At 46.1% G+C, this 72,089-nt stretch overlaps 1 protein-coding gene across 1 annotated transcript; it reads left to right on the plus strand.

Moving 5' to 3' along the window:
• Nucleotides 1-27,722: 27,722 nt before the first annotated feature.
• Nucleotides 27,723-52,255, plus strand: LOC134349145 (arylsulfatase I-like). Its single transcript, XM_063053054.1, has 2 exons — nt 27,723-28,334; nt 46,841-52,255. Exons 1-2 carry the CDS (start codon nt 28,033-28,035, stop codon nt 48,243-48,245), a joined length of 1,707 nt encoding a protein of 568 aa, XP_062909124.1. The 5' UTR covers nt 27,723-28,032; the 3' UTR covers nt 48,246-52,255.
• The last annotated feature ends 19,834 nt before the right edge of the window (nt 52,256-72,089 follow it).

Genomic DNA, 72,089 nt, shown 5'->3' on the forward strand with positions numbered 1-72,089 from the left:
TGTGGCAGCATGTTCACAAAAACCTTTTTATGCTGGCTTTTTCTCCCTTTCTTTTCCTGTTCTGATGAAGGGTCTCTGCCTGAAACATCGACTGTTTATTCATTTCCCTGGGTGCTGCCTGACCTGCTGAGTTCCCCCAGTGTTCAGTGTGTGTTGCCCTGGATTTCCCCGAGTCTGCAGAATCTCTTGTGTTTAGGAAACATTCTGAGGTCACTGCTACTGGTTATCAGTAGCAGGTGATAATCTAATCTCCCATGTTCCCGGGACACCTGTAAACTATTTGTGTTATAACTGTTTATAATGTCTAAATTGCATCTGTCAATGCGATTGGTTCTGTATCAGTATCTGTCGGTGACTCGCAGATCAGAGAAAATTTGGATTCTAATGGGACTTTCACTCTCAGCCACTCTGGGAGGTGTCAGATACTGTCCCTGTACACAGTTCCAGGATAGGGACTAGCCCAGTCAGACACAAAATAAAATTCACTGCAGGGTGTCCTCTCCACACTGTCCCAGGACAGGGATACCACAAGTTAGATACACAGCTCCTTAAATATACCCACAGACTTGGCCTCCACCGCAGTCAGTGGCAGAGCATTCCACAGATTCGCCTCTCTCTGGCTAAACCATTCCTCCTTACCTCTGTTCTAAAAGGTCACCCCTCAATTTTGAGGCTGTGCCCTCTAGTTCTGGACACCCCCACCATAGGAAACATCCTCTCCACATCCAGCCTATCTAGTCCTTTTAATATTTGGTAGGCTCCAATGAGACCCCTATGCACTCTCCTAAATTCCAGTGAGTACAGACCAAAAGCTGCCAAACGCTCCTCATATGTTAACCCCTTCATTCATGGAATTATCTTCCTGAACCTCCTCTGGACTCTCTCCAATGACAACACATCCTCTCTGAGATATGGTGCCCACAACTGTTGATGATACTCCAAGTGCAGCCTGACTAGTGTCTTATAAAGCTTCAGCATTATCTCCTTGTTTTTATGTTCTATTCCCTTTGAAATGAATGCCAACATTGCATTTGCCTTCTTTACCACAGACCCAACCTGCAAATTAACCTTCTGGGAGTCTTGTACAAGGACTCCCAAGTCCCTCTGCACCTCTGATGTTTGAATTTTCTCCACATTTAGATAGTAGTCTGCAGTATTGTTCCTTTTACCAAAATGCATCATCATACATTTCCCAACACTGTAATCCATCTGCCACTTTTTTGCCCATTCTTCCAATTTGTCTAAGTCCTGCCGCAATCACATTGCTTCCTCAGCACTACCTACCCCTCCACCTATCTTCATATCATCTGCAAACTTTGCCACAAAAGCCATCAATTCAATTATTCAAATCATTGACAAACAATGTGAAAAGTAGCGGTCCCAATACTGACCCCTGAGGAACACCACCAGTCACTGGCAGCCAACCAGAAAAGGCCCCTTTTATTCCCACTCGCTGCCTCCTGCCTGTCAGCCATTCCTCTATCCATGCCAGTATCTTTCCTGTAACACCACAGGATTTTATCTTGTTAAGCAGCCTCATGTGCGGAACCTTTGTCCTCCCAGCTTATTACATCTTCGAAGAACTCTAACAGATTTGTCAGGCAAGATTTCCCTTTACAGAAACCATGCTGACTTTGACCTCTTTTATTATTAGTGTCCAAGTACCTCGAGACCTCATCCTTAATAAAAGACTCCAATACTTTCACAACCATTTAGATTAGGCTAACTGCCCTATAATTTTCTTTATTTGGTTCCGCCCTTCTTAAAGAGTGGAATGGCATTTGCAATTTCCAGTCCTCCAGGCCCACGCCAGAATAAAGTGATTCTTGAAAGATCATGATTAATGCATTTGATATCTCTTCAGCAACCTCTCTCAGGACTCTAGAATGTAGTCCATCTGGCCCAGATGACTGATCCACACTTAGACCTTTGAGTTTGCCTAGAACTTTTTCCTTTGAAATAGCAATGGCACTCACTCCTGCTCCCTGACACTCACACACATCTGTCACACTGCTAGTGTCTTCCACAGTGAAGGCAGGTGCAAAGTATCCGTTAAGTTCACCTAGCATTTCTTTGTCCCCCATTACTACCTCACCAGCATCATTTTCCAGTGGTCCAATATCAACTCTCACCTCCCTTTTACTCTTTACATAACTGAAAAAGTTTTGGTATCCTACTTTATATTTTTGGCTAGTCTGCCCTCATATTTCATCTTTTCCCTTCTCATAGCTTTTTAAGTTCCCTTTTGTTGGATTTTAAAAGCTTCCCAATCATCCAACTTCTCACTCACTTTTGCTACATTATATGCCCTTTCCTTGGCTTTTATGCAGTCCTTAACTTCCTTTGTCAACCAAGGTTGCCTACCCTGCCATTTGAGAACTACTTACTCTGTGGGACATATCTATCCTGTGCCTTGTGATTGATTCCCAGAAACTTCAGCCATCTCTGCTCTGTCGTCATCCCCACCAATATCCCACTCCAATCCGCCTGGATAAGTTCCTCTCCCATGCCTCTGTAATTCCTTTTATTCCATTGTGATACTGATACATGTGACTTATGTTTCTCCCTCTCAAATTGTAGCACGAATTCAATCATGTTATGATCACTGCCTCCTTGCAGTTCCTTTACGTTCAGCTCCCTTTCAAGCTCTGGGTTAATACACAACACCTAATCTAAGATAACTTTTCCCCGAGCGGTCTCAAACACAAGTTGCTCTAAAAAGCCATCTCATAGGCATTCAACAAATTCCCTCTGACACCAACCTGATTTTCCCAATCCCCTTGCATATCGAAGTTCCCCATTACAATTGTGTCATTATCCTTTTTACATGCCTTTTCCAGTTGCCTTTGCAACCTGAACCCCACATCTTGGCTACTATTTGGAGGCCTATATATGATTCCCATAATGGTTTTTTCTTTATCTTTGCAGCTTCATTACTCCACCCACAAAGATTCGACATTCTCTGACCCTATGTTACCTCTTTCTAAAGATATAATTCCATCTCTTACCAACAGAGCCACACCACTACCTACACCTATCCTTTCGCTACAAAGTATATCCTTAACACAAAATACTCTGCAGATGCTGGGGTCAAAGCAACACTCACACCACGCTGGAGGAACTCAGCAGGTCGGGCAGCATCTGTGGAAACGATTGGTTGACGTTTCGGGCCGGAACCCTTCGTCAGGACTGTAGGGGGAAGGGGCAGAGGCCCTATAAAGAAGGTGGGGGAGGGTGGGAAGGAGAAGGCTGGTAGGTTCCAGGTGAAAAAACCATAAGGGGAAAGATAAAGGGGTGGTGGAGGGGAAGCAGGGAGGTGATAGGCAGGAAAGGTGAAGGAGGAATAGGGGAAAACACAATGGGTAGTAGAAGGAGGCAGAACCAAGAGGGAGGTGGTAGGCAGCTGGGGGAGGGGGCAGAGTGACATAGGGATAGGGGAAGGGAGAGGGAGGGAATTACTGGAAGTTGGATAATTCTATGTTCATATACCGGAAGTTGGAGAAGTTACACTCCCAACTATGGCCTTCTTTCAGCCATGACCCAGTGATGCTCATAATGTCATACTGACCAATCTCTAATTGCACCACTAGTTTGTCTACCTTATTCTGAATGCTATGCGCATTTAAATCCAGCACCTTCAGTCCTGCACTCTTCACCCTTTTGAATTTTGTCTCTGTGGTACAATTTAACTCTTTGCTCTGCCTGTATTTGTACCCAGTCATTGGCTTGTCCTTCCTTACATTCATGTTACACCCATCATCTGCTTGTAAACCTGCTGGCTCATCCTCAGCTCTATCATACTGGTTCTCATTGCCCCATCATAGTAGTTTAAACCACTCCCATCTGTTCTATTAAACCTGCCCACAAGAATATTGGTCCCCCTCCGATTCAAGTGCAACCCGTCCAGGTCCCACCTGCCCTAGAAGAGGTCTCAATTATCCAGAAATCTGAGTTCTTGCACTTGAGGGACATCCATTTAACCCAGAGATGAGGAGGAATTTCTTTAGCCAGAGGATGGTGAATCTGAGTATATTTAATGTGGAGGTTGATAGGTTCCTGATTGGTCAGCATGTCAAAGGATACAGGGAGAAGGCAGGAGAATGGGTTTGAGAGGGGTAATAAATCAACCATGATGGAATGGTGGAGCAGACTCAATGGGATGAATAACCTAACTCTGCTCCTTTGTTTTATGGGCCATGAAACTTTCTGAGTCTATCTCCCGATGCATCCTGATATAAAGAGGATTTGAAATAAACTGGCTTGCTGTTGACAGACCCACTCCAGCATTGACCGGAAGACCATAAGATACAAGAGCAGCTTTAGGCCATTTGACCCATCCAGTCTGCTTTGCCATTTCATCATGGCTGGTCCACTTCTCAGCCCCAATCTCCTGCCTTCCTTTCATACCCTGTCTAATCCACCTCTGCTTTAAATATACACAATGACCTGGCCTCCACAGCTGCCTGTGGCAATGAATTCCACAGATTCACCACCTTCCAGCTAAGGAAATTCCTTCTCATCTCCGTTCTAAATGAATGTCGCTGCATTCTGAGGCTGTGTTCTCCATTCTTATACTTCCCAACTACAGGAAATATCTTCTCCACATCCACTCTATTGAAGCTTTTCAACATTCAATCGATTTCAATGAGATTCACTCCTCATTCTGCTGAATTCCAGCCAGTACAGGCCCAGAGCCATTAAATGCTCCTCGTATGACAAGCTTTTCAAACCCAGAATCATTTTCGTGAACCTCCTTTGAACCATCTCCAGTGTCAGCATGTCCTTTCTCAGATAAGAGGCCCAAAACTGCTCACAATACTCCAACTGAATACTCATGAAGCCTCAACATTACGTACTTGGCTTTTGAGTCCTGCCAACAGCTTCATTTTACCGGAGACATGAGGACATTATCAGGAGCAGCAGCTTACGAGGCGTCGGTCTTATCTACAGGAAGCAACTTGGGTGGAAGATAGACTGTGAACTCCGTGTCATTTCCAGGATAGTATTTCACTATCTACCAGGGAGCAGTGAGAGGCAGCCCTACATTAGACACTGAACACAACAGTACACTGTTAACAACAAACCCTTTAACAGTGTTGATGTGCAGAGGGATCTCAGGGTCCAAGTCCATTGGGTGCTGACTGAATCACAATGTTTTATTATCACTGACATATGTCATGAAATTGTTGTTTTGAGGCTGGATTACCATGTAAAAAAGTAAAGGCATCCGTTTGCCTTGCAAGACCATGGATCTGCGCCTGGAAAGCCTTCACTCTCCAGGGCGCAGGCCTGGGCAAGGTTGTATGGAAGACCAGCAGTTGCCCATGCTGCAAGTCTCCCCTCTCCACGACACCAATGTTGTCCAAGGGAAGGGCATTAGGACCCATACAGCTTGGCACCGGTGTCATCGCAGAGCAATGTGTGATTAAGTGCCTTGCTCAAGGACACAACACATTCCCTCGTCTGGGGCTTGAACTCACAACCTTCAGGTCACTAGTCCAATGCCTTAACCACTTGGCCACCTGCCCACGTAGGATTACCGTGTGATACATAACAAAGTACTTTTTTTTAAGAAGTAACAGACACTAGGGATTCTGCAAATGCTGGAAATCCAGAGCAACTCACACAAAATGCTGGAGGAACTCAGCAGGCCAGGCAGCATCTATGGAGAGGAATAAGCAGTCGACGTTTCCGGCCGAGACCCTTCGTCAATACTGAGAAGCAAGGGAGAAGGTGCCAAATGAAGAGGGTGGTGGGAGAAAAGGAGCACTAGCTAGAATGTGATAGATGAGACCAGGTGACGGGGAAAGATAAAAGGCTGACTGAGGAGGAATCTGACAGGAGAGGAGAGTGGGCTACGGGAGAAAGAAAAGGAGGAGGGGCCCCGGGGGCAGGTGAGGAGAAATGTAGACCAAAATAGTGAGGTCATGTTCATGAGCTGTTCAGAAATCTGATGGCGGAGGGGAAGAAGCTGTTCCTAAAATGTTGAGTGTGGATCTTCGGGATACTGTATCTCCTCCCTGATAGTAGCAATGAGAGGAGTGAATGTCCTGGGTGATGGGGTTCTTCATGCTGGATGCAGTTTTCTTGAGGTGTTGTCTTTTGAAGATGTCCTCGACGCAGGGGAGCCTCGTGCCCACGATGGAGCTGACAACCCTTGGCAACCTTTTCTGGCCCTCTGCATTGGCGTCTCCATACCAGGTGGTGGTTCAACCAGTCAGAATGCTCTCCATGGTACATCTGTAGAAACTTGTGAGAGTCTTTGGTGAAAAACCAAATCTCCTCAAATTCCCAAGGATATAAAACGACAAGATCTAAGAATCAGAATTAGGCTATTCACACATTGAGTTTCCATCATGGCTGATTTATTATCCCTCTCAACCCTATTCTCCAGAAACCTTTGATGCCCTGACTAATCAAGAACCTATCAACCTCCGCTTTAAATGTACCCAATGACTTGGCCTCCACAGACATCTGTGGCAATGAATTCCACAGATTCACCACTCTCTGGCTAAAGAAATTCCTCCTCATCTCTTTTCTAAGTGGACATCCCTCTATTCTGAGGCTGTGCCCTCTGGTCCGTGACTCCCCCACTATAGGAAACCTCCTCTCCACATCCACACCTTCTAGTCCTTTCAATATTCCATAGGTTTCAATGAGATTCCCCCATCATTCTTCTAAACTCTAGCAAGTACAGGCCCAGAGACATCAAACACTCTTCATATGTTAATCCTTTCATTCTCAGGACCCCCTCCAATACCAGCACATCCTTTCTAGATAAGGTGCCCAAAATTGCTGACGATACTCCAAGTGTGGTCTGACCAACACCTTATCAAGCCTCAGCATTACATCCTTACTTTTATATTCAAGCATCCTCAAAGCGTATGCTAATATTGCACTTGCCTTCCCTCTCTTACCACTAACTCAACCGGCAAGTTGACCTGCATATCTCCTCAAACTCCTAGTGAAATGTAGCTACTGGTATGTTCTTTATAATTGCATGAATATACTGGCACCAGGATAGATCCCCTGAGATGCTTGGCTTTATTAGTCGAGGCATTGAGTTCAAAAGTCAGGAGTTATGATGCCAACTTTATAAAACTCTAGTTAGGCTGCATCTGGAGTATTGCATGCAGTTCTGGTCGCCCTGTTATAGAAAGGATGTGAGGCTTTGGAGAGGGTGCAGAAGAGGTTCACCAGGATGAGCTATAGGGATAAGCTGGACAGATCTGGGGTCTTTTTTTTGTCTGGAAACAACAGAGACATTTTTCTCAGGGCAGCAGAGGACATCCGTTTATGTTGAGTGGAAGAACGTTTAGGGTCAGAGGTAGTATTTATCAGTTCAGTGATGGGGCAAGTAAAGTTGAGTGAAGTTATCCCCAAGAGCCTGATGATTGAGGGGTAATGACTGTTACTGAGCCTGGTGGTGTGGGTCCTGAGGCTCCTGTACCTTCTTCCTGATGGCCGCAGTGAGAAGAGAGCGTGTCCTGGGTGGTGGAGGTTGTGAAGTTTGTTGTTTTGTGGCAGCAGTACGGTGCAGTACATAATAATAAAAACTATAAATTACAATGTAAAGTATACATTAAAAATAAATTTACAAAAAGAGAAAAAATAGTGAGGTAGTATTCATGTGTTTATTGTCCATTTAGAGATCTTCTGCTGGAGGGGACGAAGCTGTTCCTGAAACGTTGCAAGTGTCTGGGAGGTGGTCAAGTGGCTTGCTTAGTACTTAGAGATCCTTCACAGTTACTGGCCTTTCCGGCCCAGTGAGTCCACGCCATCCAATTGCACCCATGTGGCCACTAACCCATCCACCTTTGGAATGCGGGCGGAAACCCATGTGGCCGTGGCAAGAACGTACAAAGTCCTTCCAGGCAGATTATCCATGCAGGAATGCTGTAAGTCATAGCGGTTAGTGTAACACTACTCCAGTGCCAGCAACCCAGTTCAATTCCGTCACCCTGCATGTTCTCCTTGTGACTACCTGGGTTTCCTGTGGCAGCTCCAGTTTCATCCCACATTAACGACGAAAGATTAGCTTCATTTATCACATTTTTATGATTATGATTATGAGGACATGCAGTCCCCTTTTATTGTCATTTAGTAATGCATGCATTAAGAAATGATAAAAATGTTTTTCCAGAATGATATCAGGAAAACACGTGACAAACCGACTTAAATACTAACAAAAACCACATAATTATAACATATAGTTACAACAGTGCAAAGCAATACCATAATTTGAAAAGAACAGACCATGGCACAGTAAATGTCTCAAGGTCTCTCGAAAGTCCCATCATCTCACGCAGACGGTGAACCTCCAGCGCCGCCAACTTGCCGATGCAGCATCCCGAAAGCATCCGACCACAGTCCGACTCTGAGTCCGTCCGAAAACTCTGAGCCTCCGACCACCTCTTCAACACCGAGCACCGAGCACCATCTCTGCCGGGCGTTTCGACCCCGGCCCCGGCAACAGGCGATACGCAAAGCCGAGGATTTGGGGGCTTCGTCTCCGGAGATTCTCGATCGCACAGTAGCAGCGGCGGCGAAGCAGGCATTTCAGAAGTTTCTCCAGATGTTCCTCTGCGCTTCATGGCTGTCCCCATCAAATCCGGATTGTGCACGGCCCCCTAGTTACACATATTGATATCGATCATATTGATCATTTACACCGAAATATCAAAGCACACAGTGAAATGCGTCATTTGCAGCAACGACCAGCATAGTCTGGGGATGTGGTGGGGGCAGCCCGCAGTGGCGCCAACTTAGAATGCCCATCATGGTGCCCACCATTCACTAAGCCTCACCTGTACATAACCGGAGCCTCCGGAGGAACCTCACAAGGTCACGGAGAGAACGTATAGACTCCTTACAGACAGCGGCGGGAACCCCCGGGTTGCTCGTGCTGTAAAGCATGACGCCAACCGCTACACTACCATACCCGACGGCGTCCAAGCTTTACGCAGATTGTCCCATCACACTCCTGATGTCTGGGAAAATAAACTCCAGAGAGGTGTACAAGGTGATAAGAGGCATAGATCCAGTGGACAGCCGGAGACTTTTCCCAGGGCATAATTTTAAGGTGATTGGAGGAAAGTGTAGGGGGATGTCAGAGGTAGGTTTTTACACAGAGTGGTGGGTACATGGAACACACTACCAGGGGAGGAGGTAGACGCAGAAGCATTAGGGTCATTTATGGTCATTAGAGCACATGGATGATAGAAAAATGGACATTTATGTGGGACAGAGGGCTAGATTGACTTTGGAATAGGTTAAACAGTTGGCACAATATCGTGGTCTGAAGGGACGACTCTGTACTGTAATGTCTATCTCACTGGGGAAGGAATTAAACCACGGCTTAAGTCTAAGGAAGAACAGCCCCAGTAGGCAGTGACTGACACTGGGCTGTTCAGAAGGTGGTATATGAATACAAATAGATGTTATTGCTGCCAGCACATCTTGCCAGATATATGATCAATGTCAGCTCAGCTCAGAGCTCCCACATAACTAATATCAACATCTTCTGTGATTTTAACTATTCTAATCTATCAATGCAGAGATGTGCACATAGCTTTTTGCATATTAAGAAGCCGCAATGGGTCTGCAAATAAATATTCATGGAAACAGGCTGTGAGATAAAAAGATTGAAAGTTGTTCGTTTGCAAACTGTGTCTGATGAAGCTGACAGATCTGTCAGGTTTTGCATAAGTAGAACATACAATGCAGAACATTGAACATAGAACATACAATGTAGAGCATAGAATATAGAACATGCAACATAGAATATAGAACATAGAGCACAGGATATACAACATAGAACATAGAACACAGAACATACAACATACAACATGGAATGTAGAACATAAAGCATGCAACGTAGAGCATAGAACGTGGAATGTAGAATATAGAACATAGAGCATAGAACACAGAACATGCAACATTTGGACTCACTTTCAAGAACTCTTCATCTCATGTTCTTAACATTTATTGCTTATTTATTTATTATCATTTTGCTTTTTTTCTTTTTGTGTTCACACAGCTTGTTGTTTTTTGCCCATTGGTTGTGTCCGTCCTGTTAGGTGTGATCTTTCATTGATTGTATTATATTTCTTGGATTTATTGAGTATGCCCACAAGAAAATGAATCTCAGGGTTGTATATGGTGACATATATGTATTTAGACAATAAGAACTTTCATCTTTCTGGCTCACCTATAAAGCCCTGTAGCAATTTTCCCTGAAGACACACACCCAGAGTTTCAGGAACAGCTTTTTCCCCTCTGCTATCAGATTTCTGAATGGACAACGAACCCATGAACTCTTCCTCAGTATTCATCTATTGCACTATTAATTCATTTTGTATTGTATCCATTGTTAAGGAACTTCTCCATCTGGGACATGCTCTCTTCTGTTTACTATCAACAGGGATGAGATATTCGAGGAGGAACTTCTCTAGCCAGGGGGTGGTGAATCTGGGAAAGTTCCTTGCCACGGATGGCGTGGAGGTCAAGCCTTTGGGTAGGTTTAAGGTGGAGGTTGATAGGTTCTTGATGAGTCAGGGTGTCAAACGTTACAGAGAGAAGGCAGGAGAATGGGGTTGAGAAGGATTATAAAACAGCCATGATAGAATGGTGGGGGTGCCTAATTCGGCTCCTATGTCTCATGGTCTTATGGTCATGAACCTGATGACCCACTCTCAACATTTTATGAAAAACATCTTTCCCTCTGCCTGGACAATCCAGGAACACTACTTCCTTATTTGCATTCATAGTAATTTTTATGTCTTTGCACAGTTCTCCTGCCATAAAAGCAACAAATTTCTCAACATACATCAGGATAATAAACATGATTCAGAGTATTTGCACAACTTCAGTAGTAGAGCCACTTAAGGGGAAGTACAGAGGACCGTGTTGATTCTGGGAGGCAGATGTTCGACTGCCAGCTTTGTGCAGAACTTAATTCGACATGTCCCCATTGAACGGACGTCTGGACAGACAATGAACCCATGAACACCAGCACACTATTTTTGCACTACTGAGTTAATTTAATTTAATATACACAGAGATATACTTACTGTAATTTATAGCTTTTAAAATTATTATGTATTGCAACGTATAGCTGCCACGAAACAGCAAATTGCAAATTTCGAGGGGTGTAGTGGACAGCGAAGAGCAGGATCTGGACCAGCTGTAAAAATGGGCTGAAAATGTCAGATGGAATTTAATGCAAACCAGTGCGAGATGTTGCAATTTTGGAGGACCAAGCCAGATAGGACTTACATGGTGAGCGGTAGGGCACTAAGGAGTATAGAAACATAGAAACATAGAAAATAGGTGCAGAAGTAGGCCATTCGGCCCTTCGAGCCTGCACCACCATTTATTATGATCATGGCTGATCATCCAACTCAGAACCCCGCCCCAGCCTTCCCTCCATACCCCCTGACCCCCCGTAGCCACAAGGGCCATATCTAACTCCCTCTTAAATATAGCCAATGAACTGGCCTCAACAGTTTCCTGTGGCAGAGAATTCCACAGATTCACCACTCTCTGTGTGAAGAAGTTTTTCCTAATCTCGGTCCTAAGAGGCTTCCCCTCTATCCTCAAACTGTGACCCCTCGTTCTGGACTTCCCCAACATCGGGAACAATCTTCCTGCATCTAGCCTGTCCAATCCCTTTAGGATCTTATACGTTTCAATCAGATCCCCCCTCAATCTTCTAAATTCCAACGAGTACAAGCCCAATTCATCCAGTCTTTCTTCATATGAAAGTCCTGCCATCCCAGGAATCAATCTGGTGAACCTTCTTTGTACTCCCTCTATGGCAAAGATGTCTTTCCTCAGATTAGGGGACCAAAACTGCACACAATACTCCAGGTGTGGTCTCACCAAGGCCTTGTACAACTGCAGTAGTACCTCCCTGCTCCTGTAGTCGAATCCTCTCGCTATAAATGCCAGCATACCATTCGCCTTTTTCACCGCCTGCTGTACCTGCATGCCCACTTTCAATGACTGGTGTATAATGACACCCAGGTCTCGTTGCACCTCCCCTTTTCCTAATCGGCCACCATTCAGATAATAATCTGTTTTCCTATTTTTGCCACCAAAGTGGATAACTTCACATTTATCCACGTTAAATTGCATCTGCCATGACACATAACCAGGGTCGAGGACAACGAGTATCCTGCTGTGAGAAACTTTTACATGATAAGGCAGACTCTATTATCTTCCAATCTACTATAGAGAGAGTGCAGAGGAGATTTACCAGGATGTTACCTGGATTGGAGAGTGTGCCTTATGAGAAGAGGTTGAGTGAACTCGGCCTTTTCTCCTTGGAGTGATGGAGGATGAGAGGTGACCTGAAAGAGGTGTATACGACGATGAGAGGCATTGATCGTGTGGATAGCCAAAGGCATTTTCTCAGCGCTGAAGTGGCTAACATGAGAGGGCACAGTTTTAAGCTGCTTGGAAGTAGGTTCAGGGGGGATGTCAGAGGTAAGCTTTTTACACAGAGAGTGGTAGGTGCATGGAATGCAGATACAATAGGGTCTTTTAGGAGACTCTTAGATGTGACTAAACACATCGATGAAGGTAGAGCCATAGATGTAGTGTATATGGATTTCAGCAAGGGTTTTGATAAGGTACCCCATGCAAAGCTTATTAAGAAAGTAAGGAGGCATGGGATCTAAGGGGACCTTGCTTTGTGGGTCCAGAACTGGCTTGCCCACAGAAGGCAGAGAGTGGTTGTAGATGGGTCATATTCTGCATGGAGGTCGGTGATCAGTGGTGTGCCTCAACGCTCTGTTCTCGGACCCCTACTCTTTGTGATTTTTATAAATGACCTGGATGAGGAAGTGGAGGGATGGGTTAGTAAATTTGCTGATGCCACAATGTAAAATTGGGCTGAGAAGTGGCAGATGGAGTTCAACCCAGATAGTTCATTTTGGTAGGTCAAATATGATGGCAGAATATAGCATTAATGGTAAGACTCTTGGCAGGGTGGAGGATCAGAGGGATCTTGGGGTCTGAGTCTATAGGACACTCAAAGCTGCTATGCATGTTGACTCTGTGGTTAAGAAGGCATATGGTTCATTGGCCTTCGTCAATCATGGGTTTAAGTTTAAGAGCCGAGAGGTAATGTTGCAGCTATATAGGACCCTGGTCAGACCCCACTTAGAGTACTGTGCTCAGTTCTGGTCGTCTCACTACAGGAAGGACGTGGAAACCATAGAAAGGGTGCAGAGGAGATTTACAAGGATGTTGCCTGGATTGGGGAGCATGCTTTATAAGAATAGGTTGAGTGAGCTTGGCCTTTTCTCCTTAGAGCGATGGAGGATGAGAGGTGACCTGATAGAGGTGTACAAGATAATGAGAGGCATTGATCGTGTGGATAGTCAGAGGCTGTTCCCCAGGGCTGAAATGGCTAGCATGAGAGGGCATAGTTTTAAGGTGCTTGGAAGTAGGTACAGAGGAGATATCAGGAGATAAGTTTTTTACGCAGAGAGTGGTGAGTGCATGGAATGGGCTGCCGGCGGTGTTGGAGGCGGATACGATAGGGTCTTTTAAGAGACTCCTGGATGGCTACATGGAGCTTAGAAAAATAGAGGGCTATGGGTAAAGCCTAGGTAGTCCTAAGGTAGAGACATGTTTGGCACAACTTTGTGGGCCGTAGGGCCTGTATTGTGCTGTAGGTTTTCTATGTTTCTATGTTTCTAGATACATGAAGCTTAGAAAAATAGAGGGTTAAGCGGTAGGAAAAGTCTAAGCAGTTTCTAGAGTAGGTTACATGGTCGGCACAACATTGAGGGCCAAAGGGCCTGTAATGTGCTGTAGGTTTCTATGATTCTATGAATCTACCTCATGATGGTCTTGCACCTTATCGTCTACCTGCACTGCACTTCATAAACACAGGAGATTCTTCAGATGCTGGAAATGGAGAGTAACACATGCACAAGGCTGGAGGACAAACCCTGATGAAGGGTTTCAGCCTGAAATGTGGACTGTTTATTCCCCTCCAGAGATGGTGCCTGACCTCAAAGTTCGAAAGCTCAAAGTGAGTTTATTCTCAAAGTGTCTATATGCCACCACTTACAACACTGAAATTCACTTTCTTGAGGGCATGCTCAAAAAAACTATGCAAATATAAAAAGAAAGAAATAATAGTCAATAAATAAACAATAAATATTGAGAACATGAAATGAAGAGTCCTTGAAAGTGAGTCCATAGTTTGTGGGAACAGTTCAGTGTTGGGCTGAGTGAAGTTGAGTGAAGTTATCCACTCTGGTTCAGCAGCCTGATAGTTGAGGGGTAATAACTGTTCCTGAACCTGGTGGTGTGGGTCCTGAGGCTCCTGTAGCTTCTTCCTGATGGTTGAGGGGTAATAACTGTTCCTGAACCTGGCGGTGTGGGACCTGAAGCTCCTGTACCACCTTCCTGATGGTTCAGGGGTTAATAACTGTTCCTGAACCTGGTGGTGTGGGTCCTGAGTCTCCTGTACCTTCTTCCTGATGGCAGCAGTGAGAAGAGAGCATGTCCTGGGTGGTGGGGGTCCCTGATGATGGATGCTGTTTCCTGCAACAATGCTCCAGGTAATACCATAAAACAATGGAGCAGAATTAGGCCATTCAGCCCATCGTGTCTCATCCATTTCCTTCTCAATCCCATTCTCCCACATTCTCCCCGTAACCTTTCACACCCTGATTAATCAAGAATCTATCAACCTCTGCCTTAAATATACCAATGACCTGGCCTCTGCAGCCAACTGTTTCAATGAATTCTACAGATTCATCACCCTCTGGCTAAAGAAATTCCTCCTTATCTCCATTCTAAATGAATGTCCCTCTATTCTGAGGTTGTGCGCACTGGTCCTAGACTCTCCCACTATAGGAAACGTCAGCTCCACATGCACTCTATCGTCCTTTCAATATTTGATAGGTTTCAATGAGATCCCCTCTTTATTTGAAATTCCAGTGAGTACAGGCCGCCCTTCAATCACTGCTCATATAGTAACCCTTTCATTCCCAGAATCATTTCTGTGAATCTCTCTGAACCCTCTTTAATGTCAGCACACCCTTTCTTAAATAGAGGCCCCAAAACTGCTCACAATACTCGAGGCGAGGTTTCACCAGTACTTTATAAAGTGTCAGCATCACATCCTTGCTTTTATATTCTAGTCCTCTCGAAATGAATGCTAACATCACATTTACCTTCCTCACCACAGATTCAACCTGCAAATTAACCTTTAGAGAATCCTGTACAAGGACTCCAAAGTCTCCTTGCACCTCAGATTTTTGTATTTTCTCTCCAATTAGAAAATAATCTACCCCTTTATATTGTCTACCAATGCGTATGACCTTACACTTCCCAGCTATGTATTCCATCTGCCTCTTCTCTGTACATTGTCCTAATCTGTCTAAGTCCTTCCATAGCGTCTCTACATCCTCAAAACTGCCTACCCCTCCACCTAGCTTCATATTGTCCGCAAACTTTCCAACAAAGCCATCAATTCCGTCATCCAAATCATTGACATATAACGTAAAAAGTATCAGTCCCAACACAGATCCCCTTGGAACACCACTAATCACTAGCAGCCAGTCAGAAAAGGCTCCCTTTATTCCCACTCTTTGTCTCCTGCCAATCAGCCACTGCTTTATCCATGCTAGTATCTTTCTTGTAATACCACAGGTTCTTAACTTGTTATGTAGCCTCGTGTGTGGCACCTTGTCAAAGGCCTTTTGAAAATCCAAGTGCACAACATTGACTGATTCTTCTTTGTCTATCCTGCTTGTTATTTCTTCAAAAAATTCTAACAGATTTGTCAGGCAAGATTTTCCCTTGAGGAAACCACACTGACTATGGCCTATTTTATCATGTGCCTCCAACTACCCCGAAACCACATCCTTGTCAATTGACTCCAACATCTTCCCAACCACTGAGGTCAGACTAACTGGCCTATAGTTTTCTTTCAACACACACTAAATGCTGGTAGAACACAGCAGGCCAGGCAGCATCTATAGGAAGAGGTACAGTCAACGTCTCGGCCCGAAATGTCGATTGTACCTCTTCCTATATATGCTGCCTGACCTGCTGTGTTCTACCAGCATTTTGTGTGTATTGCTTGAATTTCCAGCATCTGCAGATTTTCTTGTGTCATAGTTTCCTTTCTTCTGCCTTCCTCCTTCTTGAAGAGTGGAGTGACATTTGCAATTTTCCAGTCTTCTGGAAACATTCCAGAATCTAATGATTATTGAAAGATCATTACTAACACTGCAACAATCTCTTCAGCCGCTTCTTTCAAAACCCTGGGGTGTACACCATCTTGTCTATGTCACTATCTACCTTCAGACTTTTCAGCTTCCCTAGAACCTTCTCCCTAGTAGTGGCAACTTCAACACTATTCAGCCCCCTGACACTCTCGAACTTCCACCATACTGCTTGTGTCTTCCAAAAAATACCTATTTAGTTCATCCACTATTTCCTTGTCCCCCATTACTACCTCTCCAGCATCGTTTTCTAGTGGTCTAATAGTCACTCTTGCCTCTCTTTTAAACTTTATTTATCTGAAGGAACCTTTGGTATCCTCTTTAATATTATTGGCTAGTTTACTTCATAACATCTTGTTTAGTTGCCTTCTGTTGCTTTTTAAAACCATCCCAATCCACTAACTTCCCTTTAATTTTTGCTCTCTTTGGCTTTAATGTTGGCTTTGACGTCTCTTGTTAGCCATGGTTGTGTCATTTTGCCTTTAGAATACTTCTTCCTCTTTGGGATGTATTTATCCTGTTTTTTCCAAATTCCAGCCAGGGCAGGTCTGCCGTCATCCCTGACGGTGTTCCTTTCTAGTCAGTTTTAGCCAGCTCCTCTCTCATGTCTCTGTAATTCCCTTTACTCCACTGTAATACTAACACATCTGACTTTAGCTTCTCCTTAAATTTCAGGGTGAGTTCTATCATATTATGATCACTTTTTAGATTAGATTAGATTAGATTATGAGGACACTCAGTCCTCATTTATTGTCATTTAGAAATGCATGCATTAAGAAATGATACAATGTTCCTCCAGTGCGCTATCAGAGAACCACAGGACAGACCAAGACTAAAACTGACAAAAACCACATAATTATAACATATAGTTACAACAGTGCAAAGCAATACCGTAATTTGATAAGAGCAGACCATGGGCACGGTAAAAATAAGTCTCAATGTCCCAATAGCCCATCATCTCACGCAGGCGGTTGAAGGGAGAAACTCTCCCTGCCATGAGCTTCCAGCGCCGCAAACTTGCCGATGCAGCATCCTGGAAGCACCCGACCACAGCCAACTCTGAGTCCGTCCGAAAACTTCGAGCCTCCAACCAGCCCTCCGACACCGAGCACCATCTCTGCCGAGCGCTTCGACCCTGCCCCGGCCACCGAGCAACAAGCAAAGCCGAGGATTCGGGGCCTTCCCCTCCGGAGATTTCGGATCACACAGTAGCAGCAGCAGTGAAACAGGCATTTCAGAAGTTTCACCAGATGTTCCTCCATGCTCTCACGTCCGTCCCCATCAAATCAGCATTGTGCACGGCCCCTACTTGACAGATAACAGATATTCATCACCGGAGTGGCCGCTGCGAGCTGCGTCGCGCCGCCATCTTCTCCTCTCCTCTAGATTAGATTAGATTAGTTTAGATTCAACTTTATCGTCATTGTGCCGAGTACAGATACAAAGCCAATGAAATGCGGTTGGCATCTAACCAGAAATGCAAAGAACAGTGTTATTTACAAAATAACTGCGAATAAAAAGTAAGTGCTACAGCACACAAATATAAAAGTACTGAGACAGCACAATATGGGTGCAATGCTGCTTAGCACTGTGATGTGAGGTTCAGCAGGGTCACAGCCTCAGGGAAGAAGCTTTTCCTGTGCCTGTTGGTGTGGGAGCAGAAGCTCCTGTAGCACCTACCAGATGGTAGGATTCTAAGGATTCTTTTAACTTAAATTCTCTAATCAATTCTGGTTCATTGCACATCACCCAATCCAGCATAACGGATCCCTTAGTGGGCTCAGCCACGAGCTGCTCTAAAAAGCCACCAATTAAGCATTCTAAAAATTCCCCTTCTTAGGATCCATCAACTATCTGATTTTCCTAATCTAACGCGTACTGAAAGCCCCAAGGCTATTGTAACATTGTCCTTTTGCCGTGCATTTTCTATCTCCCATTGTAATTTGTTAGGCCACATCGTTACTATTGCTTGTATACAACTCCCATCAGGGTCTTTCAACCCTTGCAGTTCCTTAGCTCTACCCACAATGATTCAACACCTTCCGACCCTTTGATACCTCTTTCTAATGATTTCATTTAATTTCTTACCAACAGGGCAATGCCGCCCCCTCAGCCTACCTGCCTGTCCTTTCACTACAATGTGTATCCATGGACATCAAGTTCCGAGGTATAATCTTCTTTCAGATATGACTCAGTGATTCCCACTATGTCATACATGGCAATCTGTAACTGTGTTTCAAGTTCATTTACAGATATTGAGTGCATTCAAATATAACACCTTCAGACCTGTAGTCACCCTTTTCGATTTTGTCCGCTTTTTAATTTGCAAATCGTCCTGTTGACTACAGTTTTGCTCTGTCAGCCTCTCTTTGCTAGCAGTCTCCCTACACACTGTCTCTGTTGTAAACCAACTACCCTATCCCCAGCACTATCACTCTGGTTCCCAAACCCCTGCCTTATTAGTTTAAACTCTCCTGAACAGCTCTGGGAGTACTGCCCTCAAGGATACTGATCCCCTTCACGTTCAGGTATAACCTGTCCCTTTTGTACAGGTCATACCTGCCCCAGCAGAGGCCCCAGTAATCCATAAATCTCAACCCCTGCACCCTGCACCAATTCCTCAGCCACACATTCACCTGCCAAATCATTCTATTCTTACCCTCACTTGTACTTGGCATAGTCAGCAATCTAGAGATTACTACCCTGGAAGTCCTGCTTTTCAGCTCGCTACCTAGCTCCCTAAAATGTCTCTTCAGGACCTCCTCAGCTTTCCTACCTATGTCATTGGTGCCAAAATGTACCAAGACTTCTGGCTGCTCACCCTCCCCTTTAGAATGATTGTTGGTGCCAGATAGGGTGGTTTGAGTATCTCAGAAACTGCTGATCTCCTGGAATTTTCACACACAACAGTCTCCAGAGTTTACAGAGGATAGTGCGAGAAACGAAAAACATCCAGCAAGCAGCAGTTCTGTGATCGAAAGAGTCTTGTTAATGAGAGAGATTAGAGAATGGCCAGATTGGTTCAAGCTGATAGGAAGGTGACAGTAGCTCAGATAACCACGTGTTACTACAGAGGTGTGCAGAGCATCTCCGAATGCAAAACACATTGAACCCTGAAGTGATGGGCTACAGCAGCAGAAGAACATGAACGTACACCAGTGGTCATTTTATTAGGTACTGGAGATAGCATAGCACTGTGGGATCTTGCTGCGTTTGTACTCCCTGTTCCCATAGTAATGTAGGAAAAACACTTCAGAGTAAAACCGTGGCTGAACTCTACCTAGAGGCGGCCTGTTCTCCTGAAAAATTATGGCTTCAGCTTACTTTAATTAAAGATATTCCCAACGTTGGGTTCTTTTATAGATACATCATTCATTAAATATTTACTAAGCAGTCTGCTCTCCACTGCCTTGACTTTGATGGAGAGCGATGTGTTTTATTTCAGCCTGAGGTGTGTTGGTGTGGCTCAGCGAGGCTGTGCAGAGGGTGAGCTCAGAAGAAACTGGAGCAGGAGAAGGCCATTTGGCCCCTCGATGCTGTGCCACCATACCCTGGCTGATGTTCTAACCTGCTTTTCATTGTTGGTACATCAGAGATTCACAATTGTTTGAGGCACCATGTCCTGCAGTGCCAACCGCCCATGCTGTCTGTGTCGCCCTGCGATGGGTGCCACAACAGTGTAACGGCTTGTGCTCAGGCTGTTCCGGAGTTTGGAGTTCAATCCCCATGTCTACAGTCAGGAGTTTGTACGTCCCGCCCGTGAGTGCGTGGGTTTCCTCCCACAGTCCATTGTAAATTGCTCTGTGATTAGGCGAGGGTTAAATCGGTGGGTTGCTGGGCGGTGTGGTTCCAAGGGCCGGAACGGCCTGTTCCACACTGTAAATGAATAAATAAATAAACAAACAAACAAACCTCTCCTATCATATATTTATGTAGATGGCTTTTAAACATTTATGTGTCCACCTCAGCCACTATATCTGACAGTTCATCAGAAATTCTCACCACACTTTGTGTGAAGAAGCGATGCCTGATTCTATTTAGTTATTTACAGATACAGGGCAGAACAGGCCTTGCTGCAGCACCCAGCAACCCGCTGATTTAACCCCAGCCCAATCACAGGACAGCTTACAATGACCAATTAACCCACTACCCATTACGTCTTTGGACTGTGGGAAGAATCCGGAACACCCGGAGGAAACGTACGTGGTCACGTGGAAAACGTAAAGGCTCCAGAAGTGAACTATAGTGTAGCGCTAACCATGACGCTTCCATGGCACCCCAACTGTGACGTACCTTTTAAATCTCTCACCTCAAACCTATGCCCTCTGGGTTTTAACACCCTCTCCTAGGGAAAAAAATATGTGTTCACTCTGTCTATGCCTGGATTAGAGAGCGTGTCTCGTGGAGATAGGTTGATTGAGATTGGGCTTTTCTCTTTGGAGTGAAGGAGGATGCCAGGTGACTTGATAGAGGTGTACAAGATGGTCAGAGGCAGAGATCGAGTGGACAGCTGGAGACTTTTCCCAAGGTGGAAATGACTAATACCAGGGGGCATAATGATTGGAGGAAAGTACATGTATGATGTCAGAGGTAATTTTTTTACACAGAGCGGTGGCTGTAAGGTGCTCCTTTCCTTCGCTAGCAGGGAACTCAGCGGGTCAGGCAGCATCTAGGGAGGGGAATAAACAGTCAACATTTTGGATCGAGGCCCTTCCTATGTTGTATGTTCTATTGCAGAGACAGATGGATCAGGCTCTGATGAAGGGTCTCAGCCAGAAATGCCACCTTGTTTGTTCCTCTCCATAGAGGCTGCCTGACCTGCTGAGTTCCTCCAGCATGCTGCGTGCTGTTCCAGAAACATCAAGTCATTTCATCACATAGCTGGTTTGACGACCTGACCATCTGCAGAATCTCTTGTGGCTAGAGTCCCTAAAATATCCCTATTTTATTAATCTGTAGCACCAGACTTAGCAGTGCGGTTGAGGAATCCCCACTGTGTAAAAAAACCTGCCTCTGATGTCCCCCCAGACGATAGTTCAATGGATGTCCTCTCGTATCAGCCACTTTCACCCTGAGAAAAAGATGCTGCCTGCCCACTCTCTATAGCACTCATAATCTTGCTTACCTCATCAAGTCACCTTTCATCCTCCGTCACTCCAAATATAAAAGCCCTAGCTCACTCAGTCTTTCCTCTTCAGTCAGGGTTATGTCTTATCAACCATTTCTCAATTCTGACAGAATATCATGCACTTGAAACATTAACAGTTTCTCTCTCTCCACAGATGCTGGACTGGCCTCCTGAACCAACATGGGTAACTTCACTCAGCTCAGCTTTGAACGGATTCCACAATCTGTGGACTCACTTTCAAGGACTGGCACAGACTAGATGGGCCAAAGGTCGTGTTTCGGTGCTGTGCTTATCTGTGACTCTATGACTTACGTTCTCAGTATTGCCAAACTTCTACAGGTAAGTAGTGGAGAGGATATTGACTGGTTGCATCTTCGCCTGGTATGGACATACCGATGTCCTTGAATGGAAAATCATACAAAAGGTGGTGGATATTGGACTATGATTAGATTATGAGGACTCTTTTATTGTCATTTAGTAATGCATGCATTAAGAAATGATACAATATTCCTCCAGTGTGATATCACAAAACACAGGACAGACCAAGACTGAAAAACTAACAAAACCACATAATTATAACATATAGTTACAACAGTGCAACAATACCATAATTTGATGAAGAACAGTCCATTGCACAGTAAAAAGTTCAGAGTCTCTCGAAAGTCCCACATTTCACGCAAACGGGAGAAGGAAGAAAACTCTCCCTGCCATGCCCGACCACAGTCCGACTCTGAGTCATCCAAAAACTTCGAGCTCTGATCAGCCCTCCGACACTGAGTACCGAGCACCATCTCTGTCCGAACGCTTCGACCCCAGCCTCGGTCGCCAGCAGCAGGCAAAGCCGGGGATCTTTGGGCCTTCCCTCCGGAAGATTCTTGATCGCACAGTAGCAGCGGCAGCGAACCGGCGTTTCAGAAATTTCTCCAGATGTTCCTTTGTGCTTTCACGTCTGTCTCCATCAAATCAGAATTGTCCTTGGCCCCTAATTTAACAGAGACGATATTATTTCACTGGAGAGCTGCGTGCGCTGCGTCGCGCCGCCGTCTTCTCCTCCTGCCCATAACGGGTAAAGCCTTCCCCAACATTGAGCACATCTACATGGAGCACTGTCACAGGAAAGCTGCGTTCATCATCACAGAACCCTACCAACCAAGGCCATGCTCTCTTCTTGCTGCTGCCATCAGGAAGAAGGTACAGGAGCCTCAGGACTCACACCACAGATTCAGGAGCAGTTATTACCCCTCAACCATCAGGCTCTTGAACCAAAGAGGAGAACATCACTCAACTTCACTCACCCCATCACTGAAATGTTCCCACGACCTATCAACTCACTTTCAAAGACTCTTTATCCCATGATTTTGGTATTTATTTATTATTATTATTATTTATTTATTTTTGTATTGGCACTGTTTGCTGGCTTCTGCCCAAGTTGGGCGGTCTTTCATTGATTCTGTTATGGTTATTATTCTGTAGGTTTTTGAGTATGCCCACAAGAAAATGAATCTCAGAGTTGTATATGGTGACATGTACAACTCTGGGCCTCTGTACCTCCCTCTGCAATTTGATCCTCGACTTCCTAACCGGAAGACCACAGTCTGTGCAGATTGGTGATAACATATCCTCCTCACTGACGATCAACACTGGTGCACCTCAGGAGTGTGTGCTCAGCCCACTGCTCTACTCTCTGTATACACATGACTGTGTGGCTAGGCATAGCTCAAATACCATCTATAAATTTGCTGATGATACAACCATTGTTGGTAGAATCTCAGGTGGTGACGAGAGGGCGTACAGGAGTGAGATATGCCAACTAGTGGAGTGGTGTCGCAGCAACAACCTGGCACTCAACGTCAGTAAGACGAAAGAGCTGATTGTGGACATCAGGAAGAGTAAGGCGAAGGAACACAATACCAATCAGCAAGGCATTTGATAAGGTACCCCATGCAAGGTTTATTGAGAAAGTAAGGAGGCAAGGGATCCAAGGGGACATTGCTTTGTGGATCCAGAACTGGCTTGCCCACAGAAGGCAAAGAGTGGTTGTAGATGGGTCATATTCTGCATGGAGGTCAGTGACCAGTGGTGTGCCTCAGGGATCTGTTCTGGGACCCCTACTCTTAGTGATTTTTATAAATGACCTGGATGAGGGAGTGGAGAGATGGGTTAGTAGGTTTGCTGATGACACAAAGGTTGGGGGTGTTGTGGATCATGTGGAGGGCTGTCAGAGGTTACAGCAGGATATTGATAGGATGCAAAACTGGGTTGAGAAGTGGCAGATAGAGTTCAACCTAGATAAGTGTGAAGTGGTTCATTTTGGGAGGTCAAATATGATGGCAGAATATAGTATTAATGGTAAGACTCTTGGTAGTGTGGAGGATCAGATGGATCTTGGAGTCCGAGTTCATAAGATGCTCAAAGCAGCTGCGCAGTTTGACTCTGTGGTTAAGAAGGCGTACGGTGTATTGGCCTTCATCAATCGTGGAATTGAATTTAGGAGCCAAGAGGTAATGTTGCAGCTATATAGGAACCTGGTCAGACCCCACTTGGAGTACTGTGCTCAATTCTGGTCGCCTCACTACAGGAAGGATGTGGAAACTATAGAAAGGGTGCAGAGGAGATTTACAAGGATGTTGCCAGGATTGGGAAGCATGTCTTATGAAAATGGGTTGAGTGAACTTGGCCTTTTCTCCTTGGAGCGACAGAGGATGAGAGGTGACCTCATAGAGGTGTATAAGATGATGAGAAGAATTGATCGTGTGGATAGTCAGAGGCTTTTTCCCAGGGCTGAAATGGCTGCCACAAGAGGGTACAGGTTTAAGGTGCTTGGAAGTAGGTACAGAGTGGATGTCAGGGGTAAGTTCTTTACGCAGAGAGTGGTGAGTGTGTGGAAAGGGCTGCTGGCAACAGTGGTGGAGGCGGATATGATAGGGTCTTTTAAGAGACTTTTGGATAGGTACATGGAGCTTTGAAAAATAGAGGGCTATGGGTAGCCTAGTAATTTCTAAGGTAGGGACATGTTCGGCACAACTTTGTGGGCCAAGGGCCTGTATTGTGCTGTAGGTTTTCTATGTTTCAATCCTCATAGAGGGATCAGAAGTAGAGAGAGTGAGCAGCTTCAAGTTCTTGGGTGTCAATGTCTCTGAGGATGTAACCTGGTCCCAACATATCGACGTAGTTATAAAGAAGGCAAGACAGCGGCTATACTTCATTAGGAGTTTGAAGAGATTTGGCACATCAACAAATGCACTCAAAAACTTCTATATATGTACCGTGGAGAGCATTCTGCCAGGCTGCATCACTGTCTGGTATGGAGGGGCTACTGCACAGGACCAAAAGAAACTGCAGAAAGTTGTAAATTTAGTCAACTCCATCTTGGGTCCAAGCCTACAAAGTACCCAGGACATCTTTAGGGAGCGGTGTCTCAGAAAGGCAGCGTCCATTATTAAGGACCTCCAGCACCCAGGGCATGCCCTTTTCTCACTGTTACCATCAGGTAGGAGATACAGAAGCCTGAAGGCACACACTCAGCGATTCAGGAACAGTTTCTTCCCCTCTGCCATCCGATTCCTAAATGGACATTGAATCTTTGGACACTACCTCACTTGTTTTTTAATATACAGTATTTCTGTTTTTGCACATTTTTAAAATCTATTCAATATCATCATCATCATATCCTCAATATCAATCCTCATAGAGGGATCAGAAGTGGAGAGAGTGAGCAGCTTGTGGAATCTGTGGAATTCTCTGCCACAGGAAACAGTTGAGGCCAGTTCATTGGCTATATTTAAGAGGGAGTTAGATATGGCCCTTGTGGCTACGGGGGTCAGGGGGTATGGAGGGAAGGCTGGGGCGGGGTTCTGAGTTGGATGATCAGCCATGATCATAATAAATGGCGGTGCAGGCTCGAAGGGCCGAATGGCCTACTCCTGCACCTATTTTCTATGTTTCTATGTTTCTATCATCATCATCATCAGGTGCCGTGCCCAGTTTGAGCTTTGACTGCCATGGCCCACACACTCCTGTTTCGGGTCAAGTGGATCAATTCACTGGTATTCATTTCCAGTTCTCTGACTGCTGTCTCCATCATCATTTGTCTTTGTCTTCCTCTTGCTTTCTTCCCTTCAATTTTTCCTATAATTACCATGCATTCTAAGTTCTCTTTCCTAATCACATGTCCAATGAAGTTACGTTGCCTTTTCATGATCTCATACATTATTTCTCTTTTTGTGCTTGCTCGGTTCATGACATCCTCATTATTCAATATACGTAATTGATTTACTTGTTTATTTGTTATCATTTTTATTTTATTTATTTTTATTATGATTTTTTTCTTGCTGGTTTATGTACTGCATTGAACTGCTGCTGCTAAGTTAACAAATTTCACGTCACATGCCGGGGGTAATAACCTGATTCTGGTTCTGATATGTACTTGGATAATAAATTTACTGTGATCTTTATTTACTTACTTATCTTTTGCGCCATAGCTTGTCTCCTTTTGCACACGGTCGTCCAACTTCCTTGTCTATAGTTTTTCATTGATTCTATTCCGTTTTTCATTTTCCTGTAAATCCCCCCACGAAAATGAATCTCAAGGTAGTATATAGTCACATGTTCACACTTTGAAAATAAATTTACTTTGAGCTTTGGGAGGGAGGAGAAGATGGCGGCACGACGTAGCATGTGCGGCTGTTCCGAATGATACCGTACGTATTAACTAGGATGCCGCGCACAATCCTGATTTGATGGAGACAGCCGTGAGAAGCACGGAGGAACACCTGGAGAAACTTCTGAGATGCCCGCTTCGCTGCCGCTGCTACTGTGCGATCGAGAATCTCTGGAGGAGAAGGCCCCAAATCCTCGGCTTTGCCTATTGCCTGTTGCCGGGGCTGGGGTCGAAGCGCTCGGCAGAGATGGTGCTCGGTGCTCGGTGTCAGAGAGCTGGTTGGAGGCTCGGAGTTTTCGGACGGACTCGGAGTATGGTCGGATGCTTCCAGGATGCTAAATCGGCAAGTTTGCAGCGCTGGAGGTTGATCGTCTGCATGAGATGATGGGACTTCCGAGAGACCAGGCCTCCACACGCCGTCTGTGGCAATGAGTTCCACTGGCTAAAAAAAAATTCCTCATCTGTTCCTCAGCACGGTGCTATCACACTCTTTAAAACCAATTGGACCGTTGGCAGCCATGTGGCCCCCATGGGGAGGTACACCATCACACTAATCGAAGGGCCCTCCCTCTCCGGTAGCAGAAGAAACATTTACCGTGGTCCTTCCCGATCGAACCCTTTTACATCAGAGTCAGCATCAGGTTTAATATCACTGGCACATGTTGTGAAGTTTGTTGTTTCACAGCAGCTGCATATTGCAATACATAATAATCAAAACCATAAATTACAATACGTATATATATATATGAAAGTGAGGTAGTGTTAATTGTTCCATTCGGAAATCTGATGGCAGAGGGGAAGAATCTGTTCCTGAAACAGCTTTCAGTGTGTTCAAGTTCAAAGTTCAAAGTAAATTTATTATCTAAATACATACATGTCACCATATACAACCTTGTGATTCATTTCCTTGTGGGCATTCACAGTAAACACCAGAAATACAACACAAAAGATACTGCAGATGCTGGAAGACCAAAGCAACTCACACAAGAGGCTGGAGGAACTCAGCAGATCAGGCAGCATCTATGGAAATGAAAAGGTAATGAGCATTTTGGGCTGAGACCCTGGTCCCGATGAAGGGTCTCCACCAGAAACATCAACTGTTTGTTCAGAATGAATGTCAGACTGCACCCAATGGGACGACCTAACAACCAATGTGCAAAATACAACAAAGTTTAAAGTAAATTTATTATCCAAGTACACATATGTCACCATATACAACCCTGAGATTCATTTCCTTGAGGGCAGAAGTAAATATACAATAAATATTGAGAACATGAGATAAAGAGCGCTTGAAAGCGAGTCCATGGTTTGTTGAAACAGTTCAGTGTTAGGGCGAGTAAAGTTATCTCCTCTGATTCAAGAGCCTGGTGGTTGGGAGGTAATAACAGCACGTCCTCCTGCAGCCTGGAATGTGGCAGCCAGCAGCATTCCTCCACGGACATCTCGGTGTGCTGGTACACCGAGACCCATTCAACATAGCTCGAAGATGTGGAGACTGCTATTTGCACAGCTGAACTTAAAATTCCCTGCACACCGATCATGTGAGCGAATGAATGGGCGGAGAATGACTGGCAGCTCTTGTTATCCATTCAGTAATAGGGCATTGGGGCACACCCCTACCAATCAGAGCCGAGAGGGGCGTCCCGAGAGCAGAACTGGTACAAGCCGGGCTGTTGGTGTCGAGGACTGTGCAGTTTTCATCGTTGGGAGGGTAGAGCTGGCGGAATTATGGCTGCGTTGAATTAAACCTTCCTAAAACTCTTTGCTGCCGAGAACATTTTAGACAAGCAGCAACAAGGAAAAAAAAAAGATTTGGGAAAACTTGTAGCAACCTTTCAAAGATCTGTTGAGGAAATTTTGGAAAACAGTATTTGAGGGGAAAAAGTTTGTAGACGTTGAAAAAGTTTTGGAACAACTTTGTAAAGTTCCTTAAAAGAAGCTTTTTGGGGAAAAAATTGAATTTTTTTTGGGGATAGTTTGCAGCAGATATGGCTGTTTATACCTTGACTAGTTTCTCCTTGTTAAGTCTGTTGTCGTTTGGATATTTGTCTTGGGAGTGGATGAAACCGGACCCGAGCGGGAAGAAGGCGACGGGGGTGAACGGCTCCGCGGGCAAGCCCCATATCATCTTCATCCTGGCGGATGACCAAGGCTTTCACGACATAGGGTACCACAACCCGGAGATCCACACCCCTACGATGGACAGGCTGGCGGCGAAAGGCGTTAAACTGGAGAACTATTACATCCAACCCATCTGTACCCCTTCCAGGAGTCAGCTGATAACGGGAAGGTGAGAGGCACTTGGAAATAAGTAGTTATCCAAGCTCTATTAGCGAGTGAATGAGGGTAGGGTGGCAGATGTTGTCTATAAGACCATCAGACTTAGGAGCAGGAGTAGGCCATTTGGCCCATCGAGTCTGTTCCGCTATTCCACCATGGCTGATTCATTATCCCTCTCAGCTGCATTCTCCTGCCTCCTCTTTGTAACCTTTTACGCCCTGACTAATCAAGAACCTATCAACCTCCGCTTTAAATATGTCCAATGACCTGACCCCCTACAGATTTACCACCCTCTGGCTAAAGAAATTCCTTCTCATTTCTGTTCTAAATGGACGTCCTTCTATTCTGAGGCTGTGCCCTCTGGTCCTAGACTCCCCCACTGTAGGAAACATCCTCTCCACATCCACTTTGTCTAGGCTTTTCAATATTCACAGTTTCAATGAGACTCACCCTCATTCTTCTAAATTCCAAGAGTGCCGGCCCAGAGCCATCAAACACTCCTCGCACATTAACCCATTCATTCACGGAATCATTCTCACAAACCTCCTTTTGACCCTCTCCAACGCCAGCACATCTTTTCTTAGACAAGTGGCCCCAAACTGCCCACAATACCCCAAGTGCAGCCTGGCCAATGCATTATAAAGCCTCAGCATTGCATCCTTGCTCTTAATGGTCTTTAGTGTGCCATTATGGTCACCCGCTTTGCAGAAGCTTTGGGAAGAGTACAGGACAGGTTCACCGGGGTGCTGCCTGGATTAGAGGGGATGGGCTATCATGAGAGGTTGGACAAATGTGGGCTGTTTTCTCTGGAGCGGCAGAGGCTGACGGAAGATCTGATAGAGGTTTATAAGATTATGAGAGTCATAGATAGAGTAGACAGACAGTATCTTTTTCCCAGGGTTGAAATGTCTAATACCAGAGGACATGTATTTAAGGTGAGAGGAGGTAATTTCAAAGGCGATGTGAGTTTTTTTACACAGACTGTTGGGTGTCTGGAATGAGCTGCCTGGGGTGGCGGTAGAGGCAGATACATTAGAGACCTCTAACAGATTTGGGATGGTGGTGGATTTTGAGGGGTTTGATGTTGTGCTCGCTGAACTTGGCAATTAGCTTACAGGCGTTTCAACAACTGCTTGCTGAGGTGAAGAAACGTCTGCAAGCTAATTGCCAAGCTTCACAACCTCAAACTTTTGACATTTGTTTAGATAGGCAGATGAACGTGAGGGAAATGGAAGGATATGGACAGAGGGAGAGGGAGTAGTTTAGCTGGCCGTTTGATTACTAATTTAATTGTTTGGTACAACTCTGTGGGCCAAAAGGCCTGTCAGTGTAAGAGGGAGGTAAGTTTGTGGAAGAGGAGTGGGGCAAAACTCCCACAAAAAGTGGCTGCAGTGGGCTTCCAGAGGGGATGGGGAAGCGGGGGAAGCGGGTATGATGATGCTTCAGAGGCTTCCAGACTGGGGTTCGGATTTGTTTATCTCGAGTACATTGAAAAATGCCATTTGTGTCAACAAACAACACATCTGAGGATCTGCTGGGGGAGCGGGGGCAGCACAGGAGTGTTGCTACACATTCCTAACCAACATAGTATCCCACAGTGCTCAGCAGAAAAACACAGAACACAACAAGAACACCAAAACAGGGCCCATAAATATCCAGGGAATGATTCCAAATCAGAATCGGGTTTAATGTCACTGGCATGTGTGTGAAATGTGTTGTTTTGTAGCAGCAGTACAGGGCAACACTTAATAATAGAAAAAACTATAAATTACAATATGAAATTAATAGTTCCTTATGGATTGTCGTAGCCGGGGGTGGTAGTGGGGACAAGCTCCCACTATCTATTAAATGCCCCCAATGGTGTGCTTCTCAATTAGCCTCTGCCAGCCAAGTCCAGCTCCTGCCCTTTATGTGTGGCTTAGTTACTTAGCTGGACAGAGCCATTTCTACTGACAGAAGAAAGGGCAAAGGCAGGCTACTGGCACTGGCACCTTAAAACCAGTTGCTTTGCGTAGATGGGGCTCGTCAGCCGTAGTTGACAGTTCATCCAGGAGAAGGAAAACTCTGATCCTAAACCTCAAAACAAACACACACACACACACACACACACACACACACACACACACACACACAGTGCTGGAGGAACTCGGCAGGCCAGGCAGCATCTATGGAAAAGAGTACAGTTGGCGTTTCAGGCTGAAAACTTTCATGAGAAGTCAGAGTAAGAAGTTGGGGGGAGGGAAGGAAGAAAGACAAGGTGGTAGGTGAAACCGGGAGTGAGGGACGGGTGAAGTAAAGAGCTGGGAAGTTGATTGGTGAAAGAGAGAAAGGCTGGAGAAGGGAGAATTTGATAGGAGAGGACTAAAGGCCATGGAAGAAAGGGAAAGGGGAGGAGCACCAGAGGGAGGTGATGGGCAAGTAAAGAGTTGAGGGAAACAGTGAACAAGAGGGGGAGGGCATTAGCAGAAGTTTGAGAAATCAATGTTCATGCCATCAGGTTGGAGGCTACCCAGATGGAATATAAGATGTTGCTCCTTCAGCCTGTGTATGGTCTCATCCCGACAGTAGAGGAGGCCGTGGATTGACATATGGGAATGGAAAGGACTGGGTGGCCACTGGGAGATCCTGCTTTTTCTGGTGGATGGAGTGTAGGTGCTCAGCGAAGTGGTCTCCCAATCTGTGTCGGGACTCACCAATATACAGGAGGCCACACCAGGAACACATGATACAATAGATGACCTGAACAGACTCTCAGGTGAAGTGTCGCCTCACCTGGAAGGACAGTTTGAGGCTCTGAACAGAAGTGAGGGAGGACGTGTAGCACTTGTTCTACTTGCAAGGATAAGTGTGAGAAGGGAGATCAGTGGGAGGGATGAATGGACAAGGGAGTAGTGTAGGGAGCGTTCCCTGTGGAAAGCAGGAAGTGGGGATGAGGAAAGGTTGGTGATTGGATCCTGTTATGGAAGTTACGGAAAATTAGTCCCTCCACCTCCTCCCAACCAGTCCTTCCAGGTGAGGCGACACTTCACCTGTGAGTGTCATCTACTGTATCTGGTGCTCCAGGTGTGGCCTCCTGTATATTGGGAGGCCCTTCAAAGAAAACATCAAACACTCAATGCATGAAAAAAATAACTAAATTGTACAAACGGCAAAAAAATGAGCGAATAACACCCAGAATGTTAACGTCAAACTGCAGAGTCCTTGACACGTCTAGGCACGTTCAGTTTAGTTCAGTTCAGTCTATTACTGTGTCGTCTGTTGAATACAGACCGCAGAGCTAGTCCATGCCAAAGCACCCTGATCAAATCACGCAAAATAGCGTATCCAGAAGCACATAATGCAAACCGCAGAGTCCTGCAAAACCTAGACCACGGCCACGAGCTGCGCTGATCAAACCTTGTAGTGTGTGACCCCAGAATGCTGCATGTTCCTCCTGTAGCATTCAGCGAGTGGGAAAGGGAGACCAGTCAAACGCAGGCAGATGGCACTCAACGCCCGCTGGCTTTCTGCTCTCGTCCTTGTCGATTTCAGTCTTGTTTGTGCTTTAGTTGAGTAATGGACTGATGATTGGTTCACACACTGTATTTAGGCCACACATTTAGGCTCTCAACCTGGCCCAGTTCCCCCAGAGACAGCAAAAGTGGCAAGTCAATTGGTCAGTCCAAAAACACATCTCCAAAATGTAAATTACGGGGTCTAATCACGCACAGTTTAGTAGTAGAAGCATATTTAAAAGAAGAGGAAGTAGTTTCGTAAACTGTCTGCAGGATGTTGCCATTGGTCTCTGGTGCTATCTTGAAAATTATACAGTAAATTATGAATTTAAATTAATTAAGTACAGTACGACCACCTTGAATCCAGCATTGGTAATTGGTTCCACGACGTGCTAACCCGCTACCACAATTTTGTTGGCAGCATTATCAGAATCAGCTGTTGGCATGGTCTTTAAACAAAGGAAGTTATTCCTCCGTGGTATTCTGCATTTATTTTTATAACATGTGCTTATTGAGCCTTAGTCATGTCTTCATTGTATAAAGGAAGTGTTTCTCGTTGTGTAAAGTGCAAATGCTATACAAACAAGATAGGGTGAAAGTTCTGAAAAAATTCAACAGTGGTGTGTCTGTGAAAAACATATCTGCCGCAGTTTATGATACAACGAAACAGAAAAAATGTTGCTCCAGTTCTATGTAGCAAAACAAAAGCAGATGTGCATTAGGAAAACAATGAAAGATGAAGATATTCACAACTAGATAAAGTTCTCATAAAGTGGTCTAAACTCTGTCAGCGAAGGTACAGATCTGTCAGGAGAGATAAGTGAAATTATTTCATGAAGAATTAGGATTGGATTATGAGTGATTACAGTGAAAGGTGGCTTCAGTGTTTCCAACAGTGACATGGCATAACATTTCGTGCAGTGTGTGGTGAAAAGCGGTCAGCAGACAAGGAAACAGCTGCTGTGTTTGTTGTTCAGTTTGCTAAGTTAGTTTCTGAGGCAAATGTAAGTCCCGAACAGGTCTACAATGGGGCCAAAACCATTTATATTGGCATTGTTTTTCAAGACGAACACTGACTACAGAGGATGCAGAATCACCAACTGGTTATAAAACATCAAAAGATCATGTCACTCTGCTCTAATGCTGCAGGAACCCACAGGTGTAAGCTGTTAGTCATTGGCAAAAGTTTACGTCCCAGAGCTTTCAAAGGTATGAATCAGTTTCCAGCAATTTACTGTCTAACAAAAAAGAATGGATTACAACTGACATTACACTGGAAAAGTTTGAACATTACTTTGTTCTAGAAGCAAGAGCTCACTGTGACTGTCTGGATAAAAATGGTAAGATCGTGCTGATTTTGGATAACTGCTCTGTGCATCCAAAAGCAGAACTCTTGGTAAAGAATGTTTACAGTATCTACTTGCCACCTAACTGTACATCATTAATTCAACCCCTGGACAATGGCATATTACGCTCTTTGAAGGGTAAATATCGCTCCCTGTTTATGAAGCAGCTACTGAGTGCAGTTGACTCTGACAGACCAGTACAGGAACTTGTAAAAGAATTGCCCTTCATTTGTCATTCTTTTTTATTATTATCCAAGAATGAGATGATCATCAAGTGGGTTAGAGGTGTTTATTTAATCCTAACCTAGTAATCCAGTACTGCACAGGTCTCAATCACTCCAGATTCGTGGTGGTCAGCCTGTAGCGCAGAAACCGGGGGGAGGGGGGTGAAAAAAAATAGTGAGGGAGTGTTCATGGGTTTATTGTCCTTTCAGAAATCTGATGGCAGCAGGGAAAAAGCTATTCCTGAAACACTGGCCGTGTGCCTTCAAGCTGGAGGGATATGGTCCATGTACAAGCAGAGAATTTGTTTAAATTGTTAAATAAATTGGTTTATTATTGCCACATGAACTAAATTCATTCGTTATGTGCCACGTTATATGATGTGGGTGATCATGGTCTTTCCATGATCATAGGTATTCTTGGTAAATCTTTCGCAGAAGTGGTTTGTCATTGCCTTTTGGGCAGTGTCTCTACAAGACAGGTGACCCCTGACATGATCAATACTCTTCAGAGATTGTCTGCCTGGTGTCGGTGGTCCCATAAACTGGACTTGCAATCTGCATCAGCTGCTCCTGTGGCTTCACATGACCCTATCAAAGGGCTAAGCAACGGTGACCTGCAGGCTAGTGGAGGGAGGGAGCACCTTACACCTCCTTGGGTAGAGACGCATCTCCACCCTGCCACCCAAATGAAGGTATAATGTAGTAAATTATAAATTTGGATCTGCTTTTCCAGACCTTGTGTATCACCAGCTAAAATCACCAGTGATGTTTCTTCACTGCCCTTTTAAGGGAGAGTGTTTGAGAGAATTGGTCTTTCCTGCTCTGAGAGGCCTGTGAGTCATTAGGACTGAATTCCCTGGTCATGATTCCTGCGTGCAAACTCCTGTCTGTCGATCCACTGGGTTTGGAGAATGAATAGTTGGCAGTAACTTCCCATCTGGTGAATTCACAGCATCCCAAAATGGACTGTGAACAAAAATGTCCATTAATAGGGTAAACACCCCAGACTTTTAAATATTTATTTAGAGATAAAGTGGCCCTTGAGCATCCCACTGATTTAACCCTAGCTTAATCACAGGACAACTTACAATGACCAATTAACCTGCTAACCAGTAGGTCTTTGGACTGTGGGAGGAAACTGGAGCACACGGAGGAAACCCACACAGTCTAGGAAGGAAGGTGCAAACTTGCTTACAGAGGACGCAGGAATCGAACCCTGAACTCTGAGCTGTTTACACGTCACTCTAACCCTTACACTACCATGGCACCTCAATCACTGGCATATGTCATGAAATTTGTCCTTTTGTGGCAGTAGTACAATGTAATTTAAAAAATTACCATAAATTATGGTTAGAAATGTATTTTTTTTAAAAAGCTTAAATTTGTCCAACCGCTCCTTACTGCTCATACCCTCTAATCCAAGCAGCATCCTGGTGAACCTCTCCTGCACTCTCTCCAAAGCCCCAACAACCTCTATAATGGGATGACCAGGACAGGTGTGCTTGTGATGGGTTGTAGCAAAGGATGATGTGATTGCTTCCTGGGCCAGATTGACTTGGAGATGTAGCATGGTAACGGGCCCTTTCAGCCCAGCGAGCCTGACTGCCCAGTTACACCCGTGTGACCAGTTAACCTATTGACCCTTGCGTCTGAACTGTGGGAGGAAACCCGAGCACCCGGAGGAAACCCACGTGGAGAATGTGTGAACTCCTACAGACAGCAGCGGGAACTGAACCGTAGTTGCTGGCGCTGTAAAGCGTTACACTAACTGCTTCGCTACAGTGATGTACCATTAATTTGGTAAACACCCCAGAATCAGAATCTCCATTATGATCTCTGACATATGTTATGAAATTTGTTGTTTTAAGGCAGAAGTGGAATGTAGAAGGTTGAGGGGGACTTGATAGAGGTATTTAAAATTATGAAGGGGATAGGTAGAGTTGATGTGGATAGGCTTTTTGCATTGAGAGTGGGGGAGATTCAAACAAGAGGACATGAGTTGAGAGTTAAAGGGCAAAAGTTTATGAATAACATGAGGGGGAACTTCTTTACTCAGAGAGTGGTAGCTGTGTGGAACGAGCTTCCAGCAGAAGTGGTTGAGGCAGGTTCGATGTTGTCATTTAAAGTTAAATTGGACAACTATATGGACAGGAAAGGAATAGAGAGTTATGGGGTGAGTGTGGGTCGGTGGGACTAGGTGAGAGTAAAGAGTTTGGCACAGACTAGAAGGGCTGAGATGGCCTGTTTCCGTGCTGTAATTGTTATATGGTTATATTATATATAAGTGCAGTGCAATACATCAAAAAAATTGCTATGAGCTATATATTGGATTCCAGTTAATCGGGACACACCAGTACATTTTGGCCCAATTAAGCTGCTGCCCCAGTTAGCTGAAGTTTCATGGAAATAGTTAAAAAGATATAAAAAGAGTAACATTGTGTATTTAAATGAAATACAGAACAAATTAGAACACTACCAATAGTACTACAGTGCGATAAAACTGTATTAGTTCCTAATAGTTATCAGCAGGGGAATGCACACAGTGTATGCTGCTGTGTTCTTTTGATTGACTGTAAATGAACAAAATCAGCGCAAACATCCAGTGCAGGTCATGGACTGTCTTCATACAATGCTTTCAATGACTGCATCCTCCAAGTATTTATTTTAACAATATGATTGTTGATACCTTCAAATTCTTTGTAGTTCCTAAGTTGTTGAGCTAGTGAAATCGTTTCATTTTCACTCTGAGCTGTTTCTGGCATCCTCAAGCCCCGAATGCTTGAAGATGCCGAATTCCCAAACCAAAAGCTGTGGATGAACCAGGAGGTATGTCATCTGCTGAAGGCTAGACCTGTGGCATTCAAGTCTGGTGACCCAGGCCTGTACCAGAAAACCAGGTATGATTTACAGAGCGCTATTTCAAGGGCGAAGAGACAATTCTGAATGAGGTTGGAAGTGACATCGGATGTACGACAACTCTGGCAGGGTTTGCAATATATTACTTCCTACAAAGTGAAACCCAATAGCATGAATGGCAGTGAAGCTTCACTACCAGATGAATTCACTTTGAAAGGGAGAACACAACTACAGCTGTGAAGATCCCTGCTGCACCTGATGACCCTGTGATCTCTGTCTCAGAGGCCGATGTTAGACTGTCTTTAAAGAGAGTGAACCCTCGCAAGGTGGAAGGTCCTGATGGAGTGCCTGGTAAGGCTCTGAAAACTTGTGCCAGCCAACTGGCGGGAGTATTCAAGGACATTTTCAACCTTTCACTGCTATGGGTGGAAGTTCCTACTTGCTTCAAAAAGGCAACAATTATACCAGTGCCTAAGAATAATAATGTGGGCTCCCTTAATGACTATCGCCTGGTAGCACTCACATCAACAGTGATGAAATGCTTTGAGAGGTTGGTCATGACTAGACTGAACTCCTGCCTCAGCAAGGACCTAGACCCAGAAGAGTAAGACGAAGGAACACATACCAATCCTCATAGAGGGATCAGAAGTGGAGATAATGAGCAGTTTCAAGTTCCTGGGTGTCAAGATCTCTGAGGATCTAACCTGGTCCCAACATATCGATGTAGTTATAAAGAAGGCAAGACAGTGGCTATACTTTATTTGGAGTTTGAAGAGATTTGGCATATCAACAAATACACTCAAAAACTTCTATAGTTGTACTGTGGAGAGCATTCTGACAGGCTGCACCCCTGTCTGGTGTGGAGGGGCTACTGCACAGGACTGAAAGAAGCTGCAGGAGGTTGCAAATTTAATCAGCTTCATCTTGGGCACTAGCCTACAAAGTACCCATGACATCTTTAGGGAGCGGTGTCTCAGAAAGACAGCATCCATTATTAAGGACTTCCAGCACCCAGGGCATGCCCTTTTCTCACTGTTACCGTCAAGCAGGAGGTACAGAAGCCTGAACGCACACACTCAGCGATTCAGGAACAACTTCTTCCCCTCTGCCATCCAATTGCTAACTGGACATTTAACCCTTGGACACTACCTCACTTTTTAATAGATATTATTTGTTTTTTGCACGATTTTTAATCTATTCAATATACATATTCTGTAATTGACTTATTATTATTTTGTATTTTTCCTTCTATGTAATGTAATGCATTGAACTGCTGCTGCTAAGTTAACAAATTCCATGTCACATACCTGTGATAATAAACCTGATTCTGAAACCACAGTGAGCAAAACTATTCTGTATTGTCTTACTGCTTATTTCTTGCCAACTGTCTTAACCCTCTGAGGGAAAGTAGCTGAGGGTGAGACCCTCTTAGTAGATGCTCCGAACTACCACGAGGGAGGGGAGTTGACTGCTGAAGACACCTCAGTGAGAGAGAGGTCGCGGCAACTGGACCCTAGCGGCGTGGAAGATGAAGGCAGCGTGTGTGTGGATGATGCGATGTGGTTTAATGTGCATCTGAGGGGTGGATGTTGCCAGATCCTGAGGAGTGCGGCTGTTGAGCCGAAGATGGCCGTTACTAGTTCCCTAGGATTCTTCCGATCCGAAAAGATGCCCAGGGGCATATCCGGAGCCCCTGCATCCTTCCCGCGGGGCATGAGGAAGACCATGGGGGAAGTGAAGGTGTGTGGAGTTTTGATGTATGTGGATGACCGCCTAGAGCTTGGATTCGCCTGGGGGGACTATGAGGCGAGGTGAGTGGCTGAGCCCGGGCGACCGAAGCAAGTGTCAAATGTGGAGGAGTTTTTGGCGAGGAGTTTGGTGCAATGTGAGAAAAATGACCCAACATACCAGTTGAACTTCCTGGTGTTGGGACAGACGGTGGTGGACCGGGGGATGGAAACCCAGGTCGTCAATCTGAATGAGACACAGGGAAGAGAGGGGATTTGCACCGCACTGTGGTCATGTACTGATGAATTAATCCAGCGAGAAGAAACAATGACCCACCTTCGAAGGGATCAGCAGAAACTCAAGACGTCGATTCAGAACAGATTGGAAGATTTACAAGTTGGGGAAGATCAAGGAAGTGTTCTGACTAAGGTCAACAGAAAACCGAGAGCCCAGGGAGGGGAGTTTGACTACACTCCCGAGGAGGTGCAGAAACGGAGGATAGATCTTGGAAAAGGGAGGCGGATGCTTGAAAGGACCCTGAAGGTGACTATCGCGAGTTTAAATGAAGTGGAAAAACTGAACGTTGACCTGGAAGACGTCCTCAGGAAGAAACAACCGGAGGCTGAACACCCTTTAACTGCTGCTTTTCAGGTCAGTGGGGAAGAAGCTGGTGGGGTAACTGCGTCCCAGATTGAGATGGCCAGGAACCCTGAGTCAGGACTGCTGAGACTGTGGCGAGAGTTGAAGGAGTCCCCGAAGAAGCTGACGTCTCGACTGCAGGAGGCTGAAGGGGTAGCCCCGGCTAAATGTTTCAGTTTGGAGAAACTTAAACAGCAGCTACCGATCGAGGGAATGAGGAAGGATACGGGTTCGAAGGATGATGTGCTGCACCTGTGGTATATGCTGCCTTTCGCTAACTTCCCCGGGATTGAGGAAGAGACCTTTGGCCCTTCTCCCACTGAGTCAGGTGTAGTGGGGAGGGCTAGCTGTGGGCAGTCTGAGTTACGGCAGGATCAGGAAGGAGGAGAGGCGGGGCCCCGGACACGGGACAGGGGGCTCCGAGCTGTAGTGGTGGCCTGAGTGAGAGAGGAGTTGGCAAGCAGGCCCGAGGTATCCCTAGTAGTGTCTGAGCCTTTTGGGTTTAGGTGAGGGGATACGGAGGTCTCAGAGGGTTAAGAAGCTCCCAGATAGGTTGGCCTGTTTAGCGCCCGTGGGACGGGAATAAGGTCCACTGTTTGGGGAGCACTGTCACTGTGTGTATCTGTGTATGTGTGTGTTGTGTGTCTGCAGGACTGGGTGGCGAGTTATTTAGAAGTCATGAGGACATGACTTTATTTGGTGGGGGGAGAGTGTAAGGGGGTTTCGATTTTTATGTTACTGCGGAGGCTAATTAAAATGGCGTCTTTGTTATGTTAATCTGGGGAATGCGGCTTTGTTGTGTTAAGCGCTGAGAAAGTTTGCGCTAGCAGCTTATTGTGGTTTAGAGGGTGATAAGAAATACGTTATTAACCAATTGGGATAGTTGTTATGATTTTGGTGTATTTGAAGATACCGTATGCGCGGGGTTTTGGGGGAGAAGGGGGAGAGCGAGACAGAGGATGGACGAGGTGCTGTGAGTCCGCTAACGGGGTCGGACCCTGAGCGGGATGTTCGACGTGGAGACCGAGACGGACTCGTGTGGAGCGTCTGGTCTACCACCGTTGTTGGTCCAAGGCGGCTGGTCGAGGTGGTCCGAGGGGGTCGCAGGGTGAAGAAGAAGGGTCCTTGAGCTCCAACTGTTTTGTGCACGAAGAGATTGAACTTTGATAAGTGTGGCGCCTTTTATTTTCCTTTTATATTTTATTTTCTTTTAAATATATAGTTCCAGTAATATCTATAAACTGTATATCATTTAATTGCATCTGGTGTATTGTCTGTTATTTGGGTGGGGTGGGGTACCTCACACAGCATCCACACAAGCGAATTACCCAGTTTGCCGGGGCCAGGGCTGTTTCCCTAGACGACAGCGAGCTGAGCGACCCTGAGGGTGGCCAGGGGGGCTACATTTGTATACCTCTATCAAATATCCTCTCAATTTTCCACGTTCTAGGGAATCAAGTTCCTATGTCACACCCATGTGATGAATTATCCTGCTAAACTTGCTGCTGGGGGAAACCCACACAATCACAGGGCGAATGTCCAAACTCTTTATAGTGGCAGGATTGAACCTGGATTGCTGGTGTGTAATAGCATTACACTAATGGCTATGCTGCCGTGCCACCCCCATGCTTTGAACGCAAGTGGAACCAATATTTTATATTTTTAGACACCAATTTGAAATCATACTTCTGTGCTCCTTTCATATTTTTGTAGGGATCTTTGTCCATATTGGTGTAAAATTTGTCTCTAATTATGTATCGGACTGAATAGACTCTGGTACACACATGAGATTCTGCAGATGCTGGAAATCCAGAACAGCGCTCACAAAGTGCTGGGTGAACTCAGCAGGTCAGGCAGCATCTAAGGAAATGAATAGAGAGTTGATGTTTCAGGCTGAGACTCTTCATCAGGACTGGGTTGGAAGGAGGATGATTGCAGAATAAGAAGATGAAGCAGGGGAAGGAGTACAAGGTAGATGGTATTATGTGAAGCCAGATGGCTGGGGGATGCACTTTGGTAGCGGTGCTAAAGAGTCGGCGATGAGAGCTTATCTGTGAAACCTGATGGCAGAGGGGAAGAAGCTGTTCTGAAAATATTGGGTGTGTCTTCAGGCTTCTGTACCTCCTCTCCAATGGCAGTAATGAGAAGAGGGCATGTCTTGAGTGGTGAGAAGCCTTAGTGACGAATATCACCTTCTTGAAGTACTGCCCAGTGAAGGTTGTTGTTGTGACACCACTCAACCAGCTGATGTACCTCACTCCTGTACGCCATCTTGTCACCATATGAAATTCTGCCAACAATAGTTGTATCATCAGCAAATTTACAGATGGTGCTTGAGTTGTGGCTAGCCACACAGTCATCGGTGTAGAGGAAGTCGAGCAGTGGGCCAAGCACGCATCCTTGAGGTGCGCCAGGGTTGATTGTCAGCGAGGAGGAGATGTTATTTCTGTTCTGCACAGACTTGGTTCCTGTTGAGGTTCCAGTTGCAGAGGGAGGTACAGAGGCCCAGGTTTTGGATCTTGTTGATTAGCACTGAGGGTATGATTGCATTGATCGCTGAGCTGTAATCAATAACCAACAGCCTGATATAGCTATTAACTGTTGTCCAGGTGATCCAAAACCGAGTGGAGAGCCAGTGAGATTGTACATGTCCAAGATATGTCGACATTGGAGAGAGCCAGAGAGGTTTCACAAGAATGATCCCAGGAATGAAAGGGTTAATGTATCAGGAGCATTTAATGGCTCTGGGCCCGTACTCCTGCGGTTTAGAGGAATGGGTGGGGGTATTACATTGAAATCTACCCAATATTGAAAGGCCTCGATAGAGTGGATATGGACAGCATATTTCATATGGTGGGGCAGTCTAAGACCAAGGGCACAGCCTCAGAATAGAAAGGTTTCCCTTTAGAACATAGATGAGGAATTCCTTTAGTCAGACAGTGGTGAATCTGTGGAATTCATTGCCACAGACAGTTGTGGAGGCCAAGTCATTGGGTACATTTATAACGGAGGTTGATAGGTTTCTGGTTAGTCAGGGCATCAAAGGTTACTGGGAGAAGGCTGGAGAATGGGTTGAGAGGGATAATAAATCAGCCATGATGGAGTGGCAGAGCAGACTTGATGGTTCTGAATGGCCTCATCCTGTTATGGTCTTGTGGTCTAAGAGCCACAGATAGAGTGGACAGCCAGTGCCCTTTCCCCAGGGTGGGACATCCATTTAAGATGACTGGAGGACAGTATATGGGGGGATGTCAGAGGTAGGTTTTTTGCACAGAGAGTGGTGGGTGAGTGGAACACACTGCCAGAGATGGTGATAGAGGCAGATACATTAGGGACATTTAAGAGACTCTTAGATAGACACATGGATGATAGGAAAATGGAGGGTTATGTAGGAGGGAAGAGTTGGATTGATCTTGTAGGGTTAAGGTTGTGTGCTGTAGGGTTCTATTTTCTATATTCTATTTGTCTTTACCCAACTGCTTCCAGAATCTGTGAGCTAGCCCTCAAAGATTGTTGTACTTGGACACCGTGTACCTCTGAGCATTGCATGTTTCAATCATTGTAGCTACCACCCTTCTGCAACTGGAAACTGTTTCCATGGTAATAGTTACCAAGGAAGCGTTTCAGACATGAATATTTGACGAACTGTCCATCTAATTAGCTTTCTATCTGCTGCCCTGAAAGCTCGCTCATTCCACCTTCTTCAGCCTCTGCAGTGTGAACTGCGTGCAAAACGCTCTGAATTACTCACGTAGGTTCCTCCGATACGTCACCTCACTCAATGAGGAGGACGGGGTCAGATGACACAGGGAGGGTTACCACCTGGAAATTATCCTGCAGGTTACATTACACCCCAGCCTGAAAATGTATCCCATTCCTTCATTGTCACTCAGACAACACGACACGAATCACGACCGTCAGTCCAACCAGTCCATGCTGGCTGACTTGGCCACTCGGTTGGTCCTAATTTCCTGATTTGGACCCCTATCCCACCAACCCACTGCCCCTTCATGTACCTGTCCAAGCGTTTCTATAGACCGTTAGAGCACTACAGCACAGAAACAGTCCCTTCGGCCCGTCTAGTCCATGCCAAACTGTTATTCGGCCTAATCCCATCGTTCCACATCCCGCCTTCCCATTTCCATCCCTATCCAAACTTCTCTTAAATGTTATAATGTCCACTACTTCCACTGGTAGCTCATTCCACACTCTAAACTAGTGTCAGACCTAATAAACCTTTCCTCTGGACACCTTGGTCAGCATGAATAAGTTGGGCCGAAGGGCCTGTTTCTGTGCTGTATATCCATATACCTGTCTAATGTTCTTTAAGCATTGCAGGTGTACCCAGCTCAATCACCTAGTCTGGCAGCTCATTGCATCTGTGCACTACCTTATGTATACAGACTGCCCCGCAAGTCCTTCTGAAATCTTTCCCCCCTCACCTTAAAGCCAGGCCCTCTAGTTTTAGAGTCTCCTCTCGTGAGATGTGAGCATAGTAGACAATAGGTGCAGGAGTAGGCCATTCAGCCCTTCGAGCCAGCACCACCATTCACTGTGATCATGGCTGATCATCCACAATCAGTACCCCGTTCCTGCCTTCTCCCCATATCCCGTGACTCCGCTATCTTTAAGAGCTCTATCTAACGCTTTCTTGAGAGAATCCAGAGAATTGGCCTCCACTCCCTTCTGAGGATGTAGGTGATGGAAGGTCAGCCACATTCCTGACTGGTGGTAGGGCAGGTTTGAGGGGCAATCGGCGAATTCTAATTACTCATGCACAGAGTCCCTTGTCATTGGATCACATGACCCTACAGAGTCCCTGTCATTGGATCATATGACCCTACACAGTCCCTTGTCATTGGATCACTTGACCCTACAGAGTCCCTTGTCATTGGATCACATGACCCTACAGAGTCCCTTGTCATTGGATCACATGACCCTACAGAGTCCCTTGACGTTGGATCATATGACCCTACAGAGGGTAGTCAAAACTGCCGAGGGGATCACCGGGGTCTACCTCCTCCATTTGTGACATTTACCGGCAGCGTGGCAGACGAAGGCCCAAAGCATCATTGAGGATCCTTACCACCCATCCCGCAATCTCTTTGACCCACTGCCATCAAGAGGGGCATACATGAGCATCAAGACTCGGACTGCCAGACTGGGTAACAGCTTCTTCGCCCAGGCTGTGGGACTAATGAATACCGTGCCACCTGTACGTGAATTGTGAATGATATTTTATTAACTTACTTGTGGTAATACTTTGTTTTATGTGCTGTGTGTGATATGTCTTGTGGGTGCACTGTGGTCCAGAGGAACAATGTTTTGTTTGTGTCTACATACTGTCAGATGACAATAAACTTGCAAGCTGCTCCTATGCATATCCTGCAACAGGATACCATCGCAGGTTAAGTGTGCCTTCTTACTGCAGGACCAGTTACTTGGAGCTATGGAAGCTATCTTATGGTCTTAAACAATCCCCAAAGAATGAAGTACCAAGCAGTTGATTCAGGTTCTTGCCCTTGGCTTAAATCATTTTACCCAAAGCAGACCATGGAGAGATCTAACCCCTTCAATGATAAAATCCCTAGTAATATTAAACACAGAACAGTACAGCACAATACAGGCCCTTTGACACATGACGTTGTGCTGATCTTTTAACCCACTCCAAGATCAATCGAGCCCTTCCCTCCCACATGGCCTCCATTTTCCTATCATCTGTGTGCCTACCTCAGAGTCTCTTTAATATCCCTAATGTATCTGCCTCTATCACCACCGCTGGCAGGGTGTTTCACACACCCGCCATCTTTTAAATCTACTCCTCATCTTTCCTCCAGTCCTGCCGAAGGGTCTCGGCCCAAAACATTCACTGTACTCTTTTCCATTGATGCTGCCTGGCCTGTTGAGTTCCTCCAGCATTTTATGTGTGTTGCTTGGATTTCCAGCATCTGCAGATTTTCTCTTGTTTGTGACTCTGTTAAAAACAAAACCTAATGCTTCATTCCTCCAATCACCTTAAAATATCCCCCTCAACCCTATTTTCCATTCCCCTGCCTCCTTCCTGTAACCTTTGACACTCTATCAATCTCCACTTTAAATGCATTGGCCTCCACAGCCAACTGTGGCAATGAATTTCACAGATTCCGCTCTCCAGACTTTCAATGAGACCCTCCCACCCGTTCCATTCTTCTAAACTTAAGTGAATACAGGCCCAGAGCCATCAAATATGCCTCATATATTAACCCTTTCACTCCTGGAATCATACTCATGAACCTCCTGTGAACCCTCTCCAATGCCAGTGCACCTTTTCTTAGATAAGGGGCCAAAACTGCTCTCAACATTGATGATGGAGGAAGGAAAGCCCCTTTCTTTGAAGAAGGAGGCTTCTCATTAGTTCTAGTGTTTGTTTTTCCACTAAATTTGGGTGAGACAAGATGGAGGTTAAGGGTGAAAGGTGAAATATTTGGGGAAACTGAGAGGGAACTTCTTCACTCAGAGGATGGTGAGAGTGAGGAACAAGCTGCCAGCACAAGTAGTAGGCGCAGGTGGATGAGAGGGGTATGGGGGACTTTGGGCCAGATGCGGGTCAATGGGACTAGGATGGTACGGCATGGACTAGATGGGCCGATGGTCCTTTTCTGTGTTGTAGGACCCTATCAAAGAGCCTGTTAAATATTTCATTCATGTTTGCCCCCACCACCTCCCCTGGCAGTGCATTTCCAGGCACCCACCAAGTTGTGTGTGTTTCCAAAAAACTTGTCCCACACATTTCTTAAACACTTCCCTCTGCTGATGAGGTTGTGATGAGGTCCAGCAAACCTCGTCTGCACCCTCTCCAGGAGCTCAGCACCCTTCCTCTAGTGTCACGGTCAGAGCTGATGAGGTTGTGATAAGGTGCAGCAAACCTCGTCTGCACCTTCTCCAGGAGCTCAGCACCCTTCCTCTAGTGTCACGGTCAGAGCTGATGAGGTTGTGATGAGGTCCAGCAAACCTCGTCTGCACCCTCTCCAGGAGCTCAGCACCCTTCCTCTAGTGTCACGGTCAGAGCTGATGAGGTTGTGATGAGGTCCAGCAAAGGATAATGCGATACATAGCATGACAGGCTTCCGGCCTTCGAGCCGTGCCTCCCGGTAATCCACCGATTTACTCCTAGTCTAATCACAGGACAATTTACAATGACCAATTAACCCATGTCTTTAGAATGTGGGAGGAAACCAGAGCACCTGCAGGAAACCCATGTGGTCACAGGGAGGAACGGACAAACTCCTTACAGACGGTGTGGGAGTTGAACCCTGATTTTCGGTACTGTCAAGCGTCATGTTAACCACCACGTGTTAATGTGAAGGAGGCAGTTCACTGTATGTTTCAAAATACACGTGATAGATCGATCTGAATCTGTAAGTAAAATGTTTGTTACCTGGGGCAGCTGATAATAAATGGAAAATAACAAGGGACCGGGCAACACTGAATCACATTTCCCTCTAACTAGAGACCCTGGTGGGTATTGAACCCCCGATCACTGGCACTGTGAAGCGTTGCTCTAACTGGAGTGCTAGTGTGCAGCCCGTTCAGCAACCTTCTGCTCCGCAACGTCTGGATGGTTTGCTTTGTGTTCTACATGGTACGTGAAAGAGATTTAGAGAGAGCTGGGCTTTATTTGTCACATGTACATTGAAACATGCGGTGAAATGCATCCTTTGCATCAACGACCAGCGCAATCCAGGAATTTACCATGTTGCCATGATTCTGGTGCGAACATAGCAGCTGGTTAACCCTAACCCGCACGTTTTCGGAATGTGAGAGGGCACCAGGGCATCTGGAAGAAACCCGTGTGGTCATCGGTAAAACGTGCGGACACCTTACGGGCAATGGCAGGTACTGAACCCATTCTTGGTGTAAGGTGTTTTGCTGACCACCATGCTACCAAGCAAAGCCACTGGGGGCAACCCGCAAGTGTCAGTCGCCAACGTAACATGTCCACACTCTACCGGCACCTAATGCGTACAACTTTGGACTGTGGGAGGAACCCAGAGCGCTTGGAGGAAACCCGTGCAGTTGCAGGGAGAGCGTGTAAACTCCTTTTGGGCAGTGGGGGGATTTGAAGCACAATCGCTGGGGCTGTAAGGTGCTGCGTTAGACGCCCCTTTCAAGGGCCTCTTCCGCCGCAAAGTCTTTGTGTGGTTTGTTGTATGCAACCCTTGTGAGTAATGTTTTGTCTGTCTCTTTCAGGTACCAGATACACACGGGGCTCCAGCACTCCATCATTCGGCCTAGGCAGCCGAACTGCCTGCCCCTAGACCAGGTAACGCTGCCCCAGAAGTTGCAGGAGGCCGGCTATTCCACCCACATGGTCGGCAAGTGGCACCTGGGCTTCTATAAGAAGGAATGCCTGCCCACCAGGAGGGGCTTCGACACGTTCTTTGGCACTCTGACGGGCAGCACGGACTACTACACGTACGACAACTGCGACGGCCCTGGGGTGTGCGGCTTCGACCTGCACGACGGCGAGAACGTGGCCTGGGAGTACAGCGGGAAGTACTCCACCTCCCTCTACGCGCAGAAGGTGGCCAAGATCCTGGCGTCGCGGAGCCCCGCCGAGCCCCTCTTCATCTACGTGGCCTTTCAGGCCGTCCACACGCCCCTGCAGTCGCCCAAGGAGTACATCTACCAGTACCGTTCCTACGGCAACGTGGCGCGCCGCAAGTACGCCGCCATGGTCACCTGCTTGGACGAGGCTGTCAGGAACATCACCCTGGCCCTCAAGCGGTATGGTTACTATGACAACAGCATACTCATCTACTCGACGGACAACGGGGCCCAGCCCTTCTCGGGGGGCAGCAACTGGCCGCTGCGGGGCCGTAAGGGGACGTACTGGGAGGGGGGCATCCGAGGGGTGGGCTTTGTCCACAGCCCCCTGATCGAGAAGAAAGGGAGGGTGAGCAGGTCGCTGGCCCACATCACCGACTGGTACCCCACCCTGGTCTCGTTGGCGGGCGGTAATCTGAGTGGGGTGAGCCCTCCCCTGGACGGACACAACCTCTGGCCCACCATTAGCCGGGGTAAGAAATCTCCCCGGAGGGAGATATTGCATAACATCGACCCCTTGCACACCCCAGCCAGGTCTGGCTCCTGGGAGGAGGGGCAGGGCCTCTGGAATACTGCAGTCCAGGCTGCCATCCGGCAAGGAGACTGGAAGCTCCTGACAGGAGACCCCGGCTACGGGGACTGGATACCCCCTCAGACTCACCCCAGCCTGCCTGGCACGTGGTGGAACCTGGAGCGGCAGAGGCTGGGTCACCGGCAGGCTGTCTGGCTCTTCAACATCACGGCCGACCCCTACGAGAGGGAGGAAGTGTCTGCCCGCCACCCAGCCGTGGTCCGCAGGTTGCTGGCCCGACTGGCCCGCTACCACAGGACCTCGATCCCCGTGCGCTACCCAGCCGACGACCCCCGGGCCAACCCTGAGCTCCATGGCGGCGCCTGGATGCCCTGGGCTGGCGAGGACGAGGGGGAGCCGCGGGGCGAGGGCGCGGTCAGCAGAGCCGGGCAGAAGAAGCGGAAGTCGTGCAAGATCTGCAAGCTGAAGTCTTTCTTCAAGAAACTCAACTGGAGGATAATGTCAAATCGGATCTAGGGAGGGCTGTGGTCTGTAGACCATCAGCCCGGTGCTGCACGCTGCCCGGAGGCAGCATGAACCGTAAACCGTGCCTGGATGTACCAGCACACAGATGTTGGCAACATCTGCCTCCCCTGCTCCTGAGGCCTTCTAAGGTCCCTTCTAAATGCTGAGTCCCTAACACGCTCAGAGACCACTTTATTAGGTACACTGCTTGTTAAATATGTAATTGGCCAATCGTGTGGCAGAAACTCAATGCATAAAAGCATGCAGACATGGTCAAGAGGTTCAATTGTTGTTCAGACCAAACATCAGAATGGGGAGGAAATGTGATCTAGGTGACTTTGACCGTGGAATGATTGTTGGTGCCGGGTGGGGTGGTTTGAGTGTCTCAGAAACTGCTGATCTCCTGGGATTTTCACGCACAACAATACTAGAGTTTACAGAGAATGGGGTGAAAAACAAACAAAAATCCAGTGAGCCTTGTTAATGAGAGAGGACAAAGGGGAATGGGCAGTCTGGTTGAAGCTGACAGGAGGAGGACAGTAACTCAAATAACCTCACGTTACAACAGTGGCGTGCAGAAGAGCATCTCTGAACGCACATGGCAGACCTTGAAGTGGCTGGGCTACAGCAGCAGAAAAGCACATCAGATTCCACTCCTGTATCTACAGTACCTATAAAAAGTATTCACCCCCCCCCCTTGGAAGTTTTCATGTTTTATTGTTTTACAATATTGAATCACAGTGGATTTAATTTGGTTTTTTGATACTGATCAACAGAAAAAGACTCTTTCATGTCAAAGTGAAAACAGATCTCTTGAAGGGATTGAGTAATTATGCAATCAATTATTTTGTGTTTTATATTTGTAATTAATTGAGATCACTTTGTAGAGATCTGTTTTCAGTATTTAGTAGATGCACCTTTGGCAGCAATTACAGCCTTGAGTCTGTGTGGATAGGTCTCTACCAGCTTTGCACATCTGGACACTGCAACTTTTCCCCTTTCTTCTTTATAAAACTGCTCAAGCTCTGTCAAATTGCATGGGGATCGTGAGTGAGCAGCCCTTTTCAAGTCCAGCCAGAAATTCTCAATTGGATTGAAGTCTCGAACTTGATTTGGCCACTCCAGGACATTAACTTTGTTGTTTTTAAGCCATTCCTGTGTAGCTTTGGCTTTATGCTTGGGGTCATTGTCTTGTTGGAAAACAAATCTTTCCCTCAAGTTGAAGTTCACCAGGTTTTCTTCCAGGATTTCCCTGTATTTTGCTGCTTTCATTTTTCCCTCTATCTTCACAAGCCTTCCAGGGCCTGCTGCAATGAAGCATCCCCACAGCATGATGCAGCCACCACCATGCTTCATGGAAGGGATGGTGTGTTGTTGATAATGTGTGGTGTTAGGCTTACGCCAAACATAGCGTTTAGTCTGATGGCCAAAAAGCTCAATTTTGGTTTCATCAGACCATAGAATCTTCCAGCTGACTTCAGAGTCTCCCACATGCCTTCTGGCAAATTCTAGCTGAGATTTCATGTCAGTGGTTTTCTCTTTGCCAGTCTCCCATAAAGCTGTGACTGGTGAAGCACCCGGGCATCACAGTCTCTCCCATCTCAGCCACTGAAGCTGGTAACTCCTCCAGAGTTGTCACAGGTCTCTTGGTGGCCTCCCTCACTAGTCCCCTTCTTGCACGGTCACTCAGTTTTTGAGGACGGCCTGCTCTGGGCAGATTTACAGCTGTGCCATATTCTTTCCAGTTCTTGATGATTGACTTAACTGTACTCCAGGGGATATTCAGTGACCTGGAAATGTTCTTGTATTCATCCCCTGACTTGTACTTTTCAATAACATTTTCACAGAGTTTCTTGGAGTGTTCTTTGGTCTTCATGGTGTAGTTTTTGCCAGGATACTGACTCACCAGCGGTTGGACCTTCCAGATCCAGGTGTATTTTTACTACAATCAATTGTAACACCTTGACTGCACACAGGTCTCCATTTAACTAATTATGTGACTTCTAAAACCAATGGGCTGCACCAGTGATGATTTGGTGTGTCATATTAAAGGGGGTGAATACTTACGCAATCAATTATTTTGTGTTTTACCTTTGTAATTAATTTAGATCACCTTGTGGAGATCTGTTTTCGCTTTGACATAAAAGTCTTTTTCTGTTGATCAGTGTCAAAACAGCTAAATTAAATCCACTGTGATTGTGTTGTAAAACAATAAAACATGGAAACTTGCAAGGGGGCAGGGTGAGTACTTTTTTAGGCACTGTGGTAAAAGGGTCACAAAGTGTAAGGTCTTTTCCAAATGCTGAGGTTGTGTAAGGTCCCTTTTAACTGCTCCGATGGCTGGAAGCTTGGTCTGCGAATCACTGTGAGCCCGCTGCAGGCCTGTCCCAGGCTTAGAGGACTATGTATGTGCTTGTGTGTGGTTGGGAGGGAGGAATGGGGCTTGTTCTGCTGCTGTTTTCTTGCTTGTTGTGCTCAGTATCGTTCTGCTGAACACTGTGGGCGTGCTATGTTGGCGCTGGAATATATGGACACACTTGCAGGCTGCTCCCGGCACATCCTTGGGTACGTTGGTTGTTCGCTCAAATAACGCATTTCACTGTATGTTTTGATGTACACGTGATAGATAAAGCTGTCAAATGTAACCTGTGCAGTTGCAAAGTCTTTATAAAGCATTGGTCAGACTGCATCAGGAATATTGTGAGCAGTTTTGGGCCCTTGCTGGTATTGGAGGGGGTCCAGGGGAGGTTCATGGGAATGATTCTGGGAATGAAAGGGTTAACGTAGGGAGAGCACTGTACTCACTTACAGAGTACAGAGAAGATTTACTAGAATGTTACCTGTGTTTCATCACCTAAGTTACAGAGAAAGGTTGAACAAGTTGGGTCTTTATTCTTTGGAACGTAGAAGGTTGAGGGGGGACTTGATAGAGGTATTTAAAATTATGAGGGGGATAGATAGGGTGGACGTGGATAGGCTTTTTCCATTGAGAGTGGGGGAGATTCAAACAAGAGGACATGAGTTGAGAGTTAAAGGGCAACAGTTTAGGGGTAACATGAGGGGGAACTTCTTTACTCAGAGAGTGGTAGCTGTGTGGAAGGAGCTTCCAGCACAATTTGTTGAGGCAGGTTCGATGTTGTTGTTTAAAGTTAAATTGGATAGATATATGGAGAGGAAAGGAATGGAGGGTTTATGGGCTGAGTGCGGGTCGGTGGGACTAGGTGAGAGTAAGAGTTCGGCACGGACTAGAAGGGTCGAGATGGCCTGTTTCCGTGCTGTAATTGTTATATGGTTATATGGTTAAAAGAATTGAAACCTATCAAGTACTGAGAAGTCTAGATAGAGTAGATGTGCAGAGGACGTTTTCTGTAGTAGGGTGTCTAGGACCAGAGGGTACAGCCTCAATAGAGGGGTGTCCATTTAGAACAGAGATAAGGAGGAATTTCTTTAGCAAGAGGGTGGTGAATCTGTGGAATTCGTTGCCACAAACTGCTTTGGTGGCCAGATCATTGGGTACGTTTAAAGTGGACTTTGAAAGGTTCTTGATTAGATATGGGTGTTATTTTCAGCAAAGTTGCCCAGGGTTAATGGAGGCAAGCCAAATTTCTCCAGCCTCCTGAGGAAGTAGAGGTGTTGGTGAGTTTTCTTGGCCTTGGCCAATAACATTAAATTTTCTTGGTTAAATGTTGTTAAAGTACCTGCCTCGACCACTTCCTCTGGCAGTCATTCTATGTAGACACAGCCCTCTGTGGGGAATCTGACCACTCAGGTTTCTGCTGAATCTTTTCCCTCTCACCTTAAACCGATGCCTCTAGTTCGTGATTCCCCAACCCCGGTGAACAAAGACTGCATTCATAAACACGAGATTCTGCAGATGCTGGAAATCCAGAGCAACTCGCACAAAATGCTGCAGGAACTCAGCAGGTCAGCTGGCAGCGATGGAGGGGAATTAACAGTCAATGTTTTGGGCCAAGACCCTCCTTGAGGACTTCAAAGAAAGGGGCAGATGCCAGAATAAGAAAGTGGCAGGAGGGGAAAAGGTACAAACTGGCAGGTGATAAGTGAAATCAGGTGAGGTGGGTGGGGGAGGGGAGGATGAAGTGAGACACTGGGAGGTGAGAGGTGAGACCAGGTGAGGGGGAAGGTGGGTGGGGGAGGGGGATGAAGTGAGACACTGGGAGGTGATAGGTGAGACCAGGTGAGGGGGAAGGTGGGTGGGTGGGGGAGGGGGATGAAGTGAGACACTGGGAGGTGATAGGTGAGACCAGGTGAGGGGGAAGGTGGGTGGGTAGGGGAGGGGGATGAAGTGAGACACTGGGAGGTGATAGGTGAGACCAGGTGAGGGGGAAGGTGGGTGGGAGAGGGGGGGATGAAATGAGAAGCTGGCAGGTGACAGGTGAAAGAGGTAAAGGATTGAGGAAGGAGGAATCTGATAGAGGAGAGTGGACCATGGGAAAAAGGGAAGGAGGGGGGGCACCAGGGGAAAGTGATGGGGAGATGAGGAGAAGAGAAGTCAAATGGGAGCTAGAATAGGGAATGGAAAAAGAGAGAATGGGAAGTTGGTGTTTATGCCATCAGGTTGGAGGCTACCCGGAGAGAATATGAGGTTGTTTTTCCAATCTATGTTTGGTCTCATTGTGGCAGTAGAGGTAGCCATGGACAGATGTGTGAGAATGGGAAGTAGAAGGGAAAATGATTGTGTTCATCATTTTCCTGTTAAATCTCTCTTTGTTTCAGTGAAATGAATTCTGTCAGCAGAGTGGAAGAGGCTGATACTTCAGTGTAATGTCGTTGGGAGTGACGGCAGGGGACCATAGCTTTGGATGTATCTCCTCTGATGTGCCCAGCTATTTCACTGTTCTCTCCCTGTTCGTGACTCCTATTCGTATGCCATAGTAATACACCCTTAACAAAAGTGACCCAAACAAGGCAGGTAGTTAGGCAATAGCACAGTACAGGCCCTTCAGCCCACAATGTTATGCTAACCTTTTAACTGACTCTTAAGATCAATCTAACCCTTCCCTCCCACATAGCCTTCCACTTTAATATCATCCATGCGCCTATCAAAGAGTTTCTTAAATGCCCGTAAAGTATCGGCCTCTAACACCACCCTGGCAACACATTCCACACACCCGTGACTCTGTAAAACCCCACCTCTCAAATCCCCCTATACCTTCCTCCACTCATCTTAAAATTATGTCCTGTCATATCATCTTGTTCACCTCTATCAAGTCACCTCTAATCCTCCTCCACTCCAGAGAGAAAAGTCCGAGCTCACTCAACCTGTCCTCATAAGACATGCTCTCTAATCCAGGCAGTATCCTGGTAAATCTCCTCTGCACACTCTTGAAAGCTTCTAAATCCTTAATATAATGAGGCAACCAGAACGGAACACAATATTCCAAGTGTGGTCTGATCAGGGTTTTATAGAACTGCAACATTATCTTGCAGCTAATGAATTCAATCCCCTCAGTAATGAAGTACAAAATACCATGCATCTTCTTAAGTATCCTATTAATTTGTGTTGTAAAATTGAGGGGTGGTGGACGTGGACCCCAGGATACCATGCTGCTAGGAATCTTGCCAATAACTCTGTACTCTGCTTTCAAAATCAACCTTCCAAAGTGAATCATGCCACACTTTTCCAATTGAACTGCATCTGCCACTTCTCTGCCCAGCTCTTCCTGCTATCAATGTCCCAATGCAGCCTACAACAACCTTTAATGGAGTCCAGTTGTATTAGTCAATTCTGCCTAGGGAGAAAGAATTTGGTTGTACACTCTTATCACCTCCTTCTCACCTTAAATGTCCCATTGCAACCTATGACGAAATCCTACACTAGACACAACACCATCAATCTTCGAGTCATCTTCACATAGTTGCGTGGTTGTCCCCAACATCCATATCCTGATGTTCAGGGACTTACTGAGTGGAAGTGACCTTTATTCCAACTGGCACCTCTGTTAGATTAGACTAGTTTATTCAAGGCATCAGGATCCCAATCTGAAACTTAATTATTCCAAAGGTTAAGACGTTAAAGAAACACCGAAGTTTGTGATCTTCATTCCTGTTCCGACATTGGCCTACGGCCTCCTCTTCTGCCATGTTGAGGCCACTCTCAGCTTGCAGGAGCAATGCCTCACATTCTGTCTGCATACTCTCCAACCTGATCGCATGAACATTGATTTCTCCAAGTTTGGTAATAATTTATCCCCCCCCCATCTTCCCTCTTCAGTTCCCCAATTTGTCCTCTTAACTCTTCTCCGCACCTTCCCCTGCTTCCCCTCCTCGTTCCGTTTCTCCCATGTTTCAACCTCCTCTCACCGAGTCTCACCTATCACCTCCCAGTGTCTCACTTCATCCCCCTCCCCCAGCCACCCACCTTCCCCCTCACCTGGTCTCACCTATCACCTCCCAGTGTTTCACTTCGTCCTCCCTCCCACCCACCCACCTTCCCCCTCACCTGGTCTCACCTATCACCTATCACCTCCCAGTGTCTTACTTCATCCCCCTCCCCACCCACCCACCCTCCCCCTCACCTGGTCTCACCTATCACCCCCCAGTGTCTCACTTCATCCCCCTCCCCACCCACCCACCCTCCCCCTCACCTGGTCTCACCTATCACCCCCAGTGTCTCACTTCATCCCCCTCCCCCACCCACCCACCCACCCACCTTCCCCCTCACCTGGTCTCACCTATCACCTCCCAGTGTTTCACTTCATCCCCCTCCCCCACCCACCCACCTTCCCCCTCACCTGGTCTCACCTATCACCTCCCAGTGTCTCACTTCATCCCCCTCCCCACCCACCCACCTTCCCTCTCACCTGGTCTCACCTATCACCCCCCAGTGTCTCACTTCATCCCCCTCCCCCACCCACTTGGCTTCTTCTATCACATTCCAATTTGTCCTTCTTCCCCTCTGTCCCACCTTCTTATTCTGGTTTCTGCCCCCCCCCCGCCCCACCGGTTCCGGTGAAGGGTCTCAGCCTGAAACGCTGACTGTGTATTCATTTCCACAGATGGTAGGAGGCAGCGAGTGGGAATAAAAAGATCCTTTTCTGGTTGGCTGCTAGTGAGAAGGTGTTCCGCGGGAGTCGATGTCGGGACCACTTCTTTTTCTGCTGTATGTCAATGATTTAGATGATGGAATAGATGGTTTTGTTGCCAAGTTTGCAGATGATATGAAGATTGGTGGAGGGACTGGCAAAGAAAACAAACTCTCTGGGACATCACAGCAGCCACGTTATGCTTTCTCTTGCACTTTCTTTGGTCTGTCCCACTGGCCCAAGAAACTATTAAGTAGGTCGACCCCACCGTTATGCCTAAATCTAAAACTTCCTGGTGGGCTGAGCTCAGGCCTTCCTTCAGCGTTTTCAGGAAGATCTCCCTAGATTATCCAACCCCGAATACTCCTCATACGCTCGATATTTACGTTCTGCATAATCCATGGCCGTCTCATCAGCTTTTTGAATTGCTGTCATTATCGTTCCCCAGTTGCTCTCACTCCCCCCAGTCGCTGCCTCACTTCCTCTTTTAAAAAACGGTATCTTTCTTCATTGTTGGCATTCCCGGTAGTTGCCCAGGTACCATCCCGCGCTTCCTGGGCCATCCTGTCCCACATATTCCTCAGGCACTTCACTTTTACCAACACGTGTATATCTTTAGGGTGCATCTGGTGAATTTCAATCATTTCCTCGAGCTTGCGCTAGAATTCCGAATTCCCACATGCGATTTTAGGTGAGGGCAACTCTGACAAAATGCTTTGTTTCTCCCCGGGGGTGAAGAGCTTATGAATGGTCGTAATCAGAGTCACGGGCTGGCTTGGATCATCAGTGTTCTCAACCTGGCGTTGCTTGATCTCAATAAGTTCCATCCGGACAGATATATCTGGGTAAGACCTCTCCCTGAAATACCTCCACACTAATTCCCACACTACGCAAAATATAAAAGTCGGGTACCAGTTAAACAGCACGTACTTAAAACCGTAGAATATGTGCTCCGCAATCTGTCACCTTTGAGCGCCTGAACTCATAGTGCCTGCTGTATACCTTTGCATCACAATCGCAAAACGTGTACGCCAAAGTACATCTCCCTGAACGAGTATACACGCCCCCTCTCTGTCGGCCCTAACCATCGGTAACCACCCCTTTGCAACTGGTGGCTCTGTCTCACCAAGTTAACACGCAAAGCTTCGTCTCTTACATAAGCACAAATGGACGTGCACACACTTTTATATCTACCAGTTCAGCTCTCCGTGTTCGTGATATCCCGTGTACCACCGACCCGAACAGATCCAAGTGTGAGTGCTATTTTTTAAAAATACTCACCCACTCAGACTGTTAAGATCACTGGCCACATGATGGGTCACTAAGGTATCCCCCTCCTGTCACCAAATTTTGTTGCATAAATGAAATTGCCGGAGAAAATTGCTGGTAAGTACAAAGCAGCTTCTTTATTCGACAAAACAAGGTACAGCAGGCATTTGGAGACGCTTTCAGGTGGCCCAACGTGGGGCTCGATATTTTATGTGCCAAACATCAAAGGACAATTCCATATGTTGAGAGTAGGTTAAAGGGTCAGTACAGCCTTGTGGGCCAAAGGGCCCGCATTGCCCTGTGTTCGAAATGAGCTCCAGGGATGACTGTTCAGTTAAGGTAGACTGGGTCCCTGTAGAACATCACCAATATTCTCACCGTCTGAAAGTCTGTCATCTTTCTCATTGTTCCACCTTCTCGAAGTGATGGTATAGTAGGCAGTGTTGATTCCTCCTGGTTGCAGGAACCCAGATTTGACCTTGACTCTTGGGGACGTTAAAGGGTGAAGATGGGGAGGCACCAATCTGGCTGCAGAAAGCTGTAGACTCAGCCAGCTCCATCGTGGGCACCAGCCTCCCCAACACTGAGGACATCTTCAAGAAACGGTTCCTGAAGAAGGTGGCATCCCTCATGAAGGACCCGCACCATACGGGACGAGCCCTTTTTCTCATTCCCACCATCAGGGAGGAGGTACAGGAGCCTGAAGACACACACTCAATGATTCAGGAACAGATTGTTCCCCTCCACCATCAGATTTCTGAACACGAATGTGCAAGGACTCATCGACACCATCTCGTTATTTTTTATTTTTGTAACTTACAACAGTTTTTGTTTTGTCTTTCTGTCACAAAACAACAAATTTCATGACATATATCAGTGATAATAAACCTGATTCTGGTTCTTCAGATGCGCACATAGTGACCGAGGGACAGCTTCTTCCCCTCTGCTGTCAGATTTCACAATGGTCCATGAACTCCACCTCATTTTTCTTTGCACTATTTATTTATTTTGTAACATGTAGTCATTTTAATGTCCTTACACTCTACTGATGCTGCAAAACAACAAAAGTCATGTCATCTAAGTTGTTGATAATGACCATGATTCTGACAATAAGCTCTAGGGTGATGGGGTGGGGGGTGGGTGGTATCAAATTGGCAGAAATGGGTGGGGACCTAATTTGTCATTGCAAGTGTACACACAGTAACCACTTTATTAGGTAAACCTCGTTAATGCACATATCTAATCAGCCAATCATGCGGCAGCAACTCAATGCATGAAAGCATGCAGGCATGGTCAAGAGGTTCAGTTGTTGTTCGGACCAAATATCAGAATGGGGAAGAAACGGGATCTCAGTGACTTTGACCGTGGAATGAATGTCGGTGCCAGACGGGGTGGTTTGAGTATCTCAAACTGCTGATCTCCTGAGATTTTCACAGACAAAAGTCTCTAGAGTTTACAGAGAATGGTGCAAGATACAAAACACATCATCTGTACGGCAGTCCCATGGATGAAAACGTCCTGTTAATGAGAGAGGTCAAAGCTTGGCTCAACTGAAAGGAAGGTGACAGTAACTCTCACAACCATGTGTTACAACAGTGTTCTGCAGAAGAGCATCTCTGAATGCACAACACATCAAACCTTGAAGTGGATGGGCTACTGCAGCAGAAGACCATGAACGTACATCCGTGGTCACTTTGTTAGGTACAGGAGGTCTCTAATAAAGTGACCACTGAATGTATGCATCTTCACTGTCCAGATGTTCCAGAGCTGAGTGAAGAACCAATGAAATACATTTGTTATTGACCTGTTGTGATGGTAGGCACATTGGATTGTATCTCGGTCTCTCCTCAGGCTTCAACACCCTGTCCATCTGTGCCTCCACTTCCAGAGGGTCACCCCAGGTCAAATATTCAAACCTTTGGCTGGAACGGTCAGTCTGGTCTCACCTCGCCACTGGGTATCATTGTGCATAAATTAGAATCTGTTAGAACAGAGCTGTTGCTCCCGAAGTTTTTGACTGGCTGAATGGCTTTGGGGTATGCTGAGGTTTTGAGTGAGACTCTCATTTTTCTGATGGGCTGGAAAGAACGTTCAGCTGGTCTAGGGATATGAAAGGTGATAAATATAGCCTCCTTTGTTTTCTCTTTCCCCCCTCTCTCTCCCCCTCCCTCCCCCCTCTCCCCTCCCGCTATCTCTCATCCCTCCCTCCCTGTCTCTCTTGCCCTCTCTCCCCACTGTCTCTCACCCTTCTCTCTCTCTTGCTCCCTCTCTCTCACCTTCTATCTCTCTTCCCCTCTCTCCCCCTTCCCTTCCTCCTCTGTCCTCCTCTTACTCCCTCCCTCTCTCCCCTTCCCCCTCTCTCTACCCCCATCACCCCCTCTCTTCCATTCTTTCTCCTGTCTCTCTCCATGCTCTCTCCTCCACCCACTTTCTTCCCCTCTCTCTCCTCCTTCCCACTTTCTCCCCCACCTCCATATCTTTCCCCAATCTCTCCACCTCTCTCTCACCATTTCTCCCCTTCTCTCTACCCCTCTCCCCTCCTGCCCTCTCTCCTCTTCCCTTTGCTCTCCCTCTTTCCCTCCTCTCTCTCCCCACTCTCTCCACCTCTCTCTCACCATTTCTCCCCTTCTCTCTACTCCTCTCCCCTCCTGCCCTCTCTCCTCTTCCCTTTGCTCTCCCTCTTTCCCTCCTCTCTCTCCCCACTCTCTCCACCTCTCCTCCCATATTTCTCTCCCCATCTTTCCCCGTCTCCCACTCTCTCCTCCCCCTCTTGCCCCTCTCTCACACCTCTCTCCCCCTTCTCCCTCTCCCCCCTCTCTCCCTCTCCCTGCTCTTTCTCCCCCTCACTTGCTCTCTTCTCTCAGGCCTCCTCTCTCCCCCTTCTACTCCTCACTCGCACTTTTTCCTCCCTTCCCTCCCCTCCCTCTCTCCCCTTCTCTCTCTCTCCCCCACTCTCTCCTACCCCTCTAAAACTATATCTCTCCTACTCTCTCTCCCCTCTCCCCCCTCCCCCCTCTCCCCCTCCCCTTCTCTCCCCCTCCCCTCTCCTCCTCTCCCCCTCTCCCCCTCTCCTCCTCTCCCCCTCCCCCCTCTCTCCCCCTCCCCCCTCTCTCCCCCTCCCTCTCTCCCCCCTCCCTCCCCTCCCTCTCCCCTCTTCCTTCCTCTCTCTCGCCTCCTTCTTTCCCTTTGACTTTCTCGCTCCTTCTCTCCCACTCTATCTCTTTTTACTGTCGCATCTCACTCTCCCCTCTCACCTCTCCCATCTCTCTCTCTCTTCTTTCTCTCTCCCTGTCTATCTCTCTCTCCCTCCCTCTCTCTCACTCACTCTCTTTTATTTTCCGTTATGTCATTCAAAGATGGGTGACTCATGAAACTGCCCCACGTCTCCCTGCCTCTCTCAAGGTCAGGCAAACAGCAGCTTGAGATTTGTCAGTCAGTCAGGACACATAAAGCCCAAGTTCAACAATTACATCTTGATAGGCAAAACACTCTGTGGTAGAAACTCAAAGACAAGTACAATATTCATCCTTTCTTCTGCTTCTGAATGTCTTTGTTCTAATTTTGCAAAAGGACAGACTTTAAATTTCAGGACAGCAAGTTGTACGATTGCAGTTCTTTCAGATAGAATATCTAATCATTTTAGTTATGACTTGGGGCTGAGTCAGCGAGAGGGAAAGTATTTGCAATGAGTGTTTGGGCAATTATGTGGAGAGATTTGTGGTGGCTTTGCTAAATCTCGTCATGTTGGGGGGGAAGTGGAGGATTACATCACAGGTCAATTACTTGAGAATTGCTCTGAACAGTATCAGCTCGGGCCACTGCAAACACAGCTAATCGTAGAGCATTGCTGCAGGCAGACAGGCCCTTCAGCCCATCTAGTCCATGCCAAACTATTAACCTGCCTCGTTCCGTCAGCCTGCACCCGGACCATAACCCTCCATCCATGTACCTATCAAACTTCTCCTGTATGTCGCAGTTGTGCCATATCAACCACTTCCACTGGAAGCTCATTCTGCATGTACACCACACTCAGAGTGAACAAGCTCCCCCTCATGTCCTCCTTACACATTTCCTGTCCCACCCTTAACCTATGACCTGTAGTTCTTGTCCCACCCAACCTCAGTGGAAAAAGGCTGCTTGCATTTACCCTATCTATACCCATCATAATTTTGTATACCTCTATAAGTCCTAACCTATTCAACCTTTCTCTATAACTCAAGTCCTCAAGACCTGGCAAGTCCTTGTAAATTTTCTCTACACTCTTTTAATCTTATTGATATCTTTCCTGTAGGTAGGTAATCAGAACTGCACTCAATATTCCAAATTAGGCCTCACCAATGTTTTATACAATTTCAACATAACATCCCAACTCTTATAATCAGTATCTATGAAAGCCAATGTGACAAAAAGCTCGCTTTACAACCCTATCCACCTGTGGTGCCGCTTTCAAGGAATTATGGACCTTTAGTCCCAGAATCTTCAGTTTGATCACATGTTCCTCAGTGCCCTGCTTCTTCTGTGAAGCCAATGTCAGGTTCAAATTACTACTTCATCATGGATGCCAAGTGACTAAACCTTCTTGACTGGCCTCCCATGCTGGACTTTGTCAAAGACCATGCTAAAGCCTTTCCTGCATCAGCTTTCCTGGTGCAAAGTTCAAAGTACATTCATTATCAGAGTATGTATACAGTATATAACCTGGTGATTTGTAGTCTGGCTGGCAGCCACAAAGCAAAGAAACACCATGGAACCCGTTCAAGGAAAAAAAACCCTGCAATAAAGACCATCAGACACCAAAGGTGTGGAAAAAAATAAATCGGGCAAACAGCGAAAAGAGAACAGGTAATACAAAGAACTTTGAACTTCAAACCTCAGAGTTCCTGAATCACAGCCACCAAGTCAGTCAGTACAGCGCAGTGTCGACGGCTGCACAGACCTGAATCACGCAAATAGTGAAAAAGAGTAAACCAAAACACAGAATGTGAACTGCAGGGTCCCCAAAAGTGTTCAAGCCCAGGATATTAAACATGAAACCTCCTCCTATATTGTCTCTGTACTCTTTCAGTGCTTGATTCCTTTTACCAAAATGCATGACCTCACACTTTCCTACATGAAGTTTGGTGGTTGGTGAGTGGTTTTCTGGCAGACAGTTGGTCTATCAGACCACCCTAAGTCTTAGCCAACCCCATCACTGACTGATTCTATCATCTTGTTCATCTTCCCCATGTTAGTTCCCCCTTTTGGCAGCTACCTCACCATTGACTTTCTGTTCCTTAAGAACCAATCCTGTGTCTTGCTCTTATATAGATATGTATATATATTCGCTTTCTCAAGGAATGCCTTGGAGTCTAACCTCATTCAGTAGCTTTACCACAAAAAAAGTAGACAAACATTCAGAAGCTTGCAACTTCTTATTTCGTTGACTGACTTGGCCCTTTTCCAAAGTTGGTTTCCCGAGGTCTTCCGTGAAACTGCTGCACATTTCCACGCATCAGGTTGTTCTTGGAGGAGCCCAAGGTTTTTTCCAAGTTCTGAAAAGTTCAGCTGAGTTCTTTAAATTACCCGCAATTCCAAAAATTTCAAGTCATTTTCAGAGTCAGAATCAGAATATATACATACAATGGTGCTAGAAAGTTTGTGAACCCAGTAGAATTTTCTTTATTTCTGCATAAATATGACCTAAAATGTGATCAGATCTTCATGTAAGTCCTAAAATTAGACAAAGGGAACCCAATTAAATAAATAACACAAAAAACATTATACTTGTTCATTTATTTATGGAGAAAAATGATGCAATATTATATGTATTTGTTGGAAAACGTATGTGAACTTTTGCTTTCCGTAGCTGGTGTGACCCCTTTTTTAACTTCAACGAAACATTTCCAGTAACTGTTGATCAGTCCCTACATCGGCTTGGAGGAATTTTAGGATGTTTGCGGGCTTCCTTGCATGAAAGGCTTGCTTCAGGTCCTTCCCCAACATTTATTTAGGATTAAGGTCAGGACTTTGACTCTTGCCATTCCAAAACATGATTTTTTTTTCTTTTTAAACCATTCTGTTGTTGATTTACTCTTGTCTTTCAGATCATTGTCTTGTTGCATTTTCCAACTTCTATTAAGCTTCAAGTGACGACTGCTACCCCGACATTCTCCTGGAAAATGTCTTGATACAGTTTTGAATTCATTGTTCCCTTGAGGATTGGGAGTTGTCCAGGCCCTGAGACAGTAAAGCACCCCCAAAGCAGAGAGTTAGGAAGGAAGCTGAGAAGCAGGACCTCAAGGTAGTAATCTCGGGATTGCTGCCTGTGCCACGTGCAGTGAGGATAGGAATAGAATGAGATGGCAGATAAATGCGTGGCTGAAGAATTTGAGCAGGAGGCAGGGATTCCGATTTCTGGATAATTGCGACCTCTTCTGAGGGACAGATGGCATTTGAATCACTGGGGGACCAACAGTCTTGCAGGCAGGTTCACTAGAGCTGCTGGGAGAGGTTTAAACTAATATGGCAGGGGGATGGGAACCAGTGTGATAGAACTGAGGATGAGCCTGCAGGTTTACAAGTACCATGAATGTAAGGAAGGACAAGCCATTGATTGGGTACAAATGCAAACAGAGCAAAGAGTTAAATTGTACCACAGAGGCAAAATTCAAAAGGGTGAAGAATGCAGGACTGAAGGTGCTGTATTTAAATGCGCATAGTATTTGGAGTAAGGTGGACGAACTCATGGCACAATTAGAGATTGGTCGGTATGACGTTGTGGGCATCACTGAGTCGTGGCTGAGAGAAGGCCATAGTTGGGAGCTCAACATCAAAGGATATACTTTGTATTAAAAGGACAGGCAGGAAGGCATAGGAGGTGGTGTGGCTCTGTTGGTAAGAGATGGAATTACATCTTTAGAAAGGGGTTGACATAGGGTCAGAGAATGTTAGATCTTTGTGGGTGGAGTTAAGAAATTGCAAAGGTGAAAAAAAAGCATTATGGGAATCACATATAGGCCTCCAAACAGTAGTCAAGATGTGGCGATGAGATTGCAAAGAGAGCTGGAAAAGACATGTAATAAGGGTAATGTCACAATTGTAATGAGGGAACTTCAGTTTGAAAGGGGATTGGGAAAATCAGGTTGGTGTCAGATTGCAAGAGAAGGAATTTGTTGAATGCTTACAAGATGGCTTTTTAGAGCAGCTTGTCCTTGAGTCTACTCATGGAAAGGTTATCTTAGTTTGGGTGTTGTGTAATAACCCTGATCTTATTAGGGAGCTTAAGGTAGAGGAACCCTTAGGAGGCAGTGATCATAATACGATTGAATTCATACTGCAATTTGGGAGGGAGAAATCACATGTATCAGTATCGCAGTGGAATAAAGAGAATAACACAGGCACGAGAGAGGAGCTTGCCCAGGCGGATTGGAGGAGGATATTGGGGGATGACGGCAGAGCAGAGATGGCTGCAGTTTGTTTGCATAGTTCACAAGGTGCAGGATAGACGTGTCCCACAGAGGAAGAAGTTCTCAAATGGCAGGGGTAGGCAACCGTGGCTGACAAAGGAAGTTAAGGACTGCATAAAAGCCTCGAAATGGTTACATAAGGTAGCAAAAGTGAGTGGGGATTTGGATAATTGGGATGCTTTTAAAATCCAACAAAAGGCAACTAAAAAAGCTATAAGAAGGAAAAAAAATGAAATGTGAGGGCAGACTAGCCAATAATATAAAGCAGGATACCAAAAGATTTTTCAGTTATACAAAGAGTGAAAGAGAGATGAGAGTTGATATTGGACCGCTGGAAATGATGCTGGTGAGGTAGTAATGGGGGACAATGAAATGGCAGATAAATTTAATGGGTACTTTGCACCTGCCTTCACTGTGGAAGACACTAGCAGTGTGCTGGAGGACCGTGAGTGTCAGGGAGCAGGAGTGAGTGCCATTGATATTACAAAGGAAAAAGTGCTAGGCAAACTCAAAGGTCTTAAGGTGGATAAGTCACCTGGACTGGATGGACTACATCCCAGAGTTCTGAGAGAGGTTGCTGAAGAGATATCGGATGCATTGGTCATGATCTTTCAAGAATCACTTGATTCTGGCATGGTCCCACAGGACTGGAAAATTGTAAATGTCACTCTACACTTTAAGAAGGGAGGGAGGCAAAAGAGAGGAAATTATAGACCAGTTAGCCTAATCAGTAGTTGGGAAAGTGTTGGAGTCTATTATTAAGGATGAAGTTTCAGGGTACTTGAGACTAATGATAAAATAAGTCAAAGTCAGCATGGTTTCTGTAAAGGGAAATCTTGCCTGACAAATCTGTTAGAGTTCTTCGAGGAAGTAACAAGCAGGGTGGACAGGGGAGAGACAGTCGATGTCATTTACTGGGATTTTCAGAAGGTGTTTCATAAGGTGCCACATATGAGGCTGCTTAACAAGATAAAATCCTTTGGTGTTACAGGAAAGGTACTGGTATGGATAGAGGAGTGGCTGACAGGCAGGAGGCAGTGAGTGGGAATAAAAGGGGCATTTTCTGGTTGGCTGCCAGTGACGTGGTGTACCACAGGGTTCAGTATTGGGACCCCTACATTTCACATTGTTTGTCAATGATTTGGATTATGGATTTGGTGGCTTTGTGGCAAAGTTTGCAGATGATATGAAGATAGGTGGAGGGGTAGGTAGTGCTGAGGAAGCAATGCGATTGCAGCAAGATTTAGACAAATCGGAAGAATGGGCAAAAAAGTGGCAGATGGATTACATTGTTGGGAAATGTATGATAATGCATTTTGGTAAAAGGAGCAATAGTGTGGACTATTATCTAAATGAGGAGAAGGTTCAAACATCAGAGGGGCAAAGGGACTTGGGAGTCCTCGTGCAAGACCCCCAGAAGGTTAATTTACAGGTTGAGTCTGTTGTAAAGAAGGCAAATGCAATGTTGGCATTTATTTCAAGGGGAATAGAATATAAAACCAAAGGGATAATGCTGAGGCTTTATAAGACACTAGTCAGGCTGCATTTGGAGTATTGTCAGCAGTTTTGGGCTGCATATCTCGGAAATGATGGGTTGTCATTGGAGAGAGGATGATTCCAGGAATGAAGGGGTTAACATATGAGGAGCGTTTGGCAGCTTTGGGCCTGTACTCACTGGAATTTAGAAGAATGCATGGGGACTTCACTGAATTCTACCAAAAGTTGAAAGGACTAGATAGGGTAATGTGGAGAGGATGTTTTCTCTGGTTAGGGTATCAAGAACCAGATGGCGCAGCCTCAGAATTGAGGGGTGACCTTTTAGAAAAGAGGTAGGAAGGAATTTTTTTTAGCCAAAGAGTAGGAAATCTGTGGAATGGTCTGCCACAGACTGTGGTGAAGGTCAACTCCGTGCTTGTATTTAAGATGGAAGTTGATCGTTTCCTGATCGGTCAGGGCATCAAAGGATATGGCGAGAATGGAGGTGTATGGGGTTGAGTGGGACCCGGAATCAGCCATGATGGAATGGCAGAGCAGACTCGATGGGTTGAATGGCATCATTCTGCTCCCATGTTTTATGGTTCTATGGTCTTAAACCATGATGCTCCTTCCACCATGCTTCGCAGTTGGGATGAGGTTTTGGTGTTGGTATGCAGCGCCCTTTTCCCTCCAAACATAGCAGTGTGCATTTTTGTCTCATCTGTCCGTAGAACATTTCCCAGCAGCATTGTAGAACATCCAGACTTGAGGCATTCTTGTTCAGTGTTTTCCTTCTAGTGGACACATGAACAGAGACTTTAGCAAGTTCTAGAGATTTCTGCAGGTCTTTTGCTGATACCCTTGGGCTCTTTTTCACCTCCTTTAGCACTGGACATTTGCTTTTGGTGTGATCTTTGCAGGATACCCACTCCTAGGGAGAGTAGCAACAGTACTGTGTTTCCGCTATTTGTAGACAATTTCTTTTCCTGCGAAGAGATGACCACTCAAGTCTTTAAAAATGCTTTCATGGCCTTTTCCAGCTTCACGCATCTCTACAATTCTTCTGCCAAGGACCTCTGAAAGTTGTTTTGATCAAAGCATGGTGCACATGAACAGATCTTTCTTGAGAAGAGCAGGCTCTGTCAGTAACCGGACTTTGTGTGTCTTTTTTGTAGGGCAGGGCACCTCTACAATCCACACCTCCGATCTCATCTCACTGACTGGATCAACTGACTCCAAACAGCTTTTGTAGAGGCATTACCCCAGAGGTTCACATGCTTTTCCAACAAATACATGTACTGTAATATTAGATCATTTTTTCTCAATAAATAAATAAATGAACAAGTGTAATGTTTTAGTGTTATTTATTTAATTGGGTTCTCTTTATCCAGGACTTACGTGAACATCAGGTCACATTTTAGGTCATGTTTATGTAGAAATAGAGAAAATTCTACTGGGTTCACAAACTTTCTAGCACCATTGTTAATACATAAGTTTGCTTATTTACATAAAGTGACACGAGGTCGTACATAAGGTAACTGAAGGGTTACAGGGGGCTAATATTCTCATTTTCCCATTCTGACATATCTGTCTATGGCCTCTTCTCCTGCCATGATGAGGCCACTCTCAGGATGAAGGAGAAACACTTCCTATTCTGTCTACATTGCCCCAAAACCAATGGCATGAACATCGATTTCTCCAACTTCTGGTAATTTCTGTCCCCTTCCTCCGTATATCTCCTTTTCCATTCCCCATTCTGCTTACCCTCTTACCCCTTCTCCTCTTCTCATCTGCCCATTAATCCCCCTCTGGTTCCCTTCTTCCTTGCCTTTTCCCCATGGTCCACTCTCCAACCTGGTAAATGACCTCTGGCTGCCCACTTGATCTATGCCTCTTATCATTTTGTACACCTCTATCAGGTTACCTCTCATCCTCCTTCACTCCAGAGAGAAAAGCCCTAACTCGCTCAACCTATCCTCAAAAGGCATGCTTTCTAATTCATGTAACAACCTGGTAAATCTCCTCTGCACCTTCTCCAAAACTTTTGCATCCTTCCTATAATGAGGTGACCAGAGTTCGGCATGGACTAGATGAGCTGAAGGACCTATTTCTGTCTTGTGGCACTTTATTTCTCTATATCTGTGGGATGGATGGGAAGGTTGTTGATGGTCAGTTCAGATTCAGTGGTAGAATCAGTAAATTAGCGTATTTTTGTCAATGTACTGAGGTACTGGATTTTGGGGTGGAGATAAATCTCTACCGAACGAGGTATAAGGCACTTCTTCCCTCTGCTAGCCTACAGGTCACCCATGCGCAAGGTGTAGCATTTGTTTCTCTGTCTGATCATGGTCATGTGAAGCCATTGGAACAGGTAATTTCTGTCCCCTTCCTCCATATCTCCTTTTCCATTCCCCATTCTGCTTACCCTCTTAACGTATGATGGTCCTATGAGCAGCTGGTGCATATCACAAGTCGCGGAGTAGTGTAGACTCAATGGGCTGAAAGGGAGGGGCTTGTTTTGCTGTAGTTTTGCGCTGTTCTGCCGAGCATTGTGGGTACGCTATGTTTGGTGCCAGAGCGTGTGACGACACTTGTGGGCTGCCCCTAAGTTGTGTTGGTTGTTAACACAAAGTACACAGTTCACTGTACATTTTGATGTACGCATGACAAATAAATCTAAATATGATCTTGATTATGAAAACCTAGAATCTTGAAAGTGGTCTTAGGGTATTTTCTGAGATCTACTGACCTCTGTTGGGATCTGACTACTCTACTGAGGAGATGTCAGGGGTAAGTTGTTTTTTAAAAAGGCAGAGAGTGGTGAGTGCGTGGAATGGGCTGCCGGCGACAGTGGTGGAGGCGGATACAATAGGGTCTTTTGAGAGACTCCTGGATAGGTACATGGAGCTCAGAAAAATGGAGGTCTACGGGTAGTGGTGGCATCCGTTAGTCTCGCGAGACCATGGATCTGCGCCTGGAAAGTCTTGCCTCAGTCTGTGTTGGTGGAGCAGCGTCTGTTGTGGCTGTAGAGGCCCACACGGGAGTGACAGTCTCGGCTGCAGCGACTGCACTTGAAGGTGCTGTCCTCCAGTGTTGTCTTGGTGCTGTTTTTTTGGCAAGTGCGCTTTTCTTCAGCAGCAAGCCTCCGCTTCTCTTCTCCGCTTTTTAGACCTCTGTGTAGTTCCAGCCTCCAGCGAGAGCGATCGCTTGCGATGTCCTCCCACCTCTCGACGTTCATGTTCAGTGACTTCATATCTCTCTTGCAAACATCTTTGAAACGTCTCTCTTGCCGGAGGCCAGTTCCCCGTACAGCAGGTCTTTCGGGATCCTCCCACCTGACATGCAGTGTACGTGGCCCAGCCAGTGGAGACGGCGTTGTTGGAGCAGGGTGAAGAGGCTGGGTATCTGGGCGCGGGCCAGGACCTCATTGTTGGTGACTCGGTCAGTCCACGTGATGTCCAGGATGCGTCTCAGGCTGCGAAGGTGGAAGGCGTTGAGACGCCGCTCTTGACTGGAGTAGAGGCACCGTAAAGCAGTGTGCTGAGGATGCAGGCCCTGTAGACTGCAACTTTGATGTGCGTCGTCAGCTTTCTGTTCTCCCAGACTCTCTGTCAGCCTGGCGAATATTGAGGCTGCTCTTCTGATCTGTCTGTTGATCTTGGGGTCTAGGGAGAGCCTGCCCGTGATGGTGGAGCCAAGGTATGTAAACTCGTGAACTACCTCCAGCTCGTAGTTGTTGATGGTAATGGCAGGGGGGTGCTCAACGCCTTGGCCCAACACATTGGTCTTCTTCAGGCTGATGGTCAAGCTGAAGTCCTGGCAGGCTCTTGAGAAGCTGTCCATGAGGCGTTGCAGTTGCTCTTCAGAGTGTGTTGCCAGTGCCGCGTCGTCTGCAAACAACATGTCCCTGATGAATACTTCACGAACCTTGGTTTTTGCCCTCAGCTGGGACAGACTGAACAGCCTCCCGTACGACTACTGTCAAGAACCTTAAAACTATGCCCTCTCATGCTAGCCATTTCAGCCCTGGGAAAAAGCCTCTGACCATCCACATGATCAATGCCTCTCATCATCTTATACACAAGATAACTGCATCATCTTATGCAGTCCTTAGCTTTCTTTGTCAGCCACGGTCGCCTACCTCTGCCATTTGAGAACTTCTTCCTCTGTGGAACATGTCTATCCTGCGCCTTGTGAACTATTGCCTAAGTGCTGTGAAATGCAATGTTTCCTTACGATATCCCCCATCAAATCTGTGCCAGCTCACAGGACAACCCCACATCCCTGCTAATTTTCCCCTCTGATCTGTTCTTCCACCTTTTTCCATCCACACTAGAAGTAATTTACAGTCATCAATCTGCATCCCAACCATTCCGCCTCTGGAATGTGGGAGGAAACTGCGTTACTGGGGAAAACCTACACAGTCCCAGGAAGAGTATGCAAACTCCACACAACAGCCCAAGGCCAGGATCGAAGTCAAATTGTTGAACTATGAGGAAGCAACTCATTTAGCATAGCATACATTTAGGGGGTCTGTAGTACAGTCCAAGGTTGTCAAGCCGAGGAGTGGTAGTGGGGACAAGCTCCCACTACCTAAAAGTGCTCCTCACGGCATGTGCCTCAAATAGCCTCTGACAACCAAGTCCAGCTCCAGGCCTTCTCGTGTGGCTTAGCCTCGAAGACCGGCGGAACTGTTTCTACTGACAGGAGAAGGGGTGAAGGCGGGTCCTGGCACCTTAAAACCAGTGCTTCGGGTAGGTGGAGCTCGTCAGCCTGGGAAGGCAGTCCATCTCAGAGAGGGAAACTCTGATTTCAAACCTCCGCTGCCTTGTGGCCATATCCACTCATGGGAAAGACTTCGGGAGTAAACCCAGAGGACAAATCTGGAGCTGGAGTCCCTAAGGCGGTCCGACGTTGCCTTCAACCTCGTTCTGGCAACTCCTGCGACGACACTGGTGCCAAGCTGTACCGACTCTTGCCCTTCCCTTGGACAACATCGGTGGCGTGGAGAGAGGGAGATTTGCTGCATGGGCAACTGCCAGTCTTCCATACAACCTTGCCCAGGCCTGCGCCCTGGAGAGGACACTGCCAGGCGCTGATCCATGGTCTCACGAGACTAACGGATGCCATCATCACTCTACTGAGAACCAGCACGAGTATAATGGGCTGATTGACCTTCTTGAATTTCGTGTCATTCTCCAATACTATCCTGTCTGGGTCATTGGCCCATTCTTGGCAGGATGATCACAGGTCAGATCAGGAACTTCCCTGAGATCCTGGCCTCAGCTGGTATCTAGTGACCTCTGCTGGGAGAGTCCTGTATGTGGCTTCTGAGCCGTATTGTGGGAATTCTGTGAGCTGTTGCTCTTTCCCTGGGGCTCAAAGCAAAGGAAGCCTGGGAAGACCATAAGATGTAGGAGCAAAATTAGGCCATTCAGCCCATTGAGTCTACTCTACTCCGCTAATCCATCATGAGTGATTTATTATCCCACTCAACCCCATTCTCCCGCCTTCTTCCCATAATCTTTGAACCCCTTACTAATCAAGAACCTCTCACCTTCCGTTTTAAATGAACTGAATGACCTGGCCGCCACAGCCTTCTGTGGCAATGAATTCCATAGATTCACCACCCTCTGCTGAAGAAATTCCTCCTCATCTCCGTTCTAAAGGGACAGCCTTCTATTCTGAGGCTGTCCCAGTCTTCCCCACCATAGGAAACATCCTCTTCATATCCACTCTATCCAGACTTTGCAATATTTGATAGGTTTCAACGAGATTCCCCCCTCAATCTTCAGTGGGTGCAGGCCCAGAGCTATCAAACACACCTCATACATTAACCCTTTTGTTCCTGGGAACGTTTTGGTGAACCTCCTCTGGGACCTTCTCCAGTGTCAGCAGAAGGAAGTTCAAGTCCCAGTTTATTATCATTCAACCATACACACGTACACCACCAGATAAAACAATGTCCCTCTGGACCAAGGTGCACAACACAGTACATATTACTCACACACTTAATACATAAATTAATACAGGTTGGGTACCCCTTATCCAAAATGCTTGGGGCTGGAAGTGTTGACAATTTCGGATTTTTTGAGATTTGGGAATTGACAATGAGATAACTTGGATCACAATCATTCTCAACATGGTACAGTAAACAGACCTCGTCTTACACTTGTTCATCACACATACAGTGTGTACTGATGCAGCCATTTAATGTGCTAGATTTTCATCAGCGATGATCTTGGCAAATTCATCAATGAATTTCTCTGCTGCTTTGTGAGCAGCAGACACTTTATCACCATAACTCTTTAAAAATTTAATGCAGTGCCTCTTCTTAAATTTCTGCAACCAGCCTGCTGAATATTCCAAATTCCTTTGGATTTTCAGTTTGTCGTGATAGGTCTTTACTTGTTTCATAAACACCGTACCATTAAGCAGCATATGTTCATTCCGATACTGATGAATCCACTCTTTCAATACATGAACCAGATCTTCATCTGTCATTTTATGCAATGTTTTTCTATTTTCCCTTAACTTTAGTTCATCATATATGTGAGACTGTCTGACTGCCTGTGGTGCAGAGAGAACTGGGCCTCGCCTGGGAATCCAATTCCTTATGG

Source organism: Mobula hypostoma, chromosome 7 (assembly GCF_963921235.1).
Source record: "Mobula hypostoma chromosome 7, sMobHyp1.1, whole genome shotgun sequence".
NCBI lineage: Eukaryota > Metazoa > Chordata > Chondrichthyes > Myliobatiformes > Myliobatidae > Mobula > Mobula hypostoma.

What these genes read in the sequence shown, in the direction of transcription:
- LOC134349145 (XM_063053054.1), top strand. Translation starts at nt 28,033, where the DNA reads ATGGCTGTTTATACCTTGACTAGTTTCTCCTTGTTAAGTCTGTTGTCG. An exon ending in AGTCAGCTGATAACGGGAAG is followed by an intron (nt 28,335 to 46,840) that starts GTGAGAGGCACT and finishes TGTCTCTTTCAG; the next exon opens with GTACCAGATACACACGGGGC.